General features: G+C 43.9%; 3 protein-coding genes and 1 long non-coding RNA gene across 7 annotated transcripts in view; 2 read left to right on the top strand and 2 right to left on the bottom strand.

Moving 5' to 3' along the window:
• zbtb20 (zinc finger and BTB domain containing 20) overlaps positions 1 to 23222 on the top strand; it is a 35082-nt gene extending 11860 nt beyond the window's left edge. For 3 of the 4 annotated variants that reach the window (XM_052046701.1, XM_052046704.1, XM_052046703.1), the window contains exons 2-4: positions 7039 to 7163; positions 8496 to 10028; positions 11168 to 23222. In XM_052046701.1, coding sequence (XP_051902661.1) covers positions 8516 to 10028; positions 11168 to 11721 — 2067 coding nt within the window. In that variant the 5' untranslated portion in view covers positions 7039 to 7163; positions 8496 to 8515 and the 3' untranslated portion in view covers positions 11722 to 23222. Of the gene's footprint in view, positions 1 to 6435; positions 6913 to 7038; positions 7164 to 8495; positions 10029 to 11167 lie in introns of those variants that run through there. The other variant, XM_052046702.1, reaches the window with a different exon arrangement.
• Positions 23223 to 29305: 6083 nt separating this feature from the next.
• On the bottom strand, positions 29306 to 31952 carry LOC127588143 (ADP/ATP translocase 2). The gene is made up of 4 exons (XM_052046732.1): positions 31729 to 31952; positions 30429 to 30915; positions 30212 to 30352; positions 29306 to 30130 (listed from the first exon to the last, which is right to left on the bottom strand). The coding sequence occupies exons 1-4, from the start codon at positions 31837 to 31839 to the stop codon at positions 29973 to 29975; spliced, it is 897 nt and encodes a 298-aa protein (XP_051902692.1). The 5' UTR covers positions 31840 to 31952; the 3' UTR covers positions 29306 to 29972.
• A 1545-nt stretch (positions 31953 to 33497) lies between these two features.
• Positions 33498 to 40881, bottom strand: LOC127588148 (uncharacterized). The gene is made up of 3 exons (XR_007958987.1): positions 39280 to 40881; positions 37668 to 37755; positions 33498 to 35452 (listed from the first exon to the last, which is right to left on the bottom strand). It is a non-coding gene; the product is annotated as an uncharacterized LOC127588148 (long non-coding RNA).
• On the top strand, positions 35341 to 56500 carry gfra3 (GDNF family receptor alpha 3). Its single transcript, XM_052046721.1, is given in 9 exon segments — positions 35341 to 35382; positions 35384 to 35444; positions 47187 to 47453; positions 48760 to 48849; positions 48932 to 49301; positions 49797 to 49906; positions 50831 to 50965; positions 51986 to 52119; positions 53402 to 56500. Coding segments are annotated over 9 exon segments (1410 nt in total). The 3' UTR covers positions 53603 to 56500.
• The last annotated feature ends 15346 nt before the right edge of the window (positions 56501 to 71846 follow it).

The raw sequence follows: 71846 nt of genomic DNA, 5'->3' as shown, positions 1-71846 counted from the left end.
GTCGAGCACTTGGTGAGAGTGCACGCGTCGTCACGTGGTCGAGCGCGTTTCAAATGTGTCGGCGTGACACTTTTAGATGGGTCATATGTCGAGTGAGCTGATGAGGCGCGTATTAGATGCATATATTTACTACACAAAGACGTGGCAAACTATAAATACCCTTCCGAGTGCTTGAATTCCTGGATATGACATTTATGTATAAACGCCTCAGTCTAAAGCAGCCATTTAGCTGATCAATGACGCCCCGTGACATGCGGCATTCGCTGTTGTAGATTTTCATTTCTTCCACCCCCCCCCCCTCCCACCCCCATTTCATCCATCACGCTCGGCTATTTTTCCCTGTCAGTTTGTCCAAAGAGTGTTGTGAGCTGGCCACCGTCTACAAGAGGGGCTCAATTGCGGCCCCTTGAAGCGCAGGCCAACTGACAAAAAGTGCGGGGTCAAGCCGAACAGCTTAAAGCACCCTCGTAGCTCCCGTTTTGCCGAACGACCTGCGGCAAAAATTAACAAGTCCCATTTGTGGTGTCGGCCCCTAGCTGGACCCACGCCTCCTCGGGGAGGCACGGAGGCGTCTCGCCTCTCCCGGGGGTCGGCGGCGGGCAGGAGGGCCGACACTGATGTTCCTTCGTTGAGCCGCAGACCAGGGGAGTTCAAGGCCGGAGTATATCAGAAACTAAGTACAAACTTAGTCATGAGTCCAAGTAGCAGGCTGGTCACAAGCGAGTTTTATTCAATCAAAACCTGGAGAGGTACAGATGTGCACATCAGAACTCTGAACTCTCCAGGGACAAAGCACCGGTTTTATCGAGTTTTGTGGGGCCAACCCCTTTCATTTCATTGGCTGGTACCTAGGGCCGCCCCTCACTTTATCAGTTCTAATGGTATCATGATGCGTTTTGTAATTCTGATTGGCCGTGACAATCTTTGTCAGATAGATTTTAATGGTATCAAAGAAAGTCTCATACCTCGGTTCTAATTTATAACGGTATCACAATGGGCTTTATTTTAAAATATAATAGGGGCCCCCTACTGGGCCTTTGTGTAATTGCATACGCTTTTAGATTTTTATTTTTTTTTGCATACGCATTTAGACGCTTTTAGATTTTTACGGTGCGTATCCATGATACACACCTAATGATAATTATAGCAAAACAGACAATAGTTATTACATGTATGCACTTGGGCACCCATATGCATTTTGCTAATCTAATGATGACCATTGCAGATCAGCGAACAGGCATCTTTGCTAATCTAATGATGCCCATTGCAGAGCAGCGAACAGGCCTCACCTACATGCATTTTGCTCCCGATTTGTTCACTGTTTGCCTTGTTCATTGATTTTGCCTGGCAACCTATATGCTTATCTTCCGCTCGTTACGTTGTGATGTAATAAGTTATATATTTTTTTACCATAAAAGAGACACCACGCACGCAAGCTGCGTGTGGAACATTGCGATGATGCAAAGATAAAAAGATAAGCACCCCCCCGCCCCCAAAAAATAAATAAATACTTTTGATTGACAGAAACATAAGCTCTGTCCGTTATACGCCACGCCAAATGACAACCGCAAAAAATAAAATACCCCCTCCGGAGAAAACCTTTGTCAATTGCACATGATGAACTTTTTTCAAAGCTTGATTTCCGATCCAACTCCCCGGTCGCAGATTGCGGCGGTGTACCTCATAACGTGGCCAATAAATGTAATCGTCATCATGAGAGCCAATTGGCTCCTTTGCCAAAAGGAAAAAAAAAACAACTCCAACCCAAAGGATTTAGTGTCCTTGTAAGGATGAAGAATGTTGCTTTTGTGTACTTAAATGCACAGATGGATGTAACATGTAGGTCACAGAGCTGGAAGTGTTTGAAAACCATTCAAGAACAAACGCGCACACACACACACACGCACACACATGTCGCTACATATGTCCATACACTCACGCACACACAACGCCGTAACCTCAAAAGACGCTCACTCCTACAACTGCAGTCGAAACGAGGCGAGACTGAAGAAACTTGTGGCATTGATGTCGTTCTCGACTTGAGGAACCTTCCTTTTAATCGTCACATATGTTGTTTCGCGTTGCTCAAAAAGGTGCTTTGAGCAAATCTCTGTTCTCTTATCTCGGCGTACGTATACCGCGTTGAAGAAATGAGTTGAAGAGCCACATTAAAGATTTGTTTTTTGTTTCGTTTTAACAGAGATCAAATGATACAATTATTGCTAGGTGGGGGTTTTTTTCTCCCATTCCAACTTTATCTCTGAACGTTACGACTTGAATCCACTTTATAATGTTTGAACTCTTCCTCATATTTCGTCTGATTTACTTTTGTTATTACTGTGGCACAACAAAAAAAAAACAAAACCCAATTACTTATTGTTTGCGAACTGTCCAATTTTTGCCGCCGTTCCAAATGGAGAGGCAGCCCTTACCTCCTAGTGATCACTCGTGAAATGAGCATGACCTGCTCTGGGGCGAGGGGTCAGGTGGGGGGGCGGAGGGGGATGAAGGACTTTAGGAGACGAACATGTGAGTTGTTGGATGTTTCTTTTGGGGTCAAATGCTCTTGAACAAAAGCGCGGCTCGTCGACAATTTTCCCAATATTTAATGAGGCCATGCAGCGTGAGATGTTGCCATGGAATAGAACAAATGTCTGTGCTAACTTTACCCGACAAGAAAAAAAAAAAAAAGAGAGAAAGAGATTTAGTGTAGAGTTTTCTCCCATCTGTAACTGGACAAAGGATCCGCTATGGTTAACGGGTGGTGGTGGGTGTGTTTTTGACAGAAAGTTGAGCAAGCTGTCCTGTCAAAAAAAATATTTAGACTGTCCTGTACTTGTGTTTATTGTATGTTGTTCCCCGCAGGGATTTATTTCATTTCACCACATTTGAATAGTTTTTTTTTTTTTTTTTTTGGACAGAATGTCTTAACACATTCAACTTGCGCGTTATGATTCAGCCCCGACTTGTATTTAGTGCCGTGTGTATCTTATTAGATCCATCTAGTTGACCGAAAGTACTTAAGAAATCTGCGGCAAACAATGGAGCGTTACTTCTTGCCTTTCCTTGTTACTTGACAATGTGAGCGACGATGTAAGCGAGTATTTGCAACAGAAATGTTATTTTGCGTGATAGATGTGTGTGTGTTTTTTTAAGGTGGAATTTATTTCGGCAGCTGTTGCGAGAAGCCAGTGCAAAGTTCAGCCCCCCCCCCCCCCAAAAAAGAAATCTAAAGGCAAATCTGCCTCCCAGTGTATAATTCAGACATTCCATAATCATCACAAGACAACATGACTCACTTGAAAAACATGGAATCAGTGAAGTTGCGTTACGCCTCACAAATTCCAAGTTGGACAGACCCCCCCGCCGTACAGCCCCCCCAAAAATGTTTATTTAACAGCAGGAAGCCCAAGCTATATAACGCCTCACCTGTTAATTTTGGCTGCAAGATTCCCGGCCGAATACCTGCTGAATTCTTGGAACACTTTTGTGAGGGGCTCAGTGAGGGAAGAGAAGAAAACGCAGCCTCCTCGTCTGAGGTCATTTTCACCTGTCTGATCGACGGCGTCGAATTTTGCCATTGTTCTCGCTACGCGTTGACACGGCGTGCTCAATTAAAGGCCACGTCTCTACATTCGCAAGGCGTACTGATTTTTTTTTTTATAATAAAGATTTGCAGCCCCGAATGGTCTTCATCAATCTGCCGGGGCTTCAAACAAACTCGTAAACGATTGGAAAAAAAGAAAGAAAGAAAGAAAGAAATAAAACAAGAGTGGCGCTCGATCTTGTGTTGCGCGCACATGCGCGGCCACTCAATTGTCTGCATGTGGCCTTTTGTCTCCAGATGTAAACGTGGCAAATGTAGCAAAGGCCTCCGACGCGCGCTGGAAGCGCTATTAGCATATTCAAGATCTATATTATTCACATGGCTGATACTGCTCCTTTCATACGCGTGCCTCTTGTGTCTGTTCTCAACCCCCATCCCCCCAGTCTCGCCACTTCACCCCCCCTCCCCTCCTACCACCCCTTGCACCCCCCTTACCCCTACCCACCACCGCCTTATTAACTGATGTCCAATTTGATGCAGCATATTTCATGAGCTTGTCACGTAATACAGGCAGCTGATTAACCTGGAGTCTGGCTGCTTGGTGGGGTTACAGCCCAAATTTTGGGGAGGGCCCAAACGGCGGCCGTACCCCTCCTCACCAGCCCTGAGCCTTCCTTCAGCCTTTGTTGTGGCGGTTGCAGCAGAGCATGCATCGCATTGGCGGTCTGAAGCATTGTGTCTGATTTCCAGCAGACAAACTGACCTCTGGGGATTTATTGACAGCAAACTCCACAGAGGCAGACACAGAGCTCGGAGCACGGAGGCAGGCGGCGAGGGGCGGGGCGGGGGAGCTCGGAGAGGAGAGGAGTGGTGGGTGATTGTTTCAGACAGGGAGACAGACAGATGGAGGGGGAAGGTGGCGAGAGGGATGATGAAACAGGAAACAGGTAGAGATACAGAGAAAGAGATCGGCGCGAGGGGTTGGGGAGTGGGGGCTCAAATTTGGTTGGACTTTTTTTGGAGGGGGGGCGGGGGGGAGATTTTTTTTTTTTTTTTGGGTGGAGCGTGCGGATGTGGGAAGAAAATGGCCGCCACCTACCAGGATCTAATTAATTTTGAAGGATCATCAGGCCCTTTAGTGTGAGGCAGGGTACTGGAGGTAGGGGAGGGGGCGCCAGGCAGACCCCTGGGCTGATTAGAATTCACCGCAGGTAGGCGCTGGCTGCTGCTCACCCACTGTGTCACGGCTAAAATGGAATCACTGTTGTGAGTGGCAGTCTGGGCAAGTGGAGCCTGCCTCCCTTGGCCTGCTCCCCTTTGTTGGCACCATTCACTTGAGTCTACCCCTAAGGCAGGTGGATTTCCATGTCTGCGTGCACCAGGGCAGCCAGATATATGTACAGTATGTTTGCTTTGCCTAACTGTAGTGCCCCTGGCAACAGGCGAACCTGACAGATAATATTTGCCATGGTGATGGCAAATAGAATTTTGGCACAGGCATGGTTGTTATTCAGTTCCAAATTTGACTAAGTCATATCAAACCGGCAAGGTTATCTCGGAACACAAGTTGCACCTATTTGAAGATTTTGTAGTAAGGTCTGCGGCAACGTAGCCATGAAGAAAGACCACCCCCCCCCCACACTCCTTCCCTCCAACTTTTTGGCCTAAGCTGGCTCATTTCTTGAATCTTTCCATGCTGCTTATTTAGCGTGTCTCCTTTCCTGACACTGACGTGCTTAGTTTGCCATTGTTGCTCCTCAGGTCCGACTCGGGGCAGTTGACGGCGTGCCCTTTGAATGCTTCATAATGTAACCTCACAGACGGGACATTTGTGTGTTGGATCGCCCTGTCCGTCCGTGTCTTTTGCAATTTTGCGGTGCGGAGCTCCTCAGGGTTTTGTCCCTGGCCCAGTTCTGTTCAACATTTGCATGCTGCCAGGGGAAATCTCTTCAAAGTTATCTGTTTCCATTTAATGCAGATGATACCCAAATTACCCATTTTGGCTTACAAACCGCCCTAAGGACATTCATACATTGTTGGCCTAAATTTTTTTTTTAACAATTCAACTTAAAGTAGACTCCGGAATCTCAGCTCTACCCCTGCTCACTGTTGCATCATCTGCCATCCTAATACTCAATGCTTAAAATTCAAAGCCACCCCCACCCGAAAAAAAATACCATAATTTACATCACTGCCAACTCCCCTCCCCAAGTCCTCCTTGTATTGTCACAACAATTAACCCCCCAAACGAAGCCGCCAGGATCGAAATGGGTACTTGAAATCTAGACCAAATGACAACTTTGCTTTCAACGCTGCGCCGATTGCCTGCTCGTTTTGCAATGATTTAAAATGTTTAGTATCTCCAAATATCCGAAATGTCCTGCTTTATCTCATGTGACTGACCTTTTTAACTCCTCGTCTATCAGTGTCTATGTGTCTCTGCGTGTGTGTGTGTGTGTGCACGCTCCCAAAAGTGAGTTCCACTTGTGATCGCCCATTTCTGTTGGAAAGGCCGTTCGTTATCTGTCATAAAACTATCAACATGAAATACTAACAACACATGAGGGGGGAAAATACAGAGGTCACTTGACCCAAGTCAGATATACTTTTAATCTGCAGAATTTAACTCACAAACGCATGAAAGTGTTGCTATTTAGAAGAAAGACTGCAAATATGGAACGCCTCTAGGTTCAGTGTGGGAAATTTGATTGAGACACTAAAAGGAAATTTCACACTGCTTCAAATGATTTGCCCCCTCCCCACCCCCCAGTGTGAGCGACCTAAAATGACACCATATTGCTTTTTTTTTTTTTTTTTCCTGCCATGCCAAGTTTAGTTTAACTTTCTGCAGGCTGCCCTTTATATACAGTATTAAAGCTGATGTTTAAGAGATTGCCTTCGCATCACCGAAAGCAGCTTGTCACATGCTTCGTGATGTTGAATGGCCGGCTTGTGCTTGCCAATGAATGTCTTGTGTGTTTAATATTGTGATTCATTTTTTTGATTATTACAACTTGTAAGAACTGCACGATGTCTTTGTCTTGTTTGAGCTGTTGGAGATGAGAAAATAGCGCGCATGCATGCACGCACGCAGGCACGCACTCTCTCTCTCTCTCACACACACACACACACACATGCACATACTGAGTGCATTAATTAATGTGGAATCAAGATCGTTTTTTTTTTTTTTTATTTAAAGGGTGTGGTTTTGTTGCCCAGTGACTCAGATAACTGCTGAGAGACTAGCTATCTCCAATATAATTTTCAACCTTGTTGCTGAATCGCACACAGGCCGGTCCAATCTTTATTTTTTGTTTTAATTTGGCATTGAAAACTCTTCACACATCTGTTGCAGCATGTCGGAGGTAGACATTCGTGTTGCTTCGGGTCCATCAAGGGAGTGGCAATATCGATGTGATCTAAAGATTTGTCTTTGTCTTTTTTTTTTTTCTTTCTCCCCTTCTTCTCTCCCCCTGCAAACACTTTGGCAGAGCAACACATGATTTGGGAAGAGAGGACTGACAGCCTTGCCTAGCGCCCGGCCTCTGTTCAGCCATCTCCACCAGCAAACTGAAGCTTGACCCGCACTTCTTCACCAGCCGCACGTCATCTAACTGTGAGTTCCGTTTCTAGTTTTCACTATTCGACGGCAAAATACTCTTGATTCTGCTCGATACTATCAACTGATTTGGTTCAGGATTTTGGATTATTAGGGCTATTCATTGATGATGATATGCTTTTACACTGACTGTTAATTTCACATCTATCATGCCCCAAATGCGCAAGTGGAATTTTGAAGCGTTTCTCAAAAGCTGTTTCCGCCACCTCGCTGTGGTGATGCTTTGTTTTTCCGTCTAATTTACTCAAAAAAAATGTTTCTTAGTCATCTTTACAATTTGTTCACAGTGTGAGCTCACTAACTACCTTTTAATATACATTTGCGCTCATACAATCAGGACCCTTGTTTGTGGCTTCAATGATGCATTTTATTTATTCTTTTATTTTTTTAGAGGACGTGTTGTCTGAAATATCCTCCAGCTTCCCAGGTGATCATAAACTAAATATACAGCGTGTATACAAAGTTGTGCGAATGAACACATTTGAAGTAATTCACTTGTAATTTAAAACTAAGATTCCCTTTTATTTTGTAGCAAAACTTTGGAGGAGAAAAAAAAAATCCAAAATATAAAACGCTTCAAGATGAATCTTAAGCACACATTTTCTACGGCGGCACAGCCAGTGTGTCTTGAGTTTGGAAGCGCCATCATAGTGAGCACATGACCAACAAAAGAGTCCGCTTGTCCTCTGAGCCCCGTGCGCCACCCACTGGCCATTAAAGGAGCGTCTCTCTCACACACACACACACACAAAATAATCTTCAGTACACCGCAAGGTTAAGAAAAATGTACACTACCATTATTATTATTAATAATAATAATATTGCTATACATTTTCAGTGGAGTTTGATCTGAACTATATTTAAACATCTGTTTTTACATAGAGTTGTAAATGTTATGTTTGCAGTTTTGAGTGGCGCATTCATATAAGGCAAGAGTTACCGCTCTGGTATGGTCCAAAGAAATATTTGGAGTGCTATGCACAATCCTCATGTCATTTCATGACACGCCTTTTAAAATTCGATTGCAATGTAGAAAAATGAAATGTCATAGGCAATACGCAAAAGTACTTTTTTAAAGCCATTTTTAAGTCATTTTAAGGTCCCCCCTAAAAATGCTTGACTTGTTTTCTCGCTTGTGTTGCAACAAAGCTTACATTTTATGCCTCAGCGTCCGCCCCCCCCCCCCTCTCTCTAGTCACGCGCGTGAGAGTGGCACCGAAGACCGCTTCTTATTGCAATTAGCAATTCCAGTCTCAAGCGCGGTGTACCGAACGCGTCTGAATAATGCAGCGTCTCTCTAAATGAGGTGTGTCGCTGCCCCGTTTTCAGGTCACATCAGTCGCAAGGGGATGACCGAGCGCATTCATAACATCAATCTCCACAACTTCAGCAATTCTGTACTTGAGACCCTCAATGAGCAGCGCAACCGTGGGCACTTTTGTGATGTGACTGTTCGGATCCATGGAAGTATGCTGCGAGCTCACCGCTGCGTGCTGGCCGCTGGAAGCCCCTTCTTTCAGGACAAGCTGCTTTTGGGCTACAGCGACATCGAGATCCCTTCTGTGGTCTCGGTGCAATCCATCCAAAAGTTGATTGACTTTATGTACAGCGGGATTCTTCGAGTGTCTCAGTCGGAGGCCCTGCAGATCCTAACCGCCGCCAGCATCTTGCAGATCAAGACCGTCATCGATGAGTGCACTCGCATCGTGTCCCAGAATGTGGGCCTGGCGGGCCCGGGGGCCTTCCCCGTCATACCGGGAGACTCGGGTCAGGACACCCCCCGCGGCACGCCCGAGTCGGCCACGTCCGGGCCGAGCAGTGACGCCGAGTCGGGCTGCATGCAAACGTCGTCCCAGCAGAACGTGGATCGCGCCTACACGTCGCTCTACGCTTACTCGGGCCTCTCCAACGGCACCCGCGAGCGCTCCCTTTACATCAACCCCATGGCGAGCAACTTCGGCCCGAGCGGCGGCGCTCAGAAAGACCAGCAGTCGCAGGATCCCCCCTGGATGAACCGCATCCAGGATCGATCCCAGCAGGTGGACCGCTTCATCTCCACGGCCGAGTCGACGCACTGTCGCAAGCAGTCCCGACCGGTCCGCCTACAAACGGGCGGCATGCACATCAAGCAGGAGGCCGAAGACGAGTACGGCTGCTTTGAGAACGTGGGCGACTGCCAGGTGGAGAACGACCACGCCGAGGGCGCGGTGAGCGAGTCCAAGGTGGAAAGTTTCGACTCGGGTGTCAGCTCCTCCATCAGTACCGAGCCAGACGCCATGGAGCAGCAGCCCTACCTGAGCTTTAACCGGGAGGGGGCCGGCGGAGGCGGCGGCGGCGGCGAAGGCCAGCACGGGGAAGGCGGCCAGGTGCAGATCGAGGTCAACGACTCGTCCCCGGAGCAAGCGCAGGAGCCCGACGAGGGCGACCAGAGCCACGGCACTAGTGACGGTTCCATGATGCACCCCCTGCCCAACGCCATCATGTCCCAATCCCTGGCCAGCACACAGCACTACCTGCGGCAGGTCGAGTCACACACCAGCAATCTCCGAATGCCGCACACCGTGACCAGCAATTCCCAAGTGTTGGGCGCCGGCAGCACCTTCTTGCCCACGCTCTTCCCCTCGCAGCCGACCCGAGACAGCAAGTCTTTCATTTACCTTTCCAGCCAGCAGCAGGCCCAGTTTGTGACCGTGCCGCCCCCCGCCATGCCATCGTTCCCCAACGCCATGGCCGTGCCGCCGCCGCCATCCCAGCAGCAGCAGGCCATGGGCCAGGGGGAGAAGAAACCCTATGCATGCACTCTCTGCTGTAAAACCTTTACCGCAAAACAGAACTACGTCAAACACATGTTTGTGCATACCGGTAAGTGAAATTTGCCTCGCTCCTTCTTTCGGTCAATCGGCAGCGTTCACATTTTTTTTTCCCCCAAACGAGCATAGATGTCAAAACCCGCATATAGTATTTTCTAGAGCAGAGCAAACGAGGATTGAAGTGATCGTTTGGAAATAATGCCATTACCTATAAAATGACATGGATGACATAAATAGGTGAGCTTCATTTGAACCCCCCCGAACAAACGTAGCAAGATGTGCTGACGCGTTAAAGTGAGAAACGCGCGCAAACTTGTGAGCGCCGTTTCGTCATTCTCAATTAAGTAAGAGTTGCCGTCAAATATCCGCACGGCCGCTGCGAAATTGATGAGTCGTTGATTAAAAGAAGAACTCGGGCAATTACGACGAGAACAATATTGAAAATATAAATTGGCCGATTGTTAACCGCGTCACTTTTTTGCCTCTCTTTTCGTTTGTTTTCAAAAAGTGTCACAACAATAGCGCACGTGACACTTTTTAACTCTTCACAATTCAACCCCAGACTATTATTGAAGCATATTTGTTATTATTTTACGTACGTGCTATTGTACATATTGGGCAAATATGGAGAACCCCCCCACCCTACCCCCCATTTGACTTTGAATCACTGAAGCCAATCATGTCGATTGAGAATGCTCGTCATTTCAATTTAGGCAAAGTAAGTCTAGACATAAATGTCTCTCCAGCCAGACACAAAGCGAGTTTTAATGCTTCCCCCACCGGTGGCCTTGAGGCGTCCACGAGATGAAGTCAGCAGGAGCATTAACTTTGAATTGTCGGCTTGCTGACGAGCTCATATTCCTTAATGAAACGGCGACTGGACACCTTCTGTTTGGCTTCAAGTGCCGACGACGTGCACGGCGCTGCAGATTTGTGGAAATGACCACTGTTGGCTTCGTCGTGTGTTTGTTGATGCCATGAACAGATGGAGGCGTCTCAGACTCAGATAAGGAAAGGGAAAACATTTTTTTTTTTTTTTTTTACATTTGTAAGTTTCTCTCTCCCTCTGCTGATGAGAATATGGTTAAATACGGGTAAAAATTGATGTCTTTTTTTTTTTTTTTTGTCATGCTTCTGTGAGACCATTGACTATATCAGCGTATCTCCCGTTTGTCTTTCATGCCCACGCAGGAGAAAAGCCTCACCAGTGCAGCATCTGCTGGCGCTCGTTCTCCCTGAAGGATTACTTAATCAAGCACATGGTGACCCACACGGGGGTGCGGGCCTACCAGTGCAGCATCTGCAACAAGCGCTTCACCCAGAAGAGCTCGCTCAACGTCCACATGCGGCTGCACCGTGGCGAGAAGTCCTACGAGTGCGTCATCTGCAAAAAGAAGTTCTCCCACAAGACCCTGCTGGAGCGCCACATGGCCTTGCACAGCACAGGCAGCGCCATCGCGGGGCTGACGGGCCCCGCCGGCAACCCGGGCCCCGTTTCCATCCCCGTCTCCATCCCCATCCCCCTGCCCATGGCCGTCCCCGAGCCCGGCGCCGGGGTGGTGGCCCTGGCCATGCCCGTGAGCGGAGGAGCGGGAGAAGGGCCCGGGGTCCCGACGGGAGTGGGCGTGGCGGCCGAGGCCAGCTGCCAAGAAGGGACCACCTACATGTGTTCCGTCTGCCCCGTCAAGTTCGACCAAATGGAGCACTTCAACGACCACATGCGAATGCATGTCTCCGACGGATAAGTACAACCGGATAAACTTCTCCAAAAGAATGACAAACAAAATGGCACTAGATTTTCCTTTTTCTTCGTTTTGAGGTATGGAGAGTAACGAGTACAGACACTGGCACATTAAGTTTCCCAAAAGGAAAAAAAAAGAAAAAAAGAGAAAAAAAAGAGTTTCCTTTTTGTTATTCTAAATAAACAAAAAGATGGTGGCCTTAAGGCTTAGTAGTTTGATACTGATCTACTGGATGGATCCGAACTACGGGCCTCTAAATGTATGATTTCCTAAAATACTGATTTATGTGTTGAACACTACCGAAAGGCCTACGAAAGAAACATACACACAAACACACCTTTAGCGTAGATCTATCTGAGCGAATATAAGTGTGCGTCGTGTGTGCATCTGCATGTGTCTCTGTGTGCGCGTGTGTGTGTGTGTGTATGAGAAAGAGAGAGAGAAATGCCATTTAAAATGGCAGTTGTGAACCCATACTGACCAGTTTGGAAACGTAAGATGTCCAAACTTACTGTGGTATAATTTACAACAACAATAACATTTAAAAAAAAAAATCAGCTGGGTGGGGCTACACATTCCCTCTAAAATACTAACAGTCACAAGATTGCCTTCTAAAGTCAATTTTAAAACAACAACACACAAGCAAGAAAGTAGTAAATTTGACACTGGGTTTTATTTATTCCTATGGTATTGAGATATTTTGATGGCGCTGTTGTTAAGGTACAAATTTCAATCACTTCCCGTCAAAAGATTTGCGGGAATAATATTTCGTATGTTTTGTAACTGTCCATGCATTTTTAATGGTTTCGTTGACTTAATCAGACTGTGTTTATGAGACGGAGCGGAAAAAAAACACAAATGTTTTTCAATACCCATTTGCATACACTGCCACTAATCTCCTAAAAGACTGTTAGTCAAGGCTGCGCCAATCATAAAATGAGTGTGATTTTTAAAAAAAATATATTGTTTTTCCCCCTGTCTTTTTTTTATACTATTTTCTTTCTCTGCCTTTTTCCCTTTGCAGTTAGAGCAGCTCGGAATAAGAGACTAGGCTCTCTCTACTCCGTATTTGCTGCATCTCCACTTCCATCCGACTGCGATGGGCTGGAGGTTTTAAAACAAATATTGGCTCTCAAACTACCGGTATTGTTGTTATTGATTATCCTACATGGTTATTCATTTTCCTTTCACTCTATTATGCATCTGTTGGGGGGAGGGTGGGTGGGGGGGGCTTGAGGTTGGCTGTGGATTTGAACAGTGTTAAGGAGAGAGACATTCAATTACAATCCCAATTTGTTGTTGAAATAATCGCCATCTGATTGGAGGATACAACCTGCTCATGACTTTTTGCAAAGCCGTCTTGCTTTGGTGGGAGCTTCATAACACACTCTCAATGTGTCACTGCCAAATAGCCGGCGACGTTTTCAAAGGAAAATTTGGAGAAGTACATCTCCAACATAATTATATATATATAAAATGGTATACATTCCAATTTTTCTAAAAGCTTGGACACACGTGTACAGATTACATTTGATAGTTAGTGTGCGTAAGATGTCATTCACGCGTCATGACGGCACGTATTTGGATTTTCACCTAAATAGGACACCCGACATACACAATATACACACACACACTGTATCGTGAGTGTGTCTGTGTGTCCCAAAATACACACACACACACATTGTGCAACTGAAGGTTTTGATCCTTTGTGTGAGCAAAAAAAAACTTTTGTCGTGATGTTGCTCACAATACAGCAGATATCAAATCAACACACACACACACAAAACGTGCTACTTTGCACATTTTCTTAAAATGCCTGTGCTTGGTATTTAATCATATTTGTTCAATGAAATATGATTTTCTTTTATTCAATTTTAAAATCTGGGAAAAAAAACAATCACTTCAACAAAAAAAAACTCTTGATAAGTGGACTGCGTTATTTTCTCGCAAATATGTTGCACTGCTTAAACCAATAAGTGCACTACTGCTAACAGAGGTATAGTTTTAGAAAAAGAGGATTTTTTTAAACAAACAATAAAAAAATGAATAATAATCTAACATTTGGTTCTAGAGTTCACGTGTTAGCATAGCTTTGTTTCGATTTTAAAGTAATCCAGCGGTTCTTGGCTTTCGTTAGTGCTTGCAGTGACCTACAGTATATCAATCCATATACTGTTTGTACAGTTCTTGTGCCGTTTTGATGCAAGCATTTATTTAAATGTGTAAAAATGACCTGTGCTTTTTTTTTCTTTAAATGGAGTCACTTCCCTAGAAGCTCAATAAATCAATTGCGTTTCTTTTCGAGACAGAATTTTCCTGAGAGCCAAACAGTGAAACGGCGACAGTAATAATCACGGCAACTTCTGTCTGACTCGGCGCTAGTGATGATAACAGCCATTATCACACTATGAATAATAATAATAATAATAATACATTTATTATTGTGCGTATGAGTGTGCGTGTGTAACATAGATGATTAAAATGTGTCCTAGTACAACTTTTTGCGGGTGGGCGTGGAAAGGTGATGGAATGCAGCTTCTTTGATAATACTGTAGTGTGTCCGTGGGTCGTGCACCGTTTGTGTCCTTTCCTTCCTTTCGTGGGTGTCGTCTGTCCGTGTGCTCTTTTAGCCGAATCAAACTGTTGATGAAGTGAAATCTCTTGACCTTTGTAGGGCTTCCTTTGCAATATGCAGCGCAGGTACATGACGGGGGAGCAGCTCCTCGGGCCACACCATTTGGGCTCGTAACACACTTTGGGAAACATGAGTCGGAAGTCCGAAAACTTCTCCGGATTTCGTCTAACCGCAACTGAGATGCTATACTGCGGTTTCTCTTCTATCCCCATGTGAACATTTTCTTTCACATGTACCCCCCATCTCAGTGATGGTGCGCGTTCTTAGCCTAAAAACACACACACGCACACCCCTATGATATGTATATATGGTGCGGTCCCGGTGTTGTAGCTGTCGCTGCCAGGATGGCAAAACGTGCTGCATGCTAGTGCTCTCGTTGTCTCGACACAGCACGTGGAGGGTCATCTCTTTGCCTTAACAGACAATGCACTAAATAGTTGATGTAAGCAAACTGCCGAGTTCTTCTTCTTCTTTTTATTTTAAATTTTTGTCTCGCCACACTTTTGGGCTCACGGCGTTTTGTCGCCGGCCGGCCGAGCACTGCCAAATCTTCGACGCCATCTTTCAAGCGCAAAGGCAGACAGGTTTCCATGTGACGTACGTTACGTATTTCAGTGATTTCGCATTCCTTTCGCGGCGGCCCGCTTTTTCTTTTTCCTATTTTTTTTTTTTTGCATAGTTTGTGTAAACACATATATCTAATGCACTATAGACTGTAGCTAGATGAGTACAACCAGCTTTGTGGTATCAATGGTCTAAATAGTAAGTTCAGTAGCTTGTCGTTGGCTTTGGAAAATATTTCATTTTGGTATTACACTATAAGCGTGTCTCGCTATCATTTTTATGTTGTTGTTGTGGTGCTGGTGGTGGTTTTCTGGAATAATAAAATCTCTCCGGACGAGGGCGACTAACTCATCCTATCGTCAGTGGTTGTATAATAAGATTGGAAGGAACGCAGACTTCTTGTTCGTCTTCTCCCCGGTGCGCATTAGCTTCCCCTTTCACTCTCCGTTAGTTAGACAGTACGGTATCTTCTCGATTCCCGCTTTTTGGGATTCTTGTGGCAGTGCCACGCGAGCGTTTCTTGGTGTTGCGAAAGAAAAATGTGTACAAATGGTTTTGAAAAGTTGCAGCCCCTTTTGGAAAAGAGGCTCATTTTGCTCCTTTCTTGTAGTTTTAGCTAAGGGAGATTTTTTTTTTCTGTTGATTTGTTGTTTTTGTATTTAGTGGGGTGTGGGGGCGCAAATTGTCGGCTTGTTTTCCAGAACAAACCCTATTGAATGCTAGATACCAATCTTGCAGCTGTTTGTATTGTGTTCACCAATCACGTGACATGTTTTATTTATCCTAGCGTAGAGATTCGGGGTGGACGGTGCGTCGTTTTGTCTTTCTAGCAGTACGTTTGAGTCTTCGTTTAATCACAATACTCCTTTCGATCATCCTGCTTCGTTGTTCTGGCCATCACACAGTCCGCCGGTGTCGTTTAATACGAAGATGTCGCTTTTCGCCCGGCGCGGGTGGAGGGTCGTCAAGTGACTATCGAGTCAACGTTGTTCGCGGCGACAGGAACGGCGCTTTTGCATGGAGGTGAAAAACACAGGATGGGAATGGTGAGGGGGTTCATCGTCGCGTCCGTCTTGCCGGTTGCTTTTCCGTCGCTCGAGCTTGAATTAAGTCACAGTTCGGAATCAAACGTAGACGTCACAGCCTTTTTTTTTTAATCCGCTCTCTTACAGCGCACACATCAGTGTGAAACAGATAACCTTCTGACAAAAAGATATTTATATATAAATATATATAAATGTATATAAAAGAATCACCTTCTCCACACAGTTGAATGCATTTTTCCCTCACGGGATATCGGGAATACGTCGATCAAGTGCCTATCCATACGTTCAGCAACTATACAGAATTTTCATAGTTTTTCTCTCCTACATTGCACAGATACAATATATACACACAATTGTCTATTTAGTTAAAAATATACGACAGTATTTATATGAGTAGAACCCGGTGGTGGTCCTGGTGGTGGTGAGTGTGCATCCGAACCCTTTAAAAGAGCTGAAACATTCTCTTGCCATCGAGTCAAAGCAGAGTGTTCCGTTACCTTACGGAGTGGAGGATTCAAAGATATCAAAGATGCACAATCGCTTACAAATGGCTGACCGCCATTTTATTTTATTTTTCTTCTTGCACGTCACTCACGTTGGCGAGTGGGTCGCGCGAGTCTTACCCTGACTCGGGAGTCGGTGTGTGTAAATATCAGCGCAACTCCAGATGTTTGTTTAGACCCGTTAACGCGGCGGCGGCGGCCTTCGTAAGTAGATTAGCGAGACCATTCGCTCGCCGGTGTCAAAGTACGGCGGGTGCCCTTTGAACTCCATGATAGGGCGCCATATATACAGCCCAATGCCAAATTCCCTCATCGAATATTGATGAATGCTTTATCTTATCGGACTGTCTTCCTGCCCTACGTACAAGCCGCACAACGGAGCGACGTGTAAAAAGAAATGAGCGAATACTTTAAAAATTTTTTTTAATAAAACCCCCTCTTTTGGAGGAAAAGTCTTGTAATCAGATTAGAAAATTGTGTGAACACAACACAGGATTATCGCACAAAGGTCTCTCTTTGTGTCAGACATGGAAGTTTTCGGATGGCGATGACGGCGTGGCTGCGAGATTAAAGGTTTTGGACCGGCTCATTATTGTGTCCCCTGCGGACTAATTACCACACTTTCATTCTCTCGCCTGGTCGAACGTGCCAAATTGAAAATTTTAGGGGGGGGGTAGAAACACTTTGCATTAAAACGACCATTGTTAATTAGTACAAAGGACTATTAAGGCCACACGGAAAAGGGGAAAGAAAAAAAAAGGAATTGTGGTACAAAAACAAAGTCCTTTTTTTTGAAAGGTAATTGTTTTGAGAATTAAATTTTTAAAAAAAGCAGTCACTCTGTCTCAAAAGCGCCGCCATATACGTATTCATGAGGTAATACAGTCGAAGCTCGTTCCAACGTACCCCGAGGGACATCACGAATCGGTCCGTTCAAATGCTCGTTCGTTGTAACCCTTTCCAATAAAATGGCCGCCAGCTACGACATATGAGTGTGAGCATTTGTAGATGTAAAAACATGAACATGGGAAGGAAAAAAAAATTATCAGACACGAAACAAACAACTGTAGCGTTCCTACTTCATCTCTGAAAAAAAAATTAAGTCGGCAAGTGAAAAGTGCCTACTCCGCACCGAAGCCGTTGACGATCATCTGTTAGCCTCGAACTCTTGTCACGATTCTGTCGCCGTTACGAACGATTGTCCAAATCGTCGACTTTGCCCTTTCGAAAGTGAGAGAATAATTTTAGCCATCACAGACAGCCCAAATTTGCTTCCGTCGACCAGACTTTCGTACTCCGGAAGTGCGACGAAGTACGAGTCGATTGCGCACTGTACATTTTGTTCGTTAGCAAGGTCGCGGCGGCAGCTAGCTTCCCGCGGTTCGTTGCAACGAAGGCCTTTTCACTAGCGGGTGGGACAAATCTGGTCGTTCTAATCAAGTGTACGTTGTAAAGGTGTCCGCTGTCGGCAAAATCGGAATATGGAAAATGAATTTTGTGAAATCGGGACTTTGAAATGTGAACGCTATCGGGAGGGAAACGTCGTGAATGGGGTACGCTGAGAAGAGGTTCAACTTGTATCACTAAATATATGTTTTTAAAAAACACACACACACAAACACTTTTGATTGAAAATTTTACAAAGCCATGCATATTTTGGTGACTTTATTGGGGCACTAATACTCTGTAAATTCGGAAAATTGAGAAGAATCCCATTCAACCTCCTGAAGTGATTGCCTCCACTTTGATTCTTTAAGTCCTCCATCATTCGTGGTTTTTATGAATAGGAGAAAACAGCTATGACAATACACCGATGCTTTTTTTGGAAGGCTTCGTTTCATCGACATTCAAAATATAGGCAACGTGATAAATCGTTCCTTTCATCCGCCCATCAGTCACACACACCCGCACACATACACGCCCTCTCTACATCCACCCGCATTTTCTTGATGAGTGTTTTTCTGCACAAGCCTTTCCCGCTTTTTTTTTTTCAAGCATCTGCCGCCACCGTTGTAAAGGTCAACAGCAGTGCTTCTCAAACTTCTCACCCCTGATCCCACCTCCACAAACGTCACCAGAAAAATAACGATACTCAAATATAGATGATCCCCCGTTTCGATTTTGCCACAATATGGAATAGCATTCAAATGTTTTGCCTGTCTTTGTAAGTTGCTGGCATGGCTGGATGAACAAGCAGTACGGTTATTCTGACAAAATCCCCGCGGCACCTCTGATGATTTCTCGGGTTCGGAATCACTGGTGTAAATAACATGATCGCACAGTTTGAACAATAACACTGTGACGAAATAAAGGACGATTAAAGCTGTATTTGAATAATGGTTCCATTCAAATGTGTTGCACAGAAAAGTGGCATTAAAAAAAAAAGCTTTAAAAAAATTACAAATTAATTGTACTTAAAAGTTAAATACAACTCAACTGTACTTGAAAAATCACTTTACTCTATTATATAACAAAAAATAAATAAAAACATACATTTTTTTAAAAAAGTAATTCCTTCACCTACCACGAGAGGGAGCCCACACATCAATCGTGGTGCTCGTGCCTGCGGTTTGAGAATCACTGCTTATGTTCATTTGGGCTCAGCTCAATTGCATTCCTGTTCAATCCGGAACATTCCAGCCAGTGTCACCCTTAAAAAAAACACCAAACAAACAAAAACAAATAACCTGTATTTCATTTCATCTCGAGTTGTGAGCAGACCGCCTCTGTGGACACCGTCCACTACAATGCCGATTGATGTTTGGCTGTCATTATTATTTTTTTTTTCCAAGTCCGATTGGCGAGGGCAAACCCGAACTAGACATTGGTGGTTCACACAAACCAAAGATGAGGGTTGAGATTGTCGATTATTTGGGAGAAAAGAACATTTCTTTTAGTTTTTCTTTCTTTCTTGTTTTTTTTGGTTATAAATGGCATAAAGCGTAAGGCTTAGTTGTAGTTTTGTGCTTGTCTTCATTGGTAGACTAAATTAGATTTTCTATTCAAAAATGCTACAAATCTACAGTATTTTAAAACATTTTTTGGGGGGGATGTTTGAATCTATAAATCCACATGAATTCTTCCCGTGACAAACAGCTTTCGTTGGACATGTGCGCCATCCTCACTTTCAACTTTTCTGTAGACGCCTCACCTTCACGTTGTAGTACATTGAACAGATCCCAGTTTTCTCGTATTTACTCTTTGTACCCCCTCCCCATCCTAAATATTAGATCTCCACATTTTAAAGGCTCTCCCTGCAACAACAAAACTAACGTTGCAACTTTTGAAATACGTTCTACTTGAGATGGACCAAGATGTTAAGTTTGCACATATTTGTCGGTTACCAAGCCAAAAACCTGAAGAGAATGATGACACGTGAATTTTTTTCACCGCAGCGGCAAGGGAAAATTCATTTGATCGTTATGAGACGGTATATTTTTTGTAACGACAAAAGATCAATCATCCTGAAAAAGTTTCTCTGGCAATTTTTTGAGCAAGACTTTGGTCTACATCAGAGGTGTCAAACTCATTATAGTCGCAGGCTAATTTGGAGTTGCATCTTCCATCGGAGGGCCGTTATGACAATGAAACCACCAAATTATTACTCGTACGCAATTATAATAGTTTTGTTCAATTATTGTTCAAGTGAGTGGAAACAGGGTAGCCAAAATGTGTGCAAAATCTCAACGTTATTTATTACACATTATACACAATTTGACATTTCGGCACCGATTTTAGCAAGTTGACACGATTGATTTACTTTTGCGGGCCGCATAAAATGACCTGGCGGGCCGAATCTGGCTCCCGGGACCTCGAGTTTGACACCTGTGGTGTAGATGCTTTCACACTCGCGGTCTTTTTGATGAAAATCCGAATTGCTTCAATTTACGAGGTGAGCACTTTCTCGTCTTGCTCTCTTTCAGTCATCTGTCTCTTTGTTGCCGCTTTATCTTGTTTCTAGATAACTTTCTTATTTTTGGGGGGGAGTTAACTCAGTTGTTGATTTTGTTTCTGCTTAAATTAGCTTGCTCTCTTATTATTAACCCCGCCCCCCTTCCCGGAAAAGCAAAACAAAACAAAAACTTGTCCGAAGTGGAGCTGTTGTCGTAAATGGTGGTTCAAGATGACATCAAATGAAACAATCCTGAGATATATGCTGCAGTAATGTGTTTTTTTTTTTTGACGTAACTATTTTAATATTGTTCTGAAGCGAGCTTGTTTGAAATGTTTCCACTGCTGTTCTGAAATAGGGAAAAGCAATTTTTCAGTCTGCCCATGGAGTTTTTTTTATTTATTTTTAATATTTTTTTTGGGGGGTGAGGGGTGGGGGCGTGTAATATGATTTGTCAAACACTGGACTGTAGTGAGTTTTCCAACATTTCCAAGCTGAGCAATGTATTTGACAGACATGACTGCACATGACGTGAGGGCGGGGCTTCGTTCAAGTTTGAGTGAGACGTGAAGACATTTCCTTTTGTTGGGGCGAGGGGGTGTATACCCGTGTAGGTGACCCGCTCTTCCCACATTGTCGCCTGCTAACTAGGGTGGGGGGGTGATTGGCATGATCATCAATTCATTCATTGATTGGTCGGAAATCTGCAGAGGGTGCAAAATTGCTTGTTGGTTAGCTACTGAGTCCAAAAGAAGTGCACTAGAGTTGGTTTTGGAGGAGTTCAGAACTGTTTTTGGGGGTGGGGGGGGCAGTTGCTCGTCAAATGTTTAATTTTTTTATGAATATGAATCCTAATTTCCCCCTTACTCTACTGCCCATCCCTACTAGTGACAGATTGCATTGACAAGACATGATAAAGAGATATTATTCCACGTGACGGACAAGATTGGACGCCTTCTTGCTATGGTCAAGCCGATAATAACAAAATTGTCTCATTGTTCCACTTTCTCAAACCAGAAAAGAAATTTGCACTATAAGACTCATTTTGGTCTTCTTCTATCCCAAAAAAATAAAAAATAAATAAGCAATAGAATTCACTGAACACCTTGTGGAAACCATGGTTTGTTTTTGGGGCGTCCGTCGTGGGACACGTTGATGTTTTCCATTTTTGAGGGGCATTAAAGTGTCGCTTCCTCCTGGCTTTTGTGAGGGGCGGGGGGGCAATGTAATGAGGGAAGGGATCCATCTTTAACTCGCGTTGTGTAAACAAACGAAAACGTTTGTATTATTTGGTCGTTTTGAGTGTTTTGTTTTATTTTCTTTTGAGATCTAGAATGTTCCAAAAAAAAAATCAAATGCACCTTTTTGTGATATAAACTTCATTGGCTGCATCCACCAAAATCGTTATTTTCTTTAAATTATGTCCCACCATCAAGGTCTGACCTTGACATAAATTATTGTTGAGTGTGTTTTAAACACAACAAAACAAAAAAAAAAGTCACCAGCCAACATGGCTTTTGTAGCTTTTCTTCCTGTTCCCACCGCTTTGTCTGGTGTCGCGGTTTGTCCGGCTGTGTTGCGTGTTCGAGGAAGCATAAGTACGTGCCTTCTTGTAATCTCGTTATTATTGAGAAGCTGAAGCCAGCCAATTGTGTTTGCACTAAAAACCAAATTGCTTTTTTTTTTTTGTGTGATGTAGACTATTTAAAGCGAGCTTGTTGCGTACAGTATGCATGAGGGTAGATTGGCCCATTTGTCAACCTGTAAACAAAACCAGTGCAGCTTCTTGAGGATCTTGTGAATATATCTCGGCTTTCAATTCCATCTCCTTTAGTCATCCAGTTTGTCACAGTTTCAATTGTTGAAACAAACAAAACAAAAAAAAAAGAAAAGATTTTTTTTAAAAACCAAACAAACAAACAAGCAGGCAATACCATAACTATGATCCATCTTTTATGTTCACATACCACAATCAGAGAGTTACATGTTCTTTTTTTTTTTTTTTTTTTTTTTTCAATCCACGGAAAAGCATGAGGTTGCCTCGAGACTCTTGGTCAATTTAATTTTATTTTACGTGTATTTATTGCATATTTTCTCAACATTTAATAAAAATTTTAAAAAAGAGAAGTAACGTTCATGTGTTTTGAGTCTTAAAATGCACCTTATTCATGTCAGTCCATGGGAAAACAAAAGAATAATGATTTTTTTTTTAAGAAAAAAAAATGCTGGCAATGTAATATCTCTAATTTAGCACCTTACTACACAGCATGTTTTCACTTTATGCCAGTTTAGCTCTTCTTTCATTTGGAATCTCGGATTTGTGCGACTTGTTCATTCGTGGGATGTGCCAAAGTTTGGAGGCGATCTCCCCAACTGTTGACACTTATCAGTTTTCTTTCTTTTTGTTCTTTTATTTTCTCCTCCTCCTCCTGCTCCTCCTGCTTCAGTTATCGCAAACTTTCCTATAACAAGTGTGTGGAATCGATTTATCTCAGCAAACAGTATCATAACTTGCCATTTTACAATAAGCCCTGTATTTCACCTATATTTACCAGTGATGTGTATTCGTTATTATAAAGAAAAATAGCCGTAAAAGCTTCATTATGTTACACAATATTGTGACTTTTTTCGAAAAACTGTGAAGACTTATCTTGCATATACTTTATACAGAAGTATTAAGCCTTAATACAAAAGACTAAAAAAAGTGTGGAAGAATAAACTGATTGTTGCTAAGTAAGGATGATTTTTGTAAATGTTACCAGCACTTTTTTTGTAATTTTCACTCTCTGAGGTATTGTACAAGTTCGAGCTGTTTGTGAAGTTTGATTATGAAGGAATAAAAACTAGTACTTTCCTGTACTTCACACCATGTTTTGTCTGCCTTTTTATTTCTTTCGCACTTCTCACCGATGACAAGATACGACGGAAGCGGCGGAAAGGTCGAACACAATGCATTACATTTCCCCATAGGGGCATCACGGAAATCGAAGTGATGTGATCAAACAAAACATTTTAAAATGCTCTTCACGTGAATGAGGAGTGAGGGTATAATAACAACGATGATAAGCACTTTTAAAAAAAATACATAATACATTAAATACAACTGTCAAATAAGTATGTTTCCACGAACATCATCAACAAAGCAGCGTATTTAATTGCACCTTTAAATATTCTGATTTTTTTTTTTGTGTGTGTGTTCTTCGAAAGCAGGGATCGGGAATCTTTTTGATTAAACGAGCCAAAAAAAAAACGACCATGTATATAGTAGGGCTTTTTGGCCGAAAAAAAAACAACCATGGATTGGAAGGTGTTTTAAGCCGAAAAAAACTACCATGTATAGGAGGGCGTTTTTAGCCGAAAAAAACGACCATGTATAGTAAGGCGTTTTTGGCCCGAAAAAAACCGACCATGTATAGTAAGGCGTTTTTAGTCGGGGAAAAAAAAGACCTTGTATAGTAAGGCGTTTTTAGCCCGAAAAAAATCACATAGTATAGTAAGGCGTTTTTGGCCCGAAAAAAACGACCATGTATAGTAAGGTGTTTTTAGCCGAAAAAAACGACCATGTATTGTAAGGCGTTTTTAGACCGAAAAAAATCACATAGTATAGTAAGGCATTTTTGAGCCGGAAAAAATGACATAGTATATAGTAAGGCGTTTTTGAGCCGAAAAAAACAACGTAGTATAGTAAGGCTTTTTTAGCCGAAAAAATAGGACCATGTATAGTAAGGCATTTTTGGCCCGAAAAAAACGAGCATGTATAGTAAGGGGTTTTTAGCCGAAAAAAACGACCATGTATAGTAAGGCGTTTTGCAACGTTCAAACTCCACACAGGGAGGCCGGAGCTGGAATCGAACCTGGTACCTCCACACTGTAAAGCCGACGTGCTAACCACTGGACTACCGGGCCGCCATACGAACATGTATAGTAAGCCGTTTTTAGCCGGAAAAAACCACCATGTATATATGGTAAGGTGTTTTTGGCCCGAAAAAAACAACCATGTATTCATTCAATCATTCATCGTCTGAACCGCTTAATCCTCACTACGGTCACGGGGGGTGCCGAGGAGAACATGAAAACTCCACACAGGGAGGCCGGAGCTGGAATCGAACCTGGTACCTCCACACTGTAAAGCCGACGTGCTAACCACTGGACTACCGGGCCGCCCTACGACCATGTATAGTAAGGCGTTTTTGGCCCGAAAAAAACGACCATGTGTAGTAAGGCATTTTTGGCCCGAAAAAAACGAGCATGTATAGTAAGGCGTTTTTAGCCAAAAAAAAGGACCATGTATAGTAAGGCGTTTTTAGCCGAAAAAAACGACCATGTATAGTAAGGCGTTTTTAGCCGAAAAAAAACGTCCATGTATAGTAAGGCGTTTTTAGCCGAAAAAAAACGACCATGTATGGTAAGGCGTTTCGGGCCAAAAAAAACGACCATGTATAGTAAGGCGTTTTTGGCCCGAAAAAAACGACCATGTATAGTAAGGCGTTTTTAGCCGAAAAAAAACGACCATGTATGGTAAGGTGTTTTTGAGCCGAAAAAAACGACGTAGTATAGTAAGGCTTTTTTAGCCGAAAAAAACGACCATGTATAGTAAGGCGTTTTGAGACGGAAAAAACGATGTAGTATAGTAAGGCTTTTTTAGTCGAAAAAAAACGACCATGTATTGTAAGGCATTTTTGGCCCGAAAAAAACAAGCATGTATAGTAAGGCGTTTTTAGCCGAAAAAAACGACCATGTATGGTAAGGTGTTTTTAGCCGAAAAAAACGACCATGTATAGTAAGGCCTTTTTAGCTGAAAAAAAGTCCATGTATAGTAAGGCGTTTTTAGCTGAAAAAAACGACCATGTATAGTAAGGCATTTTTGGCCCGAAAAAAACGACATAGTATAGTAAGGCGTTTTTGGCCCAAAAAAAACGACGTAGTATAGTAAGGCTTTTTTAGCTGAAAAAAACTACATACTATAGTAAGGCGTTTTTGGCCCGAAAAAAACGACATAGTATAGTAAGGCTTTTTTGAGCCGGAAAAAACGACATAGTATAGTAAGGCGTTTTTGGCCCCAAAAAACCGACCATGTATAGTAAGGTGTTTTTAGCCGAAAAAAACGACCATGTATTGTAAGGCGTTTTTAGACCGAAAAAAATCACATAGTATAGTAAGGCGTTTTAGGCCCGAAAAAACGACATAGTATAGTAAGGCGTTTTTGAGCCGAAAAAAACGACGTAGTATAGTAAGGCTTTTTTAGCCGAAAAAAACGACCATGTATAGTAAGGCGTTTTGAGACGGAAAAAACGACGTAGTATAGTAAGGCTTTTTTAGTCGAAAAAAAACGACCATGTATTGTAAGGCATTTTTGGCCCGAAAAAAACAAGCATGTATAGTAAGGCGTTTTTAGCCGAAAAAAACGACCATGTATGGTAAGGTGTTTTTAGCCGAAAAAAACGACCATGTATAGTAAGGCCTTTTTAGCTGAAAAAAAAGTCCATGTATAGTAAGGCGTTTTTAGCTGAAAAAAACGACCATGTATAGTAAGGCGTTTTTGGCCCGAAAAAAACGACATAGTATAGTAAGGCGTTTTTGAGCCGGAAAAAACGACATAGTATAGTAAGGCGTTTTTGGCCCCAAAAAACCGACCATGTATAGTAAGGTGTTTTTAGCCGAAAAAAACGACCATGTATTGTAAGGCGTTTTTAGACCGAAAAAAATCACATAGTATAGTAAGGCGTTTTAGGCCCGAAAAAAACGACATAGTATAGTAAGGCGTTTTTGAGCCGAAAAAAACGACGTAGTATAGTAAGGCTTTTTTAGCCGAAAAAAACGACCATGTATAGTAAGGCGTTTTGAGACGGAAAAAACGACGTAGTATAGTAAGGCTTTTTTAGTCGAAAAAAACCGACCATGTATTGTAAGGCATTTTTGGCCCGAAAAAAACAAGCATGTATAGTAAGGCGTTTTTAGCCGAAAAAAACGACCATGTATGGTAAGGTGTTTTTAGCCGAAAAAAACGACCATGTATAGTAAGGCCTTTTTAGCTGAAAAAAAAGTCCATGTATAGTAAGGCGTTTTTAGCTGAAAAAAACGACCATGTATAGTAAGGCGTTTTTGGCCCGAAAAAAACGACATAGTATAGTAAGGCGTTTTTGAGCCGGAAAAAACGACATAGTATAGTAAGGCGTTTTTGGCCCCAAAAAACCGACCATGTATAGTAAGGTGTTTTTAGCCGAAAAAAACGACCATGTATTGTAAGGCGTTTTTAGACCGAAAAAAATCACATAGTATAGTAAGGCGTTTTAGGCCCGAAAAAACGACATAGTATAGTAAGGCGTTTTTGAGCCGAAAAAAACGACGTAGTATAGTAAGGCGTTTTTGGCCCGAAAAAAACGACATAGTATAGTAAGGCGTTTTTGAGCCGGAAAAAACGACATAGTATAGTAAGGCGTTTTTGAGCCGAAAAAAACGACGTAGTATAGTAAGGCTTTTTTAGCCGAAAAAAACGACCATGTATAGTAAAGCGTTTTGAGCCGGAAAAAACGACGTAGTATAGTAAGGCTTTTTTAGTCGAAAAAAACCGACCATGTATTGTAAGGCATTTTTGGCCCGAAAAAAACAAGCATGTATAGTAAGGCGTTTTTAGCCGAAAAAAACGACCATGTATGGTAAGGTGTTTTTAGCCGAAAAAAACGACCATGTATAGTAAGGCCTTTTTAGCTGAAAAAAAAGTCCATGTATAGTAAGGCGTTTTTAGCTGAAAAAAACGACCATGTATAGTAAGGCGTTTTTGGCCCGAAAAAAACGACATAGTATAGTAAGGCGTTTTTGAGCCGGAAAAAACGACATAGTATAGTAAGGCGTTTTTGGCCCCAAAAAACCGACCATGTATAGTAAGGTGTTTTTAGCCGAAAAAAACGACCATGTATTGTAAGGCGTTTTTAGACCGAAAAAAATCACATAGTATAGTAAGGCGTTTTAGGCCCGAAAAAATGACATAGTATAGTAAGGCGTTTTTGAGCCGAAAAAAACGACGTAGTATAGTAAGGCGTTTTTGGCCCGAAAAAAACGACCATGTATAGTAAGGTGTTTTTGGCCTGAAAAAAAACGATCATGTATAGTAAGGCGTTTTGGGCCCCAAAAAACGACCATGTATAGTAAGGCGTTTTTGAGCCGGAAAAAACAACGTAGTGTAGTAAGGCGTTTTTGAGCCGGAAAAAACGACGTAGTATAGTAAGGCTTTTTTAGCCGAAAAAAAACCGACCATGTATAGTAAGGCGTTTTTAGCTGAAAAAAACGACCATGTATAGTAAGGTGTTTTTGGCCCGAAAAAAAACGAACATGTATTGTAAGGCGTTTTTGGCCCGAAAAAAACGACCATGTATTGTAAGGCGTTTTTAGACCGAAAAAAACGACGTAGTATAGTAAGGCTTTTTTAGCCGAAAAAAAACGACCATATATATTAAGGCGTTTTTGAGCCGGAAAAAACGACGTAGTATAGTAAGGCTTTTTTAGCCGAAAAAAAAACAACCATATATAGTAAGGCGTTTTTAGCCGGCCCGCTCTCACGCCATCGGTTCCCGAATCCTGTTCTGAAGCCTCAGCGCGACCTTTCACATTGCTGCAAAACGGCAAGCCTGTAACTAATTATACAAAACAGAGGGATTGCCATAAATAATATGCTCATACAATTGGGTAGTATCCCAGAATGCTTTTGGCAGCAAACAACGTTGGAAAGACTGCCAATGTTTGATCACACACAGTCATCAATAAGCATATACTTTCGTCCTTCTATGCCTCACACATGCACGTTTGGGAATGGGTTTGTTCACGCAACGCAGTTACATTTACCGCCGTCTGCGGGCATGAATGAAAATCGCCGAGGGACAGTTCATTCATTGTCATCGCTGAGAAAATACCACAAATGTGAGGCGTGACAGAAAAGTTCCACAAATGGTCTCACAATTGCTATCTTTCCAAACTAATATATTGTTTCCTTCAAAATAATCTCCTTGGGCGTCTATTGGACCCTTTGAGCCTTTTTTTTTTTTGCGACACGTTCACGCACTCCGGGAAGGATTCTTCAAGTGCAGACAACTTTCACCTCTTCTTGTGCACTGAATGAAACACAAAAATACAAACTCGGATGCACAGCAACAATAAATTTCCACCGGGTAATCTGTGACCAGAAGGCATTGAGTGCATCGGTGTGCCGCCAGTTGCGATGAGTAAAGAGACTGAAGGTACGTGAATGTCCATTTTTAACATGTTCATCATCCCTTTCTTCAAATGTCAGGGTAACTTTTACTGGACGAAAGATATTCTTAGAACGCGCGGGCGCACACACACTCGCACCTGTTGATTTTGACGTCCCGCTTAAATTTGTCGTAGTAGCAACACGCACAAGGAAACACTTGTTCCGGACATAAAACCAACCAATGACGTTGTCTGTCACGTGAAATGTATCAAATTGTTCACGCAATTATAGTATTGTCGCCCAAAGTTATAACTTAACAAATCCAATTGGACAAGACGATTTGAATTTTGTTGTTAAAAGCCCAACGCCCAAACTTGTCTGAAGTTGTTAATACTTAAATTATATTCACAGGTAAAATGCATTTTATGACTGAGCAGTCTTTAATTTTAAAAAGGTAATGTTAGTCCCTGTGTCACGGGACGAATTCGAAAACAAGTAGAAATTCAAAGGCTCACTTGTTATCCTTTGTCGCCCTCTACAGTCACACTCCCGAAACGGCAACATTTAACCTTCCGCATTCTCGGAAATGTTTTACGAACGTTGCCTGCTGCTTCATTTTGCCTCACCAACGCCCTCAAAAAGGAAAAGGAAAAAAAAAACAAGCTTCTCTTCCTCATATCTGTAGGGCTTCACATTGATCGGTCAGTACAGTTTCTAAATCTAGTTAAAGCCGTCTATGCCACGCCAAAGAAAATACACAGATTTGTATGAGAAACATGACTTTAATGTTCCAATAAACCATTGAATTGTCAAATAAGGTGAATCATTTACTGGTGGTACCAACGGTTTACCCAAACGGCATTGCTGAACAGATCTGAGCTTTCCGCCAAAACAACAAAAAAAAAGCTAGCTTAAATCCTGCCTGCCAACCACCATTGTTTTGTTGAACCGTTTAAAAACTGACAAGCAAATACTTACAAGGCTCTATTCTACTGTACCTAGCGGTAAAGCCTAGCAGTGACCACATACGAGGAGGCTCAGGAGAAGATAAGCGCAAGTAAATATAGCAGTTGTGTGTAATCCACTTTTTCATGAACCAGTGCACTCATGCTACGACGGTGGAGGAAGAGAGTGGACATCCATATTTGTAGTTTGTTCCCCAGAATGGATTTATTCAATTTGGGACCACACAAACCTAGTGAACAACTGGAGGTATCATACTTGTTGAAGGAATGACACTGGTAAAGAGGGTGGTGTGGAACGTTTAAAATCAAGATGCACAACGCACAGCCATTACCCATAACTAAGCGGAGAGGACACTATAGTTTTGTTCCCATAAATAAGGCAGAATGCTGAGTCCATAAGAAATGGTAAGTTATTACATTTAGCCAAATTGGACAGTGAGGTGACACGGTGACATTTTTTTTTTTTAGAGGACCTTCTTCAGCTCATCGTACAACACCAGCACAAAAGCGCCACCCATGCCTCGCAGCACGTTGGACCACGCGCCTTTGAAGAAGGCCTTGCCGCCCTCGTCGCGGGCGATCTTACGCCAGCAGTCGATGGTGCCGCTGTACATGATGTCGGCTGAGCGAGACACGAGAAGGAAACGTTAAGTCGGGCCACGAGGGATCAACTTTAAAACGCACTGAATCTTCATTGGCTCACCCCCTTTGCGTCCAGACTGCATCATCATACGTCTACGGACAGTGTCGAAGGGGTAGGAGGTCAAGCCGGCGACAGCCGTCACACTCTGGGCAATCATCCAGCTCACCAGGATGTGAGTGTTCTTGGGGTCAGGCAACATACCTGTAAATAACACATGTAAGTCACGGAGCTTGAAAAAAAAAAACTGGGGGGGGGGGGGGGGCAATGTAGTGCCTACCCTTGGCGGTGTCATAGATGCCAAAGTATGCAGCCCTGTAGATGATGATCCCCTGCACGGACACGTTGAAACCCTGATACAAGCCCCGCAGGCCGTCGGACTTAAAGATCTTGACCAGGCAGTCGCCCAGACCGTTGAACTCCCTCCCGGCGCCGGCCTTTCCGACGTCTGCGGCCAGACGGGTACGGGCGAAGTCGAGGGGGTACACGAAGCACAGGGAAGTGGCTCCGGCGGCACCGCCCGACGCCAAGTTGCCGGCAAAGTACCTCCAGAACTGAGCGCGCTTGTCCACGCCATCCAGGAAGATCTTCTTGTACTTGTCCTTGAAAGCGAAGTTGAGGGCCTGGGTGGGGAAATACCTGATGACATTGGCAAGGTTACCTCTCCAAAAGGAGAGGAAGCCCTGCTCCTTGGGGATACGGACGACACAGTCGACAATTCCCTTATACTGCTTATCTGCTGTGATCTGCTTGCTGGCATGTTGCACCTGGAATGAGGATGGAGGGAAAGAAAGAAATCAGTTATGTAAGAGTAAAGCCAATTAAGCGAGAAGCACGTCACATGACAAGGTTGTGACCTTGGTATTCATTAAATAGCCATTTTTAACACTTTTCAAATAATTACTCGCCGCTATCAGCTCGATGGCAAACTAAGGCGGCATGCGGCTGGAATTTAAAGTGCCGATAAGGTTAACCTGTATGAGGCTCAATATACACGAACGAGCTAAAATGTTCGATAGTGGCTCGAGAAAACAAAAAAATGGGTAGATAAATTGATGTAAAACTTGTCGACCCGGTCGTAAGAGTAACAGACAAAACTATAAGACATCCCACAAGACGCCTTCCACGTTAGCTTACGGTAGGCTGTCGGTTGAAATACAATAGACTATAAAATATACAAATGTCGCACCAACACGAGGGACAAGCAAACATCGTGATTTTAATGAATCATTTCGTTGTATGGACGTTCGTACATGGTGTCCCAATGCCGCTTGAGAGCGTTTGTCCTTTGTTAGCAACGCCGGCTAAGGTTAACGCGGAGGGAAGCTAGCATTAGCAGCCGGCTCGTGTAGGTCATTCCCAATCCCGTGATGACCTTACATCCATTAACCACAACTCTCGCCACCCAGGCACTTAAAACACACCACACCGGCAGGAAAGTGCTTTACTCGAGACAAAGTCCGGGTTGTCAACCTTATATTAGCGACAATCGCTCTCTGTCGCATTTAGCAAATTGGCACAAGCTAGGAAGCTAACGAGCGAGCGTCACAAAAATGCTTTTTCCGGAAGACGTTTTTTACCTGAAGGAGAAGTTTGACTCTCTCGATGGGTGCGACGGCTGTTTTGGAGATGGCGGCAGAGATGCCACCAGCCAAAAAGTCCTTGGCGAAAGAGATTGCTGCCTCACTCATGGTGCAATGTTCTTGATGTGCCTTTCAGATAACCAGTATAATGCAGATTTCCCCCGTTACCCTTTACGGCTGTGGCCTGTGCACCGACGAAATGGCCGATTGGAAAGCCGCGTTGCGGATTTATCCAGGCGATAACTCGCGATACGACGCGAGAAGTGCACGTGACGTCACACACAATACTTCAACCGTACGTTCTCATTCACTGGCTGTCTCCTGGAGACGATTAGCCCAGATGCCTCGTTGAGCTAATGAATTGTTGGTGTAGTATGTCAGCGCGTTTGCCATACTGGATGTGGCATTCTAGACTGAACTAAACTCAATTTTAGTCGTTACAAAGTGCTGCTCACGAAACAAAAAAAAACCCCACAACAATAAAAATACTAATGTTATCCCAAAAGGAACGAAATAAATAGATAAAATACCCTTCTCTAACTAAAATTTACAAACGCAATTGTACACCCTACAAGAAGGAAATTGATGAGACGCTCCACTTTTCCACATCCAACATGGTGGCTCCGTCAACATACAAGGCGATGCTCAAGTTAGCATCTATGTTCGCATCTATTTTCTACTGTTCGTCAATAGACCAGATACTGTTCCCCGGCTATACAATACATTGTCTCATTTATTAACACAGACATGCTTTTTGTGTCATGTTTTTTTAAATGGTCATTTGTTAGACGCATGTGCCATGCTTTTTTTAAATATGGTCATTTGTTACTAGTTTTAGTTGAAATCAATTCTCTAGCCAACGAGTCTACACAGTTCAGTAACCCAGTTATCAGTAAAGTTGTACTGTAAGTGTCGTGTTGCTTACGACATTTGTCAGCATTAGGTTACTGAATGTCAGAGAGGTGTCACCTTCACAGTGTTCTCGAGTACCACGCTACTGTCATGTCTGCACACACGCTGGAACGCAAGACGGGGACATTATGTTTTCAAGGGTGTCATTTTTTAGAAACAGCCAGTGGTACTCAATTATCAGAACCACAACAACACTGTACAAATGACGCAGTATATATATATATATATATATTTTTGTGAAATGACAAAACATTAGAACATATTTATGAATATAGGCTTGTAACATCAACAAAATGTTCAAATGATGCTTGCACTGTACAATTCTACTTATGTTGAAAAGGGCCTCCGTGTAATCGACTCCTGACGTGCCTGTGCAGTTTCTTTGGACCTAATAGGGTTCCTCACCCTACTATTGAATCGAATTTTAGTTAGAAATCTACTGGTTAAAATTGGGATATTTATTGCTACAATTTAGTACTTTATGACCACAATGTAATAATTACCCCCCCCCCCCCCCCCCCCCATCTTTCCATAGGTTGAATGACATGAGCTCCAGAAAGTTCGGTTGGATACTTATTATCGTCACGAATCGGGAGGCCACAAACCGGTAATACTGTATTCTGAATCCTGCAGTCCCGATGTAATGCATAATATTGGCCACCTGAGGGCAGTGCTGCAATATCGTAGAATCGCACCAGTCTCAAGGAGATTAGCCATTTGAATGCAGTGTAAGAAATAAGTGTGGTTTTGTGCGAACAAAAGTGGACGCGAGATGTCATAATGGCGTGACCTAAACTTTTATTTAGGCGGAGATGTTTTTTTTAATAGCCATTTTTCGTTTTTTTTACCCGCTGCCCCTCAAGTATCCAGTTCAAAAAGATATGCACGGGGCGTTCCAATATCTCTACGTTCAAAAGTAATCAGCGTGAAGTCACACGCTAATTTACAATTACTCTTGTTTTTCAATGACAAGTGATTCCAAACCAGAGAAAGACTACAGATCGCGCAATGAAGAAATATGCAGACTTTTGTTTTCTTTTCACCACATGTTATACATGTTAAACTGCATTTCTGCAATGGGAATCCAACATCTAAATCTGTTAGGAGTGTTTATTGGGCCCAACCTTTGATAAGCTGTGATGCCATTCCAACAGGCTGCACAATCATTGTCTTCTTTGGTGAGCAAAATGAAAAATAAGTCAATATTTACAGCGCGGCGCAATTCTCTTTGCGTGTCATTCGGTGATGACAAAAAAGCACACCAACCCACAGGCGAGCTGCAGCAGTTGGAAAAGTGAAGATTTCACAGTCCCAATCCTGCTAAGGGCTGATATGAAAGCACGCAGTCTGCAGGGTCCGCAATGGTCTCGCAGCGACGCAGGCAGGACCGGGAACAGGTTTCATTCACGTTTAACATTTAATATCACCCACCAGAGTTGTTTATAAAGAGACGAAAATCTCTTTAAGACCATGACAAGACCAAGACCGTATTTCTAAAACCGAGTTACTTAGTACCAAATAACGAGGGTGCACATCATTCAATGATTAGTTTTATCTTTGCGCAGAACCTTTGGGACAACTTCAACATTTTGATGTTATTATGTGAGTTCGTGTGTGTCCATCCTCAAATTGTAGGTTGAAAAGAAGAAGACGTTACGATTAAGGAGTTTCACCACTAGGCGGCGCTACGACACTCATTGTACTTTCGTAAATGGCAGACTGGGACAAACAAGAAAATGAAAATTAACTCATTCACTGCCAGCCCACTTAAAATAATCAATCGATGGCTATCAATGGCGGTGAATCAATATACTTTTCTTTTTCCTCCCCAAAGCATGTACCATACATTTTTATTCTTGGCAGCCTGCTTGCAAAATAAAACAACCCCCTCATCTGACTAAGAAGATACTGTAATTGTGATATAAAATGGAATTTAAATATCAAAAGATGTTTTGATGGTGTGTCAAAGAGGGATATGGCAACTATGGAAAAGGCTCTCATAGCAGCTAACTCCTCAACCAACTTCAACGTAGTTCCTTGGCGCGAGATGACACCAAAGCAATACAGATGTGCGCAAAATCAGCGAGTAGGTTAGTTTTTTTTTTAGCAATTGATTCCATATTTTATTATATGGTGACTCGCTAAGCCTGTCTTCAACCCAAGCATTTCTAGTTTTATAATCGTAAAACCAGAAGGTAAATATGTCTTTCAGATCTACTCTCCACTTTGCTGACATTGAGCATCCCCAGCTGTCCATCTTGCCATGTCCGCGCGCACAGCTGTTCCCCCCCGGGAAACATTCGCGGCAACTCTTGGGATTATTCCTCCTTTTTTTTCCAGGGGCCAATCACGTGACCCCTATAATAACAGGAGACGCGAGCTTTGCCTCTTTCACTTCGACGAGCGGACAACTGCGGAGCCACACATATGAGAACTTGCGAGCGCAGCACAGGGACCTCTTTTGGACATTTCCATCAATCAAATCGTGGACGTAAGAGACGCGGATGGAGCAGCAAAGATCGCGAGAACTTGCGCGCCGCCACCAGTAGCGCGCACAATACGTCGCTACTCGCTCGGTCGCGCTCGCGGTGTTGCCGTCGGTCAACTTTTGCGCATCTCTTACCTGGCCGTCCGATCAAGCGAGTGCCGCGTACGGGACGCATCGTCATCGTCATCTTCGCAGGACGGGATGCTCGCATGTGGAAGCAGCAGACGCTTGACGGTCTTCCTCTTCAAAAGTAGTCCCATGTCGGCGCACAGGATGATGTTCATCGGACTCCTGCTTCAAGTCTTCTGCCACGGTAAGCACCTTTAGATATTACATTTGAAAAAAGAATCACATTTCGGGGGGGGGGGGGGGGGGAATGTTTGCTTCCCATGCAGTGTGCGGTATGTTATTCAAAAAGGAATTAGGAAAACACAGTATATGCAACTATAAGTGAAGTATTGAATGGATACGTTAATTTAAAAAAAAAAAACAGACAAGAACCTTCCCTGTTCATTAAATCCATTCACGAAGTTGTGTTTGTGAAAGTGACATCCATCCATCTATATTTGTTTATTATGCAATATCTATTTTGGATCTGGCAAAGTGTTTTTTAAAAAAAAAATCATTTGAAGAGAATTGAGAAATGTGGCTACCGTAAAGTAAATTGCTCAAATTGCAACCGTGTACACCGTGAGTGCTTTTATGACAGGAGAGTAATTAAGAACTGCTGCTATCTGCATTTTTTATAAATGCATGATGTAAATGCGGTTGGTGAAAAATGCTTTTAAAGGAACAGCGTGGGGGGTGAGAGGGTGGGCGGGTGGTTTGGGGGTGGGGGCGTACAGGGAAAAGGGAAAGCATTGACTGTCTCACACACACGCGAACACAATTGGTCAAGAAAAATGAAGGCGATTTAATCCCATCTAGCCTGATGGCTATTTCTCTGTATTCCCACCTAATCTATGCACTTCCGCAGCCGTCCAGGTTGGAGTGGAACCTTTTCGGCTGACAAAATGCTCCCATGAAGCCCATTTGCAATTAATTTCCGAGGTAGCGCAGAGTCCATGTGGATGACATCATGGGTCCAATTGGGTGTGGGGGGCGGGGGGGGTGGACAGTGGCCATGCAGCACATATTGATTGGACTTTTCCCACATCGTGGAGACATCTCACTTATCTGGTATTCCCCTTTAAGAGGAGTTTTTTTTTACTTCCCATTAGCACGCGTGTAAATCAGCGACATGGCTACAGTACGTGTGCATTAGACGGTGATTGCCGAGAGGATTTCATATGATGTCAGAAATTGCATGATTCGCCACTTAATGGCAGTAAAATAAGAGAGCGCTTTATGACGCGTCATCAATCGGGGCACTCGGCTTGATTAAACTGGACAAATACTTTGGGATGAAATGTCGTGGAGAGAAAAAAAAAATGGTGACTGCGATTTCTCATTGCGACATGAAGTTAAATCGGGATGATTTTCTTCTGTTGCGCCATCGATGGAAAAAAAATACGGATTCGAATCATCAAGTCGGGGGAATTGTCGTGGCTGAAAAGCAGTGCTGCAGTGGAGCATAAATGCCTGTTGATTTGCAATTTTCATACAAGAAAAAAAAATTGCTTTATGGATCATCTTCATTGCTCAAGGCGATCAGACTCATTAATTTGATGAGGTGGTGTGTGTGTGTGTGTGTGTGTGTTGTCCTCAGGCTGCGCATCCACATACCATCTGAAAATCCACATCTCCATCTCATAATGTGACTTTATTGACCAGATGATCAGCTACTATTTGACGGACAGGAGGGACAATTGAATTGCTTTGTGGATAATGTCGTGTCAGGCCGCTAATAAGATTATTTCGGAAAGCCCGCTCCTGCTTTGTGGCGTAGGCGTTTTTTTTTTTTTTAAGAACCTTCATCTTGGGTATCATCAAGGTAAGCAAATAGGAAATTGAATTGATATTATGTTGAATTTGACCATTTTCCACCATTCTGAGTGGCATTTGTGGAAACACGTGGTGGACTTTTTTTGGGGGTGGGGTGGGTTGGTCTTTGCCAAAATTCCAAAGCAATTCAGATTAGCCTTCTGGCCAATGCATTTTGTTTCTTTTTTAAATATACGAGTCAACGGTCCAAATGGCACCTCATTATTGTGTTCAAAGGCTCTTCCAAGCAGCGTTTCTTGACTGTGATCCCTTCCAGCCCAAATGCAAATCGTCAGCGATAGACTTTCATGCCTACTTTCAAAAAGAAATCATCTGATTCGAAAAATATTCCCTTCACAGGTATTATAGAAAACAGTCGAAGAGATGGAGCGGCGAAATCACATTTCATGCAATGTTATTTTTAGATTGGAATACATTTGGCCGCGCGCAACTCTGTCACCTTAACAAAGGCGGCGTGGCGCTTTAGAGGGAGCCTTTTCCAAAATGTCTGTCACCGCTGACAAGCCACAGAGCCGCGGGCGAAAGCTCGCCAAAGTCATCATTAAAGTGTCTGTTCAAGATCGAAGGAGGAGGAGGAGGAGGAGAATCGCACCTGTCGGTGTGCAGCAGATGCAGCCTTTGCTTTTTTTGCCCTGTGGAAACACCGCTCCACTTTCCCACCGTTGCGGCAAGCCTCCATTCTACGCAGCAGGGAAAGCACACATTGCACGCACTCAAAATTGGGTACCGTTTGCATCAATTGTTTTTCTTTTTAAGTCAGCACGGAAAGACACATTTGAAAGGATGCGAGTGTCGGGCAAATCGATAGGAAGCCAGTCGACTTTGCTGCAAAGGCCTCGTGGATTTAGTCACGTGACCTGAGGCGCAAAATGGAACTTCCCCGCAAAAATGAATTTGCCCAAGCGCGTTTCGGCGCGTCAAGTTCCATACGCCGCTCAAGTCGTTTCTATGAGTGAGTGTTTAACACGCGACTTCTTGAGCGTCGCCGTTGTCGTAGTTCTTTTCTTGCCTCTTTCCGAAACGCGGGGCCCTGCAAGTCGGTTTTGTGTTTTGGCCGACTGCACACAAAGATTGAACTGGCAACACGCCCACCGGACATCACCGAGAGATGAGAGAAAATAAAAGGATGGCTCATCATTTCAAGCATCCGATGTCGTAAAAAGATCATTTGGATTATAATGCTTGTATCGAGAGAAGTAAATTGCCAAACACAGCTTTGTGGATGACGGGGTTATTTAATTGAAACGTCGCTGCTAAAGCGGGGCAAATTTGATTATTATACCTCACTTGCCACAAAGTTAGCAAAGACATTTTCTTCTTCAAAAGAATATCCTGAGCAATTAGTCCATGCGGTATGCTAGGAGTGACCCCCCCCCCCCCCCCCACACTCGCAACCCCCCAGCAGAGTAGCGAAAAACTGCAACACACCCTCGGAATCATCATTATTATATTTTTCAGATGATCCCACTGGAATGGACGGCACAGCTATCGGGGGGAGCAAACGAATGATCAGGGGCTGGGGTGGGGTCGGGGGGGTCTCTGAGTGGCCAATTCACGGCACAGATGTGCTTGCATCATGTCGAGACTCGAGTGCGCAACTACCGCGATGCATTTAACGGGAATGGGAGGAGCCGTATTAATTGCCGCGATTGAGGTCGGCTGTGAGCACTCCCACAGCGCCGCAGACCTCCCTCCCTCCCTCCGGCAGATCAACTAGCCTGCGCTCATCTGAGGAATGACGAACATCTGGTCTAACCCGCCGTCACGCTGATATAAACGACCAGGATAAAAAACAAAACAACAGAGATGCTGGAGGCACATAGCAGCTATCAATTCAGCATTCTGTTGAGTTTTCCATCAATGTTTTCATTTACACAGATTACACGTTAAAGTGCAAACAGAACCCCCCCCCCCTCCAAGATTAGGATGATGATGACATTTTGACCATGGAATGGGAATTACAGTAAAACCACAGACCAGGCACTATGTGGGAATGGGTTGAGGAGCTTCATTCATAGTGCTTTGTTGCCCTCTTGTGGTATCTATAGGCAACGCACCTTTTTGGATGGGGCGATAAATAACTTTTATAGTTGAGGATAGTTGATGCAGACTAGACACAAATTGGTGAATTTTTGGCATTCACTCGATTTCAAATATCCCATTAGTCCCCATGAAAGATTCATTCTTCAGATTGAACAACTCACAGGTTGATGTGAGCTGATCGACTCTCTTCTGATACAAAGGGAAGCTTTTTCTTGCCCAAAGCGCTTTGCATTTTTATTGCAAGTGGCGCACGTCGATGCAATTTGCCAAACAGAATGTCTCCATCAGTGCCAAGAAAGCATATGGCACATCACAGTTTGGCGCTGTGAAGGAAGCCTGAAATGTTGACAAAGCTGCGAGCGAAAACGCCCGAGTGCTGGATGCCACACCGGAGGCGGGCTGCCGTGAGGCCGGAGGAGCGATGATGTGGCGACGCATTCCAGGGTTACAGTTCATCAAGACGCGGGTCGGTGTCGTGCTTTTGTCAGGCAATTGTTGATTCCGAGAGTGGTCTGCCGATGCCGCTCACGAGAGTCTCCTCCGCTGCACTCCACTCTGCCCCGTCGCGTCTCTGCCGTCGCGTCTCTGTGGGCTACGTGCATGAAAACTGATTAGAGCGAGCGCAACAGCGCTCTACCTCTGAAAGGCCCGCCGGCTCAGAGATACCAATTTTCTTTGCCTGCACAAATTGAGGACTAAATAGCAAATAATTTCTCCATCGGAGACCTAAAAAATAAAATCAAATTGCAGGACGTCAGCAGACTGCAGAGTCCTCTCGACCCGCATTGTTGTCCCATCATTGAACTGTAATAACAACAAATGAGGGCGCTGTCATTTTATAAAGATATACGATGAAAATAAATGTTTACTTTAAAAAAAAAAAGAAAAATCAATTCTTTCTCTGTGTTTGATGTTTAATGATCAAACAACATTTTAGAGCCTGACAATGTTTTATTTCGGTAATAACACTGTTATTATAACGCGTAGCTCCAGAAAAACGTCCATCTGCGAAAACAAAATACACGCCCATGCATCTTCAGTAATTATTAGAAGGCATGCGGGTGTACGGTAAATCAGAGCCAGCACTTTTAGCTGGTTATGATTTTAGCACTTCCCTTCCCTCCACCGGAGATGCATTAATCATTAAAATTTCATACTCACGTATATGCCAATGGAGGGGATTCAAACTAGACCCGGCATGACAAACAAACAGGAAAAGGCCTCTACTGAAAGATCAACAGCGGAATGGGAGACATTTTGGACGCTCATGCAAATTAACATGAAGATGAGAAGAAGGGGCGGAGCTGACGGGATTTATTGTGTCACACTGGTTGAGGGGTGGGGATGAGGGGGGGGGGGCAACGGTGGCCCACTGCGTGGGGTCAGTGGCTGAAAGACAAAAGTGGACACAGTGGCTGACGGATGGTAATCACATGATTGGACCCCCCCCCCCCCGTCCCCCCGCCCCCGCCAGATGAGATTGCTTGTCCCCTGGCAGATGGGTCAATTTCAGTATCTATGGCTTTGACCTAATTGTCTCCAAAATCAATTTGGCCACAATGTCCTTCTCTCAGGTGTTGTGTTCGAAGGCAGTCAGGCAATCCACAGCATTAAGAACCTCATTACATCCTCGCCTGTACAGCGGGCCCACGCTGGGCCCTTTGTTCCGTCAAGGGTGACGGTTTCAAAACATCAGGAGAAAGAAAGCAAGCCAACAAAAAAGACAGACTCTCCGAGCAGACGGGGTGATAGCCAGAGTTTGTTTTTTTGTTTTTGTTTTGCAAGAAGCAAACTTAGAGCAAATGCAGAAAATCACATCATCATATGTTTTCGTTCGTTCACAGTATACAGAGCTTGCGAATACTCGGAAACATTCAATTCAATAGGCAGAAAAACAAATTTTAAGTTATGAAACTTTAGCTTCAATAGCCTTAGAAGAGTATACAATGTATGTATATAGAATACAACATGTAACACGTAAAAGGTAATCCTCCAAACATTTGCCTGGTTAAAAATTCAGTAGTAGATTTTTATTTAATTTTTCTGTCTGAAACTCAAATCTAAAATGTGCAAATTACCAACTAACTAATTTGACCAATAAGTAACACTTTTACTAAACGAATCAATTAAAACTCAGCCATAATAAATGATCTTTAAGTTTACACAAGTTCAAAGTGGAAGTAATTGTAGGTTGAAATGTGGATATTTTTAGGTTGACAGTTGACAGCGCATACTTATTTTTTTCATGGTCTGTAAGTGAAAAGTGTAGATTGAATGTAAGGCCAGGGGGGGTTCTGCCCTCTCTGACTGTAAGTACGACGCCGTTGATTCCGCCATTTTTAATTTCTTTTTTCCACACTTCACGGAAAAGTCTCACTTTAAAAACTTTGCGCTTTGCGGGGCCAGCGGAGAGAGTCATGTGACTGCATGGCATTATTTGATCATCTTATGACGGGCAGAAGTCGCTCGGATAACCAAAACTAATACATTGCACAAGCAAACAAAACTGCTCTGTTCGCAACTCTGAAATCACTCCGCCAGCCCCTCCCCAATTTCGAATCTCTCCAATTGAACATTTGTCATCAGGGCGTGTCACTTCACGGCAAACGTACGACCCTCGCCGCTCGCACATACAATAAAAGAGCTTGTTGACGTCGTGCTATGCAATCACTAAGTGCAGTGTGAAAAGGCCTCGAAAGAGAGAAAAGTAGCGCCCAAGTTACCAAATATGGTTTTTGCTTTATAAAGGGCGGTCCTGAAATAAACTCAACAAGTTGCCGTGCCATAAATGGGGAAAAAAAGTGATGACCATTCCAAGGACTGATGATCAACCGAGGCTTTAAAAAAACAAAAACAAACAAAAACACATCTGCTCATTATGATATCCATTATCAAAAGGTACGTTTTCAGCGTGCCCTTTCATACCTGATGTCGTCGGGTCCAACCGCTCAATCTAACAAGATCCAATTATCCCATTCTAATCCTCGCCGCTGATTGACACAGTCACTTTTTGTAATTAATAATAAATTGCGTTTGGACTTTGCAGCGGCGTGGGACTGCGCCGCATCATAATGAGAGCCGCTTGTAATTATTCCGAAAAGTCACTTTGGAATGACATGGGCGCAAGAAAGAGATGAGCCTTTTAAGATAAAAAATAATAATAATAAAACACAAGTTCAGATTGAGCTTGTGTGAGGACGCCCAGCGGCAGTCACCGCAGCCTTCCGGGTTTAAGCATATGTTTAATTTTAAACAATTTGTTGGAGGACAATGAGCTGATTGGTGGAGAAAGTGGCGAGAAAAGGGCTGCATCAGCAAGGACTAACACCAGCCTTAATTATGGCTGATTAACCAACTGTGTCCTTCTTAAGGAAACAACTCTGTCCAGGGGCAAGCGCAGCGCACAAGCCGGCATACGCAATTAATTCATTCATTAATTCCCTGGCGGCTCTTAACACAAAGTGAAAATCCTTCACGCACTCCAAAAGTGACGCTGCCGTGTTTGAATCCTTAATACCGCGGGGAATAAATGCATTTTAATTGTTGGCATGACATGAGGGGTGGAGGGGGGGGGGTGGGGGGGGATCAGTCATAGGGTGATTGGACAGAGCTTGGACAACTTACTAGAGTTTTCTGTCGTTTGCCATCTGCTCAGCCCCAATATTTTTTTTTCTTTCCCAGCTATGTCTTTTCATTTACTGCGTTGAATGACATCCAAAAGACACACTTTTGGCAGGAAAATGGTCATACCGCATTGTACTCGTGATTCTTTGCCGCTTTCCAGTCCGGCCTGTGGGGGGGTCAATCGCCGTCCTTACATTAACATTCCATTAACTGTACACTAATGCGACTCCTTAGTTTTAATTTGTATGACAGTCCGTGAAGTGAGTCGTCTCATTTGCTCGAAGCGCTGGTCCCTTTTACATCTATCGTGTTTGGGCTCACGTCCATGTATAGTCACTCGTTTTTCACCCTGTTATTTTTATACGAGACATATTATAGGGGGGGCAGCCCGGTAGCCCAGTGGTTAGCACGTCGGCTTCACAGTGCAGAGGTACCGGGTTCGATTCCAGCTCTGGCCTCCCTGTGTGGAGTTTGCATGTTCTCCCCGGGCCTGCGTGGGTTTTCTCCGGGTGCTCCGGTTTCCTCCCACATTCCAAAAACATGCGTGGCAGGCTGATTGGACGCTCTAAATTGTCCCTAGGTGTGAATGTGAGCGTGGATGGTTGTTCGTCTCTGTGTGCCCTGTGATTGGCTGGCAACCGATTCAGGGTGTCCCCCGCCTACTGCCCGAAGACAGCTGGGATAGGCTCCAGCACCCCCCGCGACCCTAGTGAGGATCAAGCGGCTTGGAAGATGAATGAATGAATGAATGAATATTATAGGGGTGTGCTGATTATCCATTTACGTTTTCAGTGTTTTCATTTGATTGCTAAGTGGTACGATAAACAAATGCTGAGCGTGACTAGTCCTCACGGTTGAAAGAAACTTTAGAATAATCACAAAAGTACTGCTAATCATGTTTCGTACGTAACAGTGGTCCAAATTCCCGTTTGTAATAGATGTCAAACACATGGCCCGCGGGCCAGATCTGGCCCGTCACATCATATTATGTGGCCCGCAAAAGCAGATCAGATTCTTGCTACCAAAGAACTCATGATAGTAACTGAAAGAACAGTTGAATCAAACTGTTATGCTTGACTTCTTTCTATAGTTTGAGTCAGAACGCCCTGCCCCCCGTCCACGTGAAACAGTCACTAAAATGTGGCCCCTTGACAAAAGTGAGTTTGACACCCCTGATCTAAATCAAAGATGAACCAGTCACAACTTATTCTTGGATCATCATAACAATTTCTTATGAAGCATACTTTTAGTGTGTGTGTGCATGTGTGTGTGTGTGTGTGTTAACAGTTGGTTGCAGTTAACAGTTTCATTCATTCATTCATCTTCCAAGTCGATTGATCCTCACTAGGGTCGCGGGGGGTGCTGGAGCCTATCCCAGCTGTCTTCGGGCAGTAGGTTGGGGACACCCTGAATCGGTTGCCAGCCAATCGCAGGGCACACATAGACGAACAACCATTCGCACTCACACTCACACCTAGGGACAATTTAGAGTGTTCAATCAGCCTGCCACGCATTTTTTTGGAATGTGGGAGGAAACCGGAGCACCCGGAGAAAACCCACGCAGGCCCGGGGAGAACATGCAAACTCCACACAGGGAGGCCGGAGCTGGAATCGAACCCGGTACCTCTGCACTGTGAAGCCGACGTGCTAACCACTGGATACCGGGCCGCCCAACAGTTAACAGTTTCCATTACATTTTTTTTACGCGTAGGAGCTTGATCAATAAGCATTTCTAGCATCCAATAAATACGACGTTCCAATAAAAATCTCTCAATTTCTGAAAGCACCTCACGCGGGTTGTGTCCAGCGCGTGCCTTTCGTCCTCCCGTCGCCTCCTCCCCCCGGTGTGACTTCCATGCAGGAATTTCTTTTGGTCACACTCCCCGTCTTCCCAGCGGACTTCCTCCTCCTTCGCCACACTCTCCCTCTCATCCCCAATTACTGGCCGGCAGCGTGGACGCTCGGTCATCCATCCCACGCCTTTGAATGGCTCAAAGATAAATTGGCCACAGCCAATCACTTCCCCGTGAACGTTGGCGCGATGGCGTGTGGTCTCCCATGAACGGTGTGAACCTTCATCATCTTTTCCTGCGCAGACCGTATTAATCACCCCAGTGAGAAATCAATAGAGTGGATTATGGCGCCCATATCACCATATTTCATCCCGCAGTTCTTCTTCCGACGCGCACGCCGCTCTTGCCTGCGGAATTGAGAGATCTTGAGTTAATCAATGAGCGCGACTCCGTCGTACGTGCTGCTTTTATATCTATCAGATACACTCTGCGTTTTTATAGATTTTAACAACGATGCGCCGTATGCGGCCTAATGATCTCGGAATCCAACCGTTTGGATAAGATAAGCATCGCCGCTTCTTCTATTTTTTTGTGGTTTTTTTTTTTTTACTAGACTACGATCGTTCTTCCCGCCGCGGCCTGCTGCGTCACGGCAGGAGCCGTGGCAGGTTTCCTGCGGCGGCAATAAAGCGTAGCCTCTCCGTTTATGATATATTTCATGCGTGAGTGAGACGTGGACCTCATGTGGCGTCTGAGATTACCGAATACGAGGCGATGGGACGGGATGGCAGCTGCGCTTTGCCCCCGCCAGTCGCCAGCAGCTTAATCAAAGCGTGTGACCAATCTTAACACAATGCTACGTTATGTGAGTGTTTGCGCGCGTAATCTATATGTTAATGTACGTTAGCTTTCGCGCGCTTGCCGACAAACACCCGCAGCCACACTTCGGTGTTAATGGAGTTTTCTTTGCCGTTTTGGTTTCATTAGACTTTACACCTGTTGCACCTTTAATGCAGGTTTTTCCAATCTTGCGGTCAGGGCCAACGATGTTCATGGAGCAATTATTATCGGTTTGACGATCATCAGAATAAGCAAGCAGACACAGTAATCTTTGGCGAAGGGTTTTTGATTGCTGCTTGTTGACATCGTTGCATGACTGGTAATTAGCATTAGTTTGGGTAGAGCATGTCAATTTTATGTGAATGCACACGTTTTTGATGTGAACGTCATGAATATAATCACGCACGAGTGCATTGTATTCATCGTTGAGACTTTTGATGGATAAAGGAACTTGTGCCAAGTTGGTAAATTCAGATTCACATTCAAACTATGAATCCGTTTTTCTGAATGTTTTCATTTTCAACTATACGGAATCAACGCGATGACTTTATGTAATAAATAGCTTGTGTGTTACATCAAAGGGGCAGGGACTTGAAAATATTAATGTGAGCTTTGCTCACAAAAATATGTAATCAGCATTCAGTGAGTCTATAAAATTGGAATAACTTTGTCACGATTGTTTTTAGAGTGAGCTTATTTATAGTTTTAGAAGTTGTGCCTTCATTTGATGATTAAATTATTTAATCCTATCAGGGAGGAACAAGGGGAAAGGCTTGTTGCATTAGTAATTTGCAGTGGACATGCCCCGTGGCATCCTGAAAGGGTTTTCAACTATTTTTTCAAATTGATTGTGTTCTACAGTGGACTTGTACACCATTGCAAACAACAATTTCAGCAATGAATGCGTTTTTAAATCAATATTAATTACATGAAAACAATATTATGCTGTATTCCAAATGATCATTGTCATTTTCCTAAAAAGTCGGTGGGGATGGTATTGACTCCAGGGGGTACGCCGCCTCTGGCCATGGCAAAAAAAACAAAACAAAAAACTGTTTGAAATTGCATATTTTACTCCTTGCTAACCTTGCCTTGTTGGGACATGATGGCCATCCACCAGATTCTACAGTCTGTATTAATTCCGATATGCATTTTGGCAAATCGAGATTTTGGAAAGGATTTTTTTAGGTTGTTGAAGTGCAAATCGAAAGATTGGGCATCTGAGCGTTGGCTGTTCAACAACATCCACCCTGACGCAGGCCAACGTTCTACCGTATGAACGCAATTCTATTCAGCAACTGATACACAAATAGGTATCTAATATGCACTCTAGGGAGTGACACGAGGAGGGCTTCAGAACTAAAAGCGGAGCTGGAAGAGAAAACAGAAAAAGTTCAGATTGGAGTGTGTTTCGAACCTGATAAGAATGTGCTTGCGTTGCATTGCAGCGTCGCAAGATTTTTGCATCGAGCTTCTGTGTTTGGACAGCGCCGTGATATTAGCTGACTGCTTAGTTGGAAGCACTCCAAAAAGCTCGGCTGGCCCCCCCACCGAATGTCAATCAATCCAATCAGCCCACCCGCTTGCAGTGTTTTACGGCCATATTGTGAATGAGGAACACTTGTGAGCTTTCAATTTAATCTTCCTTGTGGTTATTATAATGAGTAGTTCGCCAATCTGTCCACAGAGCACAATTCATTTGATCTGTTGTCTTAATTACAACCTATTTATCGCAACAACAAACAGTGGTAAAATTAACCCCGCGGCTAAGCACCTTTCACGCAGACGACGTATGACCGTATCTCCATCAGGTAGCGCACCGGTATCGGCCTCCTTGGACTGTCTGCTGGCAGAGCAGGGCTGCATCCAGCAGCAGTCCTGCAAGGTCCTCTACCACCTCTTGGAGTACTGCTCGGCCGAAGAGGCGATTTCGCCGCTCGGCCCCGACGCCCGCAACGAGTGCCTGGAGGCTCAGAACACTTTGCAGCGCCATCGCCCACTTCAAGTGTGCAAATGCCAGCGCGGATCTCGTAGGGAGGAACACTGCCTCAGGGTCTACTGGACTGTCAGGTTTGGAGGTGGGATTTAAGCTTTGCCATCTGTGTGTAAGTGTGTGCGTTTGTGTGTGTGTGTTTAATGCTTACCTACACTCACCGACTATGACGGAACGCACCCTTGCATCAAAAAATCTTCCATTACACACTCAAGTGAGCAAAGATTAACTGTACACTTTCAGAGATACTTTAGTCAAGTGTACACTTCAAAAAGAATATTTTTAATGTTCAAACTGACAAATGTTATTCGCAAATCCTCATTATCTCGACATTTTATGGCTGCGACAGAGTCATTTTTACCACTGTGTTACATCACCGTTCCTTTGAACTTAGTGTCCTTATTTTCTAAACGAACTAATTGTCGAAGCTTTGTCGGTGGAATTCTTTCCCATTCTTGCTTGATCTACAGCTTCAACTGTTCAACAGTCCGGAATCTCCGTTGTCATTTATTTTTACTCTTCATTATGCGCCACACATTTTGAATGGGAGACAGGTCTGGACTGCAGGCAGGCCACTCGAGTAGCCGCACTCTTTTCCTACGAAGCCATGATTTGAAGACTGCGGTTTGGCTTAGCCACAACTCATAAGGAATCGCCGTATCGAAAATGGACGGAAGTATCTTTTAGTCCTGCTATGAGATAAATATTGATTCTCAGCCGTTTCGGGTGATCAATTTGGCACAGTTGCATGTTGTTATACAGTATTGCATTTCTGTATCGTTTTGATGGTCTCTATATTTGCGACGTGATAGTGGTGCTATTAGCAGTTGAAGTCAGGTAAGCCCAGGTGACAAATGCACAGCCCGCCAGTGTCACGCATCATTTACTGAGAAATTGAGGGAAATGTGAAAAGATATTGCCTTGCCTCAAAAAGAAAATCCTGAATCTGCAACTTTACCTGGATCCAATGCCAACATTGGATAAGCGCTTCTTTGGCCTGTGCCCCGTTACTACGGAGTTTTATTTTGTATATTGAAATTCATGACTGTATGATACTAAAAGGTATTTCTGTTATTTTGCTTGCCTTATTGCGCTACATTAGAAGAGGGGCGTACTTCTCAACAGGGCTGAAGTGGGACTCATTTTCTGGAGTTTCAGGGCGACTTTAGTTCATCTTTTAAAACATTTTTACACTTATGAGTGTATCAATATAAAACCGATGACCATTCCATCCAACTTAAGATCAAAACTTATGAGACCGTAGTCTGACTGCAGTAAGTGCTCGAAAACTAGAAGGCTAATTTCCATGGAATTTTGTAGCTTTTTGAAGTTCAACGTCGGACCCCTTGCGTGCAAGTCATGAAAAGAAGACTTTGCTTTTCTGTTTTAAGCATACGAAGAGTATGAAGTGTCCCCATATGAAGAACTCGAGTTCAGCCTGGTGAGAAACATCGAGATGTCGCAAATGGCCTCCATGGCAGGTATGGCCACTGACACGAATGAGTCAACGTGTTCGTCAAGTTTCTTTCCTTGTCGTCATAATACTCTTCTTTTCCCCGCCAGCTTCCTCCATGTCTGTGGACGGTCACAATCAGTGTCTCAAAGCCGCCCAGGACTGCGGCTTGTTTGAAAAATGCGGCTCCCTGCGCTCCGAGTACGTCGTGGCGTGCACCAAGCGAGCAGCGGCCTCCGACAACAGTTGCAACCGTCAGAAATGCCACCGAGCCCTGCGGCGCTTCTTGGAGCGTGTGCCGGAAGAGTACAGCTTCGCTCTGCTCTTCTGCCCTTGCTCCGACACCCTATGTGGGGAGCGCCGCAGGAAAACCATCGTCCCGTCTTGTTCCTACGAGGAGAACGCTAAGGGGGAGGAACGAGCGGGGAAGCCCAACTGCCTCAGCCTGCAGAACTACTGCTCGAGGGATGAGCTGTGTAGGTGAGAAAGGTTACGTGCTCATGCCAGAGCTGAGGACACGCGGTGTTTTCTGAGGTGAACACTGCTATTAGTCATTTGGCAGAATCTATGCTGCTTGGTGACATGTTGTGTACCACACTTGACATGGACCAGAGGAATAAAAGGGTCCAACTTCTGTCAGGAGATTGGAAACATTTTTTTTTAAGGTGCATTGGGGGTACATTAATCACTGGTATTTTTCCACTATTCGCAACAGTACTCGGTCCCTCACCCTCACATGCTTTCCATTTTAAATAGAAAGCAGCAATAGCAATGTGTCTGGTAGTAAGAGTGATGCAAAAAAAGTGTTATTTTACCCAATAATAGCAAAGTTGGCTCACACAACTCATTCCACAAAAGACATCCGGTGGGATTCTATCTCATCACTTGCAACCTCAAGCAGAATCGGCGCACTTCACCCCTTAAGGCACCTTTAATATTCTGACATTGTTTTTTTTTTTTTTGCATGTGCGTCAGATCCCGGTTTGCTGACTTCCAACATAACTGTCAGCCAGCTCCAATGTCTGTTTCTGGCTGCATGCGAGAAAGCAGAGCTATGTGCCTCAAGGCCTACGCTGGACTCATAGGTGAGTAAATAAATGAAAGCGGATAAAAAGTTGAGAGATGGAATCGTTTTACGGAAAAGGCAGAATGGGGTGTGAAGGATTATTAGAAATCATCAGCTTTTTACTTACTTACTTATTACTTTCATAATACTTTTTCTCACCAGAAAGCGACTCTTTACAAGTTTTAATTTTGCAAATAGTCCATTGCTTTTCACACTGGGCAATACATTGTAGGATTTGTTTGTCGGCAATAATTCTCCTTTACTCTCAATCAATTTTAAACAAACTGCATCGTCTTATTAATCATGTTACAGTAGCATTCTGTAGATCATTTCTTGCATTTGCAAATTTTCTCAGGATTTTGTCAAATTAGTGTGGCCTTTTGATGAGAAGGCTAGATATACGGAACTAAGGAAGCACCAAGAAAAAAAAAATACTGTAAAGATAATATCCATGTGTAAGTAGTCATAGGTTTGGATGCACTAACGCTGCAGAATGAGAAGGTGGCTGAATATTAAAAATAAATACATAAATAATTTTGTGTCTCAATAAGGGCTTCAAATTCACTGAATTTTTGGGCAAAATGTCCTCATAGAAAGACACAATCATGAAAAAGTAATGTCCCCCCCCATCTACTCTATGCACGATTCTTCACAAAAACTTTGCCATTTCTAGGCCTTTTGTTGCAGCCGCTTCTGGGATTCCTGTCAGAAATAAACCCCCCCAAAAGAATCTCCCATTTGTATTTCTACTGGCAGCTCATCAAAATGTCTTACTTTGTATTGTTTCCCCCATGCCCCCCCACTGTATCTTTCAAAACATTTTTTTGACCCCCGCTGTATGAGCGCGAATCTCGTCTGCAGTCTGCTCGGTGTCTTCAACAGAGGCGCAGAGCATGAATAATAGCTCGGCTCACGTAAAACTGATGTTTGCCGTCTTTTGCAGGCACCATCATGACTCCCAACTACGTGAGCAACAGCAGTACGGAAGTGTCCCAGTGGTGCACGTGTGATGGCAGCGGCAACGAATGGCAGGGCTGTCAGCGCATCCTGCACATGTTCAAAAACAACATTTGTCTGCGTAAGTGTCATTTGGTGGTCCTCTGGTTCGACGGTGATCACCTTTCACATTTCAATATTAACTCTTCCATTGCTCAAACTGTTTTTTTGTGGGGGGGGGGGGGGTAGGGGGGGGTTTGTAAAACAAGTACATAGATCAGTGTTTTGTGACACTTTTGAGGAAGACGTGTTACTATGCTAAGATTTTAAAATGCTCCTCCTGTTCGTCTATTGAAGTGGCTGACATTAAATGTATTTAAGTATCAAAAGTAAAAATATTCAAGCTTTTGAATAATTAGTTTTGATTTGAATATTATTTTTTACTGATTTAGCGTACTTCAGTGACGTTGCGAAACGATTTGCATTGCAGCGACGTTAGCTAGCACACGTTAGCCTGACCGTAACATTATCCAGATGGTGAAACATATTGTAAAGTGTCCTTGGGTGTCTTGAAAGGCGCTTATAAATAAAATGTATTATTATTATTATTATTAACTACAAGAAGATCGACATTTTGACATCACTGGACACTTTCTGTCAAGATGCTAACGAATACAATGACACATTTTGTTCACTGCTCCAAAAAAGCTTTGATGTAAGTTTTTCACATGATTGTAGCTTGGCATGCGGCACTTCTCTGGCGGTTAGCTTCAGCGTAGTGAGATCTAAGGTAATTTGTAGCAAAGAACACATTTTTCAATGAGCGTGGTGAGGGAAAGGGACACACAAGTTTGCGTTAGAGTCATCTTAAGGTTAGCTATGCCAACTGACACTTCGCGAGAGGCGGGGGTACGCCCTGGACTGATCGCCAGCCAACCATTTATTATTTAGTTACAATCGTCGGTGTGTTGAAAATGGTTCGTCCAAAGGGCGAGGTTTCTCGTGAATAAGAAAAGAAGGAAAAGTTCAATGCCTCATACTTTTAGAACCCTCACATCACATGGATTCAAATTTAGGACAGACTGGGGAAGTCAGAATGACTTGGCGATGATGTATAATGAACCATGTAAAGACACCCCCCCTCCCACTGATTCCACCTCAGGTGCTGCTATCAGCTCCATGGGAGTTTCCGTGACGCCCCCTGCTGAGACCAGCCCCATTCCAGCTCCCGAGCCTTCCCCGAGGGCCCGCGAGGAGAAGGTTCACGCCGTCAACTCTCTCCCGGAATTTACCACCGTGAGTAAGCCCCACAATCACCACCTCGCCCACATGAGAGTTGAACCCCTCCCTCAACATGCACGGAAGACTAACTAAAACTAAATTCCAGTGGAGCGCTCCGCCCACCCTAAACCCCCCCCTCCTGCCCTTTGTGGTCACGGATTAGCGGAAGGTGTTTGCAACGTTTGGCACAGTCCTCAACTTTTAATATTCATGTATGCACACCCCTTCACTCTATATTCTCTTTCTTTTCTCCTAATCCTCCCACAACACCCCACTGCTGCAAAACCTGCCACCTTGGGGGCTGCATTAAACATTCATACACAGTTTATTTAATAATAACCGCCTTCGGAGTTCTTTTATTTTTATTTGACGTTATTGGGGTACGTTTAGGTGAGCCGGATATTCGATCGATGGCGTGATGACGGTTTGTTGCGGTCAGTAAAGCGCACTAAGAGCCATATGTGCTCACCATATGAAGGTATTCATGCATCAATTCACTTAATTAATCATTAGCGGTGAAAAGTGCACATCGTCACTTTTCGGGCCCAAGAAAACATCTTGACATAGGTCGACAGCTGGGTGAGTGACTCTCCATGGTGACAGCTGTTTCCTGCTCACATCACAGAGCAGCAAATGTGTTTACAGTGTACACACTGCAGGCTTCATCCGCTACAGCTGCAAATAGACCCTTTTAAGTGGAGTGGTCCAATAAGAATCGTGAAATGGAATGACTTGAAGATGGACACGTTTTGTACTTTTCATTTTGACAGTTGCTTTTGGTGGACTGAACGATTTGGAACAGAGTTTTCTACCTTTGCTACTCGAAACGCTTTATACCACAGGTGTCAAAGTCAAGGCCCGAGGGCCATATCTGGCCCCCATTACATTACTTTATATGGCCCGCAAAAGCAAATCATGTGCGGCAACTTCCATGATCCTTGCCGAAATGTCAAATTGTAACGTGATAAAGAACGTTGAAATTTTGTAATCCTTTTGTTACCCTGTTGACATTCACTTGAGCAATAATCGAACAACCAACAAATTAGCAGCGGCGGGTTCAGCGAAGGCTAAAGTGACATCCAAAAATGTCAGCTTGGTCAGAGTTTTCCTCTTCGCCCCCCAAAAAAAGAAACTTTAAAGCTGTGTAACAAACAAATAGTTTGACTTTTGTAATGGCAAATCTAGTCATCCGTCAATTGGTTGTGTACAAGAAATAATACAATGAGATGATTCTTCTACCGGTCGGGTTTCCTTCACACGTCACTCCTCTCCTAATCGCAATGATTTCCACTCACAGATCGAGACAAGTGAGGAAGTGGAGCAAGAGGAGGTCAAGAATGAGGAATTTAACATCATCCCGCCATATTCTGAGAAAGACTCCGACACCGAGTCAAGGGCCACCGAGAGGCAGCGAGGAGCAGCCAGCTCAGTGGCGCCGGTTTTTCCGCTCTTGCTGCTGTCTCTACTCATCCTGGACTGGGAGCCTGGCAGCCACTAAATCGTTCACCTTCTGCTCGTTTCTCTGTCATTGCCGCATTCAAACCCATGCCAACTCCCCGGGGAGAAGTTGCCAGAAAGAACTGCGGAGGCTTTCATTGAAAAAGGAAAACTTCTCTCCTTCTTAAGAGTGAAAAGATATTCCGTCGTGCAGCAGTATCTTGTGTCTTAGCTCCAGAGCAGATAGCGCATGGCTGAACGAAGAAGTGCCGTCTGGGCAAAACACTCCACCCGGAAGCCTGCTCCGCACTCCAAAAAAAAAAAAAAAAAAAAAAGTACATCCCCTCTTTTAACAAGAAGCACATAGCCAAAGGCCACACTCACCCCCCCAGCCCCTCCTGTACGTGCTCTCCAAGACAAAACCGCAAGAAGCGGCGTGCTCTAGTGCTTCCGAGACGGAGCGCGTCTTCTGATTTCTTTTTCATGACTCACCACGCATTTGTTACTCGCTCGCCCCGTCGGCTCTTCCTCTGCCCGCATCACACGAGGCTCTCATTGAGTTAGATCACTTTACCGGTTCGTCGGAACGCCGCCGAAAGCCAAACGCGGTACTGACTGAAAACAAATTGCTGGCCACTCGACTGGTACTAAAAAGGAACTTTGCTTTTGCGCTGCTATTTGATTTAACGTCATCGTTTTGTTTTTTTGGGAGGAATCCAAGCAGCATCATATGGCATTTTGAAAACTTCCATTCCAGCCGGCTTGACCTTGAAGACATGAAATTAATTGCCCCTTGAACAATCTTTAAAAAAAAAAAAAATCTGTTCCAGTCATCATTTTCACTATCATAAAACATTCTGCGCATGCACAAGCGTCAATCTGATGATCTCTAATACTGCCACGGGTAAACAAAAACAAGTCATAAATTGTTCAACAGCTCCGTCGTACTACCCTCGCGTTCTTCAGAACCCAACATCGAGGGACTGCGACTTACTTGACTTTGACAACTGTTCCAAGACGCGGGCGGAATGGTCGCAATGATGATGACACATCCAGGTTAGACCATATGACCAGTTTGCGCATATTCCACTTTAAAGTATCTCTTTGTACTTTAAAAGGCTCCGCTTTTGTATCGTTGACAGTTGACTTTGGCGTCCTGGGAACACGCGTCTAACCTTTTAAGGCCCCGGAAAAGTTACCTCCGAGTCCAATAATTAGCCCTACGGGGGTACGTTAGAGTAGATGAAGGGTCATAAATGGACTTTTATTCCTGAAAAACAACAACGCATTAAGGGCCGCTGCCCGTGAGTGGAGGAAAATGAAATGGTGGTGACAAAAAAGCAAGGGAGAGCGTCGTCGAGTCGGTCGCCTGCGTTGGCTTCATGCGCGAGCGATGTTCCGTCTTTACAACCGTTGGCTCATCTCACAGCGAGCCCCTCCAGTCACTTAGAATTATTCCGAGTGGGATGAGTAATGAGAGGGGGCAACGGCAATGAGATAAACCTCCACGGTAGAAATGGAGGGAGGGGGGGGGCGGGGGGGGGGGGGGGGGGGGGACTGAGAGCAATTATGGGACTATTTTCGAAGAATTCAACACGTAGCAAAAAAAAAAAGGGGAGGACGGCTTAGGGGAGGAAATAGGCAATTTACAGCTGTCATAGCCTCTCACCTTTTTTTTTTTTTTTATCCTGAGGAGATGTGTTTTAGTGGCACTTTGCTGTCATGTCAGGCAGATGTTGCGAGATGAAGATATGGAGATGGGAAGGGACACGGGAGGCTAGAAAGGCTGCAAAGGCTGCCGGCTGCTCTGCTCATTGAGCAGCCACATCGAGCCATTCTTTCTCTGGCTGGAATAACTTTTGCTGATGATTTTTTTTTTCTTCCCCATGGCTCATTTTCTTGGGAAATTACACTGTTGCGAGGTTGTAGGTAAAGACAAGCATATGGGATGCTCTCACCATTATTTTGAAGCAAACTTATCGACGAATTTGCAGCAAATAAGAGCGATAATTGGCTTCGGGTGGGAAGACGTACACGCACGATTACAAAGCATTAAGCGTTGTTATTTTCATCCGAATGGCGAGTTTTCATTGAGCACTTCGACGGACTGGACCTTTTCCAAAGATGTAGCATAAAAACCGGTACATTAAAAAAAAAAACAACAAAAACGTTTGCTTGCTGTCAAAATCACGGGAGGAGCACAGCTATACATTCTCATTTCCTGTAAATACGATTGTACGTAATCGCTTGAGGAGGCCGCATGGCCCAACACTTAATTAACTTGCTCCCATTGGGAGAGTTAATGAAGGGTTACGTTGGCGCAGGCCATTCTTCTCTTTGATCATCCTTTTGTTCAAATTGACAGTTCGGGAGCTAACAGAGAAAAAAAATAATAATAACAACAGATGAAATAGTAGCATTGCAAATTGGTCTAAAATATGTAACATGGACACATGAAGGATTTAAAAAGTATGCTTGGAAGAAAAAAAAAAGAAGCACTTGCCATTTGAGTGTTGTAGCAATTCTGCTGCTAATTTGCCATTTTGTGGCGCTGGCCTTAATGACTGAACTTGCGTTTTTATGTGTCTTTGCGTTTCAAAATGTGTGTTTATATTTGTAAACTATGGGAAAAAAATCATTTTACCATACAGTAGCTTGCATTTTTGGTGTATTCATGACTTCAATTGCATAATCATCCACACATTCTTTTGATTTGGATCTTTATGATCCTTCTCCCAAAATGATGTACAGAAAATATGTTTCATGTGTTTAAAAACATTTACATATCAATCGCGACGAGGAAAAAATAAATAAAACGTGACTATGATGTGTAAATGAAAACAAAGCAAGTGTAATTTTTGTGACAAAACAGAACTGTGTGCCAGTTTGTTAAAAGACGAATAAAAGCTACATTGGCAGCTTCTGGGTCCAATAGGACATGATTGGATGGAAATGAAAACGACTACTGTGTTTTGCCAGACTTTTTTTTTTTTATGACATTTTAGCAACAGCAAATGCGAATGAAAGTGTCACTAACAAGCTTACTGCCACTTTAATGGCATAAATCGGCTATGCTGGGCAAGCATTCGCACGAAAAGAGTCTTGAATTTAAGGACAATTGAAGATAAAGTTGTAATGATATCCAGATTTATCACACACATCGGAAACTACTTTTCAAATGGCCAATTCCTTTGTCATTTCTATGTTAAAAATCATTATGAGTTGATGCGAAATTCTGATTTGTCAAAGATGGTAAAGTGTGGGTTTTTTTGTGAGCCGCAAGCTAACAAAAAGATTTTTGTTAGCCGTAAGCTAACGAAAGATTTTTTTAGCCGTAAGCTAACGAAAGGTTTTTGTTCACCGTAAGCTAATGAAAGGTTTTTGTTAGCTGTAAGTTCCTGCCATTAAAACTTCCAAAATAAAATTAGAAAACATGTCACTCTCGGTGGAGTTAATCTATAATAGATGTGTGGATTTTATTTATTTTTAATTGGGCTACTGAAATAAATTGTGTTTTAGCGTCTCTGAAACCACAGAGCACCTAATTTTGAGGTTTCGGCAAGGCACAACGTGAATCAAAAGAGTTGCTTTCCTGCTTTCCTCGTCATGTCATCTGGTTGTGTGGCCACTTGTTGCTAGGCAAAATTTGTGCCCTGCAGCCAAATCGAAAAACACACACACACTTATGCACACACGCACATGCACATCCTAATCTCATTGCCACTTTGCGAGCGAGAACAAAGAAACCACACGGACTATCAGCAGTTACAGGAAGTCAGACACACACTTAAAAAAAAAGAATGTCAATGTCAAAAAGTTTGGCCTCTCTTTGAAATGAATTTACATGTGAAAGGAGCACTACTCTGTATTAAATGTAAAATGAACAAAGAAAACGGAAGAAAAAAAGTCTACACACCCCTATTCAATGCCAACTTTTTGTGATCTAAAAAAAATTACATCAATTCTTTCAAAAACCTTTCCACCTAGCATGTGATTTTTTTTCCAATCTTTTTTTTTTTGACAGAACATCAAGATAAACCACGGGAAACATAGTTAGCACAAGTGAGTCCAACCATCTGATAACTTGGATGCGGCTGTGTTCAGAATTAGTCAATAACACAACTCCCGTTATCTTAAAAGCATCTGACTTAACCCAAATCAATTTCAGCCGTTCTAATAGGCTTTTCCTGAAATTTCTTTTTGCTTTCCGGCAGACGTTTGACACTTTTGCGCTAATGTAGGAGTGGAATTGATTGGACCGTAACACATTTTGCCATATGTCTTTGGGGTATTTCATGTGTGTGTAGAGACAGAGAGTGTGTTTGACTGTAATTGGTTAATTGTGAACCCAGCCACACTCCTGTTATAAGAGGGTGTGCACACTTGTGCAAACACATTACTGCAGTTGTTTTTTTTTACTTACCCTACAGAATAGATTTACCCCCCCCCCCCCCCCAAATCATTTGAGTTGTACACGTTATATGCCACATTAATGGTGGAAAAAGTCTTGAATGATTCATCTTCACCTGACATCCCGAACGATGTATGCCAAATATCTGGCATTTAAACCCGGGTGTGTAAACTTTTCATATCGACGGTTGGGCCCACGGGAGGGAAAAGAAAACAAACACCAAAAAAAACCAACAACAATTAATTCTGACGACTACTTGAACAATGAGGGCGTCTCTGTCTCTAAGCAATGCCTGACCTTTCTCCTTTCTGTTTTTGTATCAGCACACGCCATTTACCGGCGGGACTCAAACTGCAATTTGCATGAATTGAGGCGCATAACGAAGGACAGCTCGGAGCTCGGAAATCATTTTTTGCTGTGACAAATCCCACCGGTCCTTTTTCTTATTTGAGACACTAACAAGTCACCCTTTGCAGGGAACTTCACAGGTTGTCCGGAAAGCGAGACGTACGTCGTCATTTGAATGATGCTCGGATCTCATTTAGCTGCTTGTCGTGCACACGAGTTCACTGTCACACTGTCATGGAACACCGAAGATCCTGACGGGAACATTTTTGAACGGTGTTTACCGTACACCTGAATGTCGGCTCCCATTAGGGAGAAATGACAGCGCACGTGCTTGCAATTTCTTTTGTTCAGCTATTCAAGCATTCGTTGTTTTGCTGATTTTTTTTTGGGGGTGTTGTTGTTAATCTGTTTCTCATTTTGTGTCTCTGATTACTTGTGTATTTTTTTTTAGGTCCTTGTAAACCTCCCACGATTATGTTTTAGTTTCTTCTCTTTTCATGTACAAGCTTTTGGATTCATTAGTGATTTTGATATTACCTGTAGTTAAATGGCATTGGGGAATGAACACAACTCCAAACCCAGATGCAGCAGGGTCACATTTAAAATCACGTTACGCTCGTCTTTGATCATCAAGTAACATCAGCATGGATCTTATAACCGCCGCTTGCGCAGTCTAATGAAATCCAGTTCATGAAGGCTGTATCTCGGCCTTTGAATAAAGCCACTAAGGCTCCGTTTTGTTTTTCCGAGATTATTTTTTACAGCTCGTCTGGCCTTAGAGAGTCAAACTCCAGGCACGTATCACTAGCGTAGCAATAACAAACACCGCGTTGACATTGCCACTCGAAAAAGTCTCCCAGTTACAATGGATCTCATTACATGCCGGAGGTGTACTTTCATTTCTCCTGAATTACTTTGTAAAATACTCCCGAGGGTAATTAAATTACAGTACTGCAAATGTAAGCAAAGTTAGTCATCCTTTTCCCACCAGGGGCTACCTCGTGTGTCTTTATTTCGGTAATTGGCATCGCCAGATGTGTTTACTTCCACCCATGGCTGGCTTTCCCAAAAACCCTACGGTGAAACCCTAACCGTAGTTTGAAACCCTATTTTAAAACCCTACCACTAAACCATGAACCTTATTCTTAAACCCTATTTGCAAACACTAACCCTATTTAAAAAAACCCTACTACTAAACCATTTTCTCCAGATTGAAACCTGACTTCTCAACCCAAAACCTAGTTTGATAATCTATTTCTGCACCTTAACCCTAGTTTAAAACCCTAGTTAGAAATTTTACCTATAAACCCTAACCGTAGTTTAAAACCCTACTTCTAAAGCATTAACTCAAGTTTGAAACCTTACTTCTACACTGTAACCCTAATTTGAAACCCTATTTCTAGATCCTAACCCAAGTTTGAAATTTTACTTCTAAACACTAACCCTAGTTTAAAACCCTACTTCTAAACCCTAACCCTAGTCAGAAATTTTACTTCTAAACCCAAACCCTAGTTTAAAACCCGATTTCTAAATCCTAACTCTAGTTAGAAATTTTACTTCTAAACCCTAACCCTAGTTTAAAACCCTACTTCGAAAGCATTAACTCAAGTTTGAAACCTTACTTCTACACTATAACCCTAATTTGAAACCCTATTTCTAAATCCTAACCCAAGTTTGAAATTTTACTTCTAAACACTAACCCCCTTTTATAACCCTACTTCTAAACTATTGAGTTTGAAACCCTACTTCTAAACGCAAACCCGCCTTTGGAAACCCTAACTTATGTAATTTCCAAGTCATCAATCTTGGCCTTGAAGAGAGTTGGGTTTTCAAGCTGATGAGTACAGTTTAATATTATTTGTTGCTTGGCACTGACAAATTGTTCCTTGCGTTCGGTTGTCTCGAAGCTACAAAAGGAGACGAAGGGAAGCAATGCGAGTTTGTCTTGGGTGACAGGCCGCACACAGGCTGCTTTAATTCGACATGATGGTTATAATGCGGCTAGAATCGGCGGCTGTGTTTTTGCTTTCCGTTGACAAATGGTAAAATTTGACTTGACAAAAAGGTTGCGAGTGTAAAAAAAAAAAGGTAATTATTGTTCAAGTCGCTACAATATCACAGCAAGTCAATACGCTCACGTTTGCATCTTTTCACTGTTCAAATATCAGCGAGCTTTTCTTCCACCTGTTCTGACATTTATTTGTCCTCCTCCCACCTCCCCTTAATTGTCGCAATGAATAACATAACTGATAATGGCCAAAGTCGCCGCTTCCCATTTGCTCCAATTTGACTCGCCTTGCAAAGCTGTCATAAAAGGCCTGCCAGACTGCATCTGACAACAACAACAACAAAAAAATGGCAATCTGCGCAATTTCCCCCCATACGGACACTAGCAGACCCCACTGCAGCGATTGTGCATATAAACAATGCCCCGCAGTGCTACCTAGGCACCGCTCACACAAGAGCGATGCGGTATTGAAGGAGTGTGCGACGCCTGCCAGGCTGAATTACACTGCTGCCAACGTCTGCACATTTGGTAAAATGCAGATTTTGTTTTGGGGACACAGATTTATGTGAACATTTGTGCTCATCTCACCGTGAACGTATTATATGATAATGCCATAAATTGGACAGTTTGACAATAGTACATTTATAAGCTGAAGGCAATCTGATTTTATTGACCATATAGGCAGGAGCTGCAATGACACGGGTCATTGAGCAAGTGGTGGTGTAGATTTTCACTGAGAACAAAGTTGGCTCTTTTCGATGAGAAATTTGGAATTTCTTCTTTGGAGGACAAAAAAAAAAAAAAAAGATGATGGAGTAGCTTGCAGCTTCGTTCGTTGGAACAGACAACAAAAGATAGTAAGTGATGATGAACACTTTCATTTAAAGACCCTTTCCTGGAAGGGATTTACAAGCCATAAAACATGATGTGGCTGACAACAAATTCCATTCTGGCCTTCACTTTACGTGCAACTCTGCACCTTTCACTTAAGCTAGATTGCACCTCGGCATGGTGGTGGTCTTTCTGAAAAATGCGCCTCGAAAATCAGTTGCTATATATAAATTATGTAATACACGCAACTGGGTGGGTGGGTCAATTTTGCTGGTCTGTCATTCATCATTCGCCTGCGGTCGGGCCTCGTCATCGTCAGTCCGTCATTACATCAAGCCGAAGCAAAACTGTCGTGTCCTTCCGTTATTTTAACCGTGCTTCCATCGTTGCTAAATTACAGGTTGTCACCGCTATTTTAAGACCTCCAGATCTTCTTCTTCGGCGGCAATCGGCAATCTGCCATCGTAACATTACCCCAAAACATTTCTACCTCCTCCCTACTCAATGGAATTCTTGGTGGGAGGTGCTAGCATGTAAACGGAGGAGTGAGGAGCTGGACAGGAGTCCAGAAGCGTCAGACTGAGAAGGTCAATCGGTGCTGACCCGGTTAGTGACGATTCCGGGAACCCACTTGCATTTGTGAGTCAGGTTTTCAAAGTTTCCAGTCATCCGCTGACAACACGCTAACTACAACAATGCCCGCCTTTGATAATCTAGTCAGTAAATATTCCAAATCTGATCGTATTCAATCTGACAGACTTCATCGTGTTCAGAACTGCCATTCTTAAGCGTTGTTGTTCCGTCTGTCAGGCTACTGTTCTCAAGAAGAGAGTGCCCTAAATTGTTACCTTAATCTTTTTCTAAAGCTCTGCAAGAAGACAAACTGTGTGGTTCCAGCGTGCACGGATTGCATGAGCCCAACTTTCAAACTTTGAACTTTTCAATTACTTTGGAATAAGTTTATTTCCCCTGACAACGCAAAGCGCATGCAGAGATCACGCAGAAAAGAAATCCAATCAACTGAGAACAGCTAAGCTATTTATTTTTGCTTAAACAGTTAACACACATTGTACCAGAGTTTTTACAGCACAGAAACACATCGGGAAATTAAAAGTATCGACTGAAACAGCTGAATACTTTTTTGCCCAATTGTTTGGAAAACGCTGACTTTTATCACACATTGTTGCGTTATGATAGCACATCTGTCCTTATATTCGGTATGAGCCGACTAGACTAAACTAGACGATGCCCTCTGGTTATTCCAATCGTTATGGGAGGCAGATGTCCATCCAAAGATGAGAGGCATGTTGACCTAACAGAAGGGTTTTTTTTTTCCAGTCCAACTACTTCCTGGATGAAGTGGTCAAACAAGACCTTAACTACATGTATTTACAGACAAACTGCAAGTTTCAGATCAATAATCTGCCTAAAGTCAACCTTACTGTACAAACATTGTGGGTAGAATTGCTTTTTGCTGCTGGAATCATCCTCTAATGACGTGACTACTCGGTAGTGGAGCCAAACTGTCAACAAAAGTCAAAACATTTCTGTTAGCTAGCAGATTACTTCTAAATCCATTCATTTTATTCGGACATATTTTCACAGCAAGCCATTAACTCACGGAAGCATCATATCCATGTTGTCTGAAAGGGAAAATAGAACGCAGAATAATTTTATGACATAAAGTGTTGCTCATGTCCGGAAAAGCAACTTCAGATTGTTTCCGTATGATTCACATCATAAAACAAGAGTAATAATCTGCAGCGAAATATAAACGACTACTTTCATCGTCCCAACGGTGAAAATAATGCGCCTTGATCCAGAGTGTCCCTTTAGTAGACGAGAGACAGGACAAGCTCTGACTATCATGAGAGGTACAATTTAATAAGGAAGGAGACGGTTGCGATAGAACCTGATAGCGGCTTCTGTTAAGCATCTGCCCTTTTTCTCCTCAGGCGAGGTCATACACGGTCTACACGATGCTCAAATCTTTGAAATTCCCAATGCTAAATATTATCAGCTGGACCAACACATAGGAAATACCACTTAGTAATCCTGTAAATTCATATTTCCTTTGATGTGGCTTCATTTTGTTGATGTATATTAAAAAAAAAACAACAACAACACTGGTCTGCATTTCCATTAAAAAAAAGGCAGCTATCTTTTTTTTTCTTTTCTATTTTATCTGCACTGCATGTCCATTTTCGATCGTCCTCATTTAGGTCTCCGGGCGAAAGGAGATGGTACACCTGGACCGGTTTCCAGCCAATCGCAGGTTTTGTCTGTGAGCAGAATGTTTTCCCAGATGGACTCTGCTTTGTCCAGACACTCCTTGGCAAAGATCACGGTTGCCAATACTGTTGGCCACGACTGTATGAGCCGACTATGAATGAGGTGGTGGATTTTTACTGCGACTAGAAAACACCCATTTTCATTCAGTGTTAAAAAAAAAAAATGTTGCATTTAAATGTGCCCATTCAATTGTCTTGTCATCTGCTCCGCTCCGGTTTTCACCATCAACGTGCCGACAAAATGGCTGCGTGGTCACGCGCGAAAAAAAAAGGAGGACAGCTCGAAAACGTGACGAAGGCGACGGAGGAGGTGATGATGAAGTGTTTGATGTATGTCTTGAGAACAAGCGTGGCCTTAATGATAAAACACAAGCGATGAATACGTTTGGCAGCGGACATAGCGAGCCTGTCAGCGTAAAGCATAAAACTGTGATGGGTGAGAGCGTTGCACTGTTAAACCTTCACGCGCCACGATGAACAGCCGCGAATACACCGATGAGGGTTGAGTACATAAAACACAGTTGTAATTAAAGGTGATTGTTTTTTCTTTTTCTTTTTTTTTTTTGTCAAAGTCAGCAAATAGCTGCTTGCACTGCGCTAGCTGTTCAGTCACAGGTGTTTCCCCGTAAACTGAAAAGAAAATGGATTGGCCCCGAGCAAAATGTTCACTCTTCCCTTTTCATGGTCTCCCATAAGAGAGCAGAAATCTCAAAATTCGGTGCGAGTCGATTGCATTTGGTACCAGAAACTGGTGGGAACCCATCATCATATGGGGGCGCTTCATAATCAATATGTATGTAATGAAATGAATTTTTAAAAAATAATAATTTTTTGAAAAATACCCATCAGAGATGCTGAGACGAAATGTATTAACTGATTCACTCCCAAAGACGGTTTTAAACGTCTTTTCAGATTCGGTCTAGAATTGGCTGGTACTGAAATGAATGGCCACTGACATGTTTTGCTAGTTGAACTTGGCTAGCTTTGACTAACCAATCAGGGGATGGAAAGATTGTGATGTCATCGAGGGCAAGCTCGCTGACCTTGAGAGGATGAATTTGACATTTGGATTTGTTCAAGAAAGAGTTGAGTAAGCACGACTGATTCTGAAGTGCCTTGGGCAGATTAGATCTGATTGGACAGAAGAAAAAATTAAGCGCACATATGCTCCCGGACGCAACGCAGCCAAGAGAGATGCGACAAAATGAATACAATGGACTGCTGGGAAATTTAATGAATACAATGTAATGGAGCAAATATTAGAATCTAGTTTGTAAAAGTAGGTCAGTGTTTCTTTTCGTGATCAGGCCAGCAGAGCCGCGACTTCCCAAATCAGTATGGAAGCGTTCATTCCATCTCTGATATTCATGCTAGCAGTACATCGGCAACGAGAAAACGGTCGCAAAAGACATTAGGTCGTACATTTCCATTCTTATTTTTTGAGAGCGATCATGAACGCTTGACCAGCGCCACTCCCCGACGATAGCTTGACAATGCCGCAATCGAGCATCCCCCATTGAATCTTGAATTCGAACCCCTTCAAATCGATTAGCATCCAAAACAAAGATCAATGACGCATGAAATCTTTTTATGCTAACGCACATCAATGGAAGTTTACCGTTACAGAGAAGAATCTTTTTGCTCAACTGAACAAATACGGGCCCATGATTGCTTGTCTGAATGGACATGATGAAAATAGCATGTTGTGGTTCCATTGTACCGTTTTTTTTTTTTAATCCAGCTGCTCTTGGTAGAAGAAGAATAGAAGGCACACTTTCGGGGGCTTGTATGTATTCTCATGCCTGTCAAGCACATGGCAGCTGAGCTGAGCTGAGCTCGTTCCCAGGATGAGGTTTTTTCCATAATCCACCTTGAGTTTTAAGGTGCCCCCATTTGCACATTAGTATTTCACACTGCACACACATGCACACGCCCCCCCCCCCCCTGGAGTCACATTACTTTGCTGGAGACCCCTTGTCATCATCTCTTCTCGCCTGACCTTTACCCTAGCCTTAACTTCACCTTCGGAAAAGACTTTATACCAGCGAGTTTGCTGATTTACGTTTACGGGGACTTGCTTGTTGGCCCCGAAAGGAAGATGAGGGCCTGCGTGCTGATATACTGCATGCCGCCCCCCCCCCCCCCCCCCACCCCCGAACATGAAATACACACGCAGTATAAATGCTCCAATGCCATAAATGCTGGTCAGAGTGTGACAACAATGATGTCACTGCATGCTTTTATTCTTGTTGGAATCAACATGACTGCCATTTGTTACACACTGAGAAATGAGACGTGCCCGTACACGCCACATCTTTGCCAGTGGATTCTTCCTTTTTCTTTTTAGGGGTCAGTTGAGGGCACCCCGGTGGGCCGATTTTTTTTTGTCCGTTTGATTCCGACAGGAAGAGTGTCCCAAATGTTGGAGAGTAAACAGTCCTAGCGGGATGCGCTTTACACAAAGCCGTCCTCTCTATTGAAAGACGCACAATGGCGGAGGCGCTTTTTGAGACTTTTTGCTTTGCGGTTAAATTATTCCACTTAATGGATTCATCTCTGCTCCCTTCTGCCGCCACAGATAGGACGGAGAGTACACTGCCAAATCTGCAGGAATGTGGACAAATACGGCGGGATGAAGCAGTGCAAGAATGGGAGGCGGAGGGGCAAAGAGAGGAAGGAGAAGTGCAGATGGGATATCTCAAAGGTGAAGATGCAGCCACGGGGCTTTAAAACTGGAAATCCTCCTTTCTTTAAAAGATCAAGGTTTTTCTTTTTTTTTCCGTCATCTTCTTACAGTCCTCTTTCCCCCCCCCCCCCTCCCTAAATACACACACAGAACGCTTACATAAATGCACCAACACATCCCCGATGCAACCTCTCACAAACTGGAGCCATTCTCAAACTAACACACAGCTGAGCTACAAATGTGCATTCGGGTTGGCGACACATTGTGACAACAGAGTGGGCAGATCTTTTTTTTTTTTAAGCAGGAATTAATCTTGGTGGACCGTCCATGAATCTCAGCCTTTAGGCTCAATCCGAATCCGAATGTATTCATATATGCAACATGTAGAGCGTAACAAGTTGAATCCATCCAGGTCAAATTTGGATACGTCACAATGGATCTGATCGCTAGCTGCTAGCTGCTAGCTGCTAGCTGCTATTGCAGACTGCTGACAGCGAACAACTTCCTGTGATGCAAGTCGTACACTACCGGTGAAAGTTGACCTACTCCCTTATTTTATTCATTCATCTTCCGAACCTCTTGATCCTCACTAGGGTCGCTGGGGGTGCTGGAGCCTATCCCAGCTGTCTTCGGGCAGTAGGCGGGGGACACCCTGAATCGGTTGCCAGCCAATCGCAGGGCACAGAGACGAACAACCATTCGCACTCACACTCACACTAGGGACACTTTAGAGCGTTCAATCAGCCTGCCACGTATGTTTTTGGAATGTGGGAGGAAACCGGAGCACCCGGAGAAAACCCCGCAGGCCCGGGGAGAACATGCAAACTCCACACAGGGAGGCCGGAGCTGGAATCGAACCCGGTACCTCTGCACCGTGAAGCCGACGTGCTAACCACTGGGCGACCGGGCCGCCCCTCCTTTATTTATTTTTGTTTAGAATATTTTTTAACTGAAAATGAAACTGATAGAATACTCACGGTGCATTCTACACTAACACAAAAATTCTAACATTAATAACACGCAAACAGACAACTTTATTGATGACTAAACAGGTATTTTTAGCGAAACATGTGACAAAAATCATTTAGCATCCAGATATTAATGACATTTTGTTGGGAGTGAAAATCCCTCAGCGCCGAGGCGGAGTGAAGAGCTCGGAGGAGTGTGCCGGGATGATAGGACAGGCAAACAGAAAAGGAAGAATAAATAGCAGGGATATATCTTGCGTGCATGAAACCAAACAGGCAATGGATCTCGACAGGCAGGCAGGTGGGTGAGAGCAGATAGAGGGGGAGTTGGAACGGAGCGTATACAGATTAAGAGTAGTGTTAATGCTGACCCATAATCTCCGCCTCTGTAATTGAGGTCGTCTGCCGGGGGAGGCAGCGGGAGTTTGGACCATCTTGCTGCTTTGCTCAGCTCCAAGAATGAGCAAAGACACACACACACAAACACACACCGGAGCATTGCTCGCTGCGCTCTTGGACGACGGCAAAGCGTGCTGTGTTCCCAGATCCCAGACAACAAGAGAGAGGACTCACTGATGAGGACCTCAGAAAAAAAAATCCAGAATTTTCAATACAACTTTTGCATTGGACTGTGTAGGAAATCTAAATCTAAATCTAAATCTAATGTTGTGGTTGGTGAGTGAATACATTGATGACAATTTGCCCAGCGTGACCTCGCCGCTAGGTTCTGAATATTTTGTGACAAAACTAACATACCAAGCGGCCCGGTAGCCCAGTGGTTAGCACGTCAGCTTCACAGTGCAGAGGTACCGGGTTCGATTCCAGCTCCGGCCTCCCTGCTACTGCCCGAAGACGGCTGGGATAGGCTCCGGCACCGCCCGCGACCCTAGTGAGGATTAAGCGGTTCGGAAGATGAATGAATACATGGTCGTTTTTTTTGGCCCAAAATGTCTTACTATACATGGTCGTTTTTTTTGGCCCAAAATGTCTTACTATACATGGTCGTTTTTTTTCGGGCCAAAAACGCCTTACTATACATGGTCATAGGGCGGCCCGGTAGTCCAGTGGTTAGCACGTCGGCTTCACAGTGCGGAGGTACCAGGTTCGATTCCAGCTCCGGCCTCCCTGTGTGGAGTTTGCATGTTCTCCCCGGGCCTGCGTGGGTTTTCTCCGGGTGCTCCGGTTTCCTCCCACATTCCAAAAACATGCATGGCAGCCTGATTGGACGCACTAAATTGTCCCTAGGTGTGAATGTGAGCGTGGATGGTTGTTCGTCTCTGTGTGCCCTGCGATTGGCTGGCAACCGATTCAGGGTGTCCCCCGCCTACTGCCCGAAGACGGCTGGGATAGGCTCCGGCATCCCCCCGCGACCCTAGTGAGGATCAAGCGGTTCGGAAAATGGATGGATGGATGGACTAACATACCAAACGGTCCCTCCCGCGTGGAGACGAGAATCGACGCACACAACGAAGCCATCAATTGATAAAAGCGTGTCACAGCCGTGCCAAGCCGGCCCTGGCATTCAACGACTGCCTCCTTTTGTTTACCCTTCATCCGAAATTCATTCGGCCTTTCTATACACTCTCAAGTCATCTGTATCGCATTCAAATCGATATTGTAATAACTGGAGAGGAGAGCGACTCATCAGAATCAATATGAGCAACGTATGGCACCATGCAGAGATTGACGGGAGAGAAATCACCGTAGCCCAAAAAGCCGAGCTGGATGTTTTCTGGCATCCCGTTCATTACGCTATTGAATAATCCATCTGTCACAGCCACACAAGAGCAGAGGGACGCGGTAAGCCGCGATGCAAAATACGTGTGCAGGCGGCCGCGCGCTACAGGAAAAGCCACACGGGGGGGGGGGGGCCTTTATACGTTTACTGGCTGTAAACAAAACGGTAACAAAGACCGTAGTGACGGATGCGCGGGGGCAGGAGGGCTTGAAAGTAAACACGCTCTCCAGGGGTGTCAGAGTCACTTGTCACATCGCACGTTTTCATTTTAGGAGGTCAATTCATAGGCGGCGTGTTGTTTACCGTCGCCAAGGACCGTGTTTTCGTCACCATTTGTTTCGCCGGCGGGGGAACCGCAAAGCGTTTTCATTCATCACGTGCCGTCACGTGAGATGATTTGTGGGAACGATCTCACGCCGCAAACCGTTTCTGGTGTTTGGATTTGCTTTCGAGGTCGAGCGCCGCCTTTCGTATTTAGCAGCGTGATACGGTTAAGGACCAAAGTTGCTTTTTCCCTCTGGCGCTCGAAGTTTAAAACGAAATATTCAAAGTCACGAGCATCGTTTGAGTCATCCGTCGGTGCTCGCGGCAGTCGAATCGTGTTTAAAAGTTTCGAGTGTTTTGCATCGAAGAAAAGGTGTTTCTTTTTTGGTGTTGATCTTGTGACAGCAACATCAGTCCGCTGAAGCCCAAGGTGAGAGGGGGGGGGAGAAGAAATCTATAAACATTAGTGGCGGTAAAAACACTCCGACGTGGTTTGAGATTCCGGGGACGTGCGCGGCACTTACCGACGATGCGATATTCATGTGGCTCGAGGAGCTTCTCATTTCTGCACACAACAATCAATATGTTGCTAAAATTACAAATGGCCCAAAATTACAAATGGCGCCGTGCATTATTTCAGGGACATAAGTCACTCGGGCTTCTGTTCCCGACTACAAATTCTGCCTCGGCCATTCCCGCTTTCTGTTTGCCTGTCCCCGTGGCCGAACGCAACGAGCCGAACCATCAGCGGAACCATTCGGGCCCAGCCCACCTTGGTCAGCTATAAAGTCCTTGTAACGTTACGTCACCGAAAACTTTTCACCAACAACTCTCGTCGGGGAGGAAAGCACGTCGGAAACCACGCCAAGACCACCTACCCCCAACACCTGCCGATGAACTTCTTAAGGAGCACCGCGGAGAGCTTCCGGACCTGCCGCGGAACAAGTTGGATCGGCAGCTGCGCTGCAGCAGGCGGTGGAACCGGCAGAGTGGCTGATTGGTGCTTGGCGACGCGTCTTCACTGGCAAATTCCTGCCCAAAGCCGACAGAATGTGATCGGGTCACAGGATGCACGAAAGAGTTGATCATCGCATTACTGCATGCTTGTAAAAAGTTAGCGCCGTATTGTCCGCCACTAAAAGCCTTCCTTAACTCATTCAGTACCAGCCATTCTGGACCGAGTCTGAAAAGACGTTTAAAAACGTCTTTGGGAGTGAATGAGTTAAAAGCTCACAGCGCGCCTTAAAATCCGATGCGCCTTACGTATGGTCACGACGGTCATATTTCGAGCCCCAAAAGGGCTCCTTGCTCGAGACGTGCTAAACAACGCAGAGTTCAAAATTAAGGCGATTGGGCCTTAATTGAGGCCCGATCGCAGTTGAACGTGGAAATAAAGCAGCGGCAAGAGAGTTCAACGTTAACGAGTCAATGTTATCACTCGCCGTTGGTTAAGTGAACTGCGTCGCTGCTTTATTAAATACTTTTTACTGACATCTGATCGTTCTGTTCGTCGTTTCCTTGAGCGTAGCTCCATCTAGTGGATGCATTGTAGATTGCGTCTTATAATGCGTTGCGCCCAATGTATGAAAAAAAATGACAATATAGGCTATTCATCGAAGGTGCCCCTCATAATCCAGTGCGCCTTTTAGTGTGGAAAATACGGTATTTTTTTTTTTTTGCTTCCGCAATTACCAACACGAGACAGCAACAAAGGAATGCTAATTCCAAGGTCCAAGGTGTAGCGTTTGAAAGTACAATGAAGAGCAAGTGAGGATATTTGCCAAGTTGGTTGAGGTCATTGTGCAAATTCATGTCAGCGACGCGTCGGTAAGGGCAATTCGCCCCCCCCCCCCCCCCCCAACTACCTCTCGAAATAAGATCAAATATGGCCTCGGGAGATGGTCGTTACTCCTGCCGCCAAGTGCGCCTGCAGCGCGATCATTACACCGCAAGTGAAGTGAGGATGATGTGGGAGGAGTTGACTCTTCACATGTTCAGAAGAGCAAACGCGTTTAAGAATAGGTCTTGGCTGGAGGTCGCCGTCAGTCGAGTCGAAACCGGAGGCTAATAAGGATGCGCTGTAGGGAATTTGTGCGCATGAATGCTAAGCCGAAAGGCACGCTTTGATTAGCTGCCGGGTCCGCGCGGCGGAAATCGTAGCACGGAGAGACCAGGCGCAAACCTGAACCCCCCCCCCCCCCGAGTGGATTAAAAAGATTTAAGCTTACATGCGCCGTCCTCTCTGACAAGACTCGGTGCATTTACAGGTCACGAGCAATCGTAAGAGGAAACAACAGACTTGTTTCCGTATGAAGTCAGACTTCATTTTGCCGCCAAAGTGTTTCGGGTTTGGAAACGAATGGAGAGCCAGACGTGAAACGCGGGAAAGAAAGAAAGTGTGGCCGCGACATATGTGATCTGTGTTGCTGTTGACTTTTAGATTGTGTTTCGACGTTTGGTCATATTTTTCCCCAGCGTCCCTTTTTCATGTCTTGTCGAGCTTGTCTCGTTTTTGATTCCACCGTTTTTTTTTTCATTCATTCATCTTCCGAGCCGCTTGATCCTCAATAGGGTCGCAGGGGGTGCTGGAGCCCATCCCAGCTGTCTTCGGGCAGCAGGCGGGGACACCCTGAATTGCTTGCCAGCCAATCACAGGGCACACAGAGACGAACAACCATCCACGCTCACACTCACACCAAGGGACAATTTAGAGTGTTCAATCAGCCTGCCATGCATGTTTTTGGAATGTGGGAGGAAACC

The sequence above is a fragment of the Hippocampus zosterae genome, chromosome 16, assembly GCF_025434085.1.
Source record: "Hippocampus zosterae strain Florida chromosome 16, ASM2543408v3, whole genome shotgun sequence".
NCBI lineage: Eukaryota > Metazoa > Chordata > Actinopteri > Syngnathiformes > Syngnathidae > Hippocampus > Hippocampus zosterae.
Note: the sequence above shows the minus strand (reverse complement) of the source record. Positions and strands in the feature narration are given on the sequence as shown.

Bases quoted from the DNA above. Each gene is read 5' to 3' on its own strand.
- LOC127588143 (XM_052046732.1), bottom strand. From the start codon at position 31,839: ATGAGTGAGGCAGCAATCTCTTTCGCCAAGGACTTTTTGGCTGGTGGC. The intron at 30,916-31,728 runs GTAAAAAACGTC...TCCTCATTCCAG, and splicing joins GAGTCAAACTTCTCCTTCAG to GTGCAACATGCCAGCAAGCA. The intron at 30,353-30,428 runs GTAGGCACTACA...TGTTATTTACAG, and splicing joins CATCTATGACACCGCCAAGG to GTATGTTGCCTGACCCCAAG.